Source organism: Lotus japonicus, chromosome 6, assembly GCF_012489685.1.
Source record: "Lotus japonicus ecotype B-129 chromosome 6, LjGifu_v1.2".
Lineage (NCBI taxonomy): Eukaryota > Viridiplantae > Streptophyta > Magnoliopsida > Fabales > Fabaceae > Lotus > Lotus japonicus.
The window spans coordinates 45,382,382-45,445,736 of record NC_080046.1 but is presented as its reverse complement, the minus strand read 5'-3'; the positions used below and the strand labels follow the sequence as shown (position 1 = coordinate 45,445,736).

The following is a 63,355-nucleotide window of genomic DNA, read 5'->3' as shown; positions in this document are numbered from 1 at the left end:
TTCCGAGTTATGTAGCTCGAGTTATGCGCATTTTAGCGAAAACATGTCTTATTGTCCATTCGTGCCTAAATGTCGAAGTCTAAAGCTTCAAAAGCTTATTTTTGGGTTTTGTTAGTGTTATTAGTTGTTTTGTTTCTTAACGACTAAGCAATGATACTTTGCTTAAGGTTTGGAACGAGTTGAGCTTAGGAAAGAGACTTTGGAGCAATTAGTGAGGTTTCACAACTGAGGAGGACGCCCGGGGAACTTGCTGGGTTCGGGAGCTTTATTTTGGATTGGACTGGGATGTTGAGCTTGGATGGAGAAATTGGCTAAGGTAAGGGTAACTCAGTTTTAGCGCGTCTTTGAGTCTTGCATGCTTTTATCGCACTGCGTGCGTTTGAGATGAAGGTGTTTAATTTGATTGGCAATTGATTGAAATATTTGCATGTTATGCAATGTTGTATGCTTGCTTATGTTGAATGTTTTCTGAGGCTTGTGCCAAATGTTTTCTGTAGGCTTCGACCGAGTGAACTTATTGAGACGTGTGTCTCCGTTTTCTGAGAGGCTTCGACCGTTTACTGGTTTCTGTCATTGAACTGAGTTGGTATGCAATTGAATTGAATTATGTTTGTTGATAATATGAATAACATGTGATTATGTTAATTTGATTATTGGATTTGAGATTGTTGTTTGAGTGACTACTGAGTTGGATGAGATGTTTTGGTTTGCTTGAAGTGGCGATGAGGTGGGTTTGTCCCACGGGATTGTCCCGTCTTTCGAGGCGTTATAAAGTGACATTCAGGGGAGTCCGTTCAGCGTCTGTCCCGTCTTTCATGGGCGTTATTAAGAGGCAGTGGAGTGGATATTTTCACATGACTGTCCCGTCTTTCATGGGCGTTATTAAGTGGCATTCAGGGGAGTCCATTCTCCGTCTGTCCCGTCTTTCATGGGCGTTATTTGGTGATAGTACAGGGGAGTCCGTTCCTCGCTCTGTCCCGTCTTGCGAGACATTATTGATCGATCCATTTTGGTTGCAGCATATAGTTGCATTATAGGGCAATAATATTTGCTTCTGATGTTTTGGTTGATATATGATTTGATGTTATATTGTTGACGATTGTGATATCTGATTTGATGTTATATTTTTAAGGTTGTTGATATCTGATTTGAGGTTATTGTCATATGAGTTGATTCTATGTTGTTGAGGTTGTTTATATCTGGTTTAATTCTATGTTGCTGCTTCTATTGATATCTATCTTTGATTATATTGTTAGCTTATCTGTTTGTGGTATCTATGTTGTTAAGTTGTTGATATCTAGATTAATCTATGTTGCTAAGTTGTTGATATCTGAGTTAAATTCATATCGTTGATTTTGCTGATATATGATTTGATTTCATGTTGTTGGATATATGTTGTCATTTATCTTGAAATAAGTTGCTAGTTTATGTGCCATGATATGCACTTAAATTTGAATAACATGTTTTTCTCTTTTATACGTGGTAGTTGTATGGAGTTAACCCTTTCTATTTGCTACTTGTTGTTTGGGCGCTTAACACTATTAGGCGATGGAGAATTTTCGATGGAGCTTTATCTTCGTACGAGTCGGAGAGAAGAACTTGAAGAACTGTGGATGACTCGAAGAATAGAGTCGGGTGTAGGGCTAGAGCCTTGGGTTAGAGAGCTTACCGTTATTGGTTTAAGCTTGCATAAATATTTTAGGAATTTATATTTGAGGTTTCGGGTAGGTTACGATGCATTGCTTTCCAGCGGTTCCCCGTTGTGGAGATCGTAGAGAGTATGTCGGATTCATGGTGTCATTGCATAATAGGTTTATTTTGTTGAGTTGTTTCTATTGGTTAGATTTGTAGAATTGTAGTTGTGTCCTTTCGTTCATGCATTCGGGAACTTGCCTTGTTCAAGGTGTGATGTAGATTCTATTTACTGTTGGGAGTAGGCATTACATGTTTTGAAAATATTTTAAAAGAAAAAAATTACTCGCTTTATAAATTCATTTGGAAAATATAGCATATTTAATTTAATACGTTACTAAAGTGACACCCGAAAATCGGGGCGTTACAATGGTGGGATGTACTGGTGGCAAAACCAAATGATGCAGGATTGTCACTTTTTTGTGCTGATGAGGAAGCGATGTTAACAGGCCTTAGGAGGTTATGTGAGAAGAGGCTCTGGATTCCAGATGAATTTTGGTTCTCCGAGATAGCTTTTTCGTTAGAGAAGGAGAAGAAGGATGGCGTGCAGGGAAGATGCTTGGGATGGGAAGACGATGAGTACGAGGTGTCTCAACAGGTTTTGTCCCTCGCTTTGCTTGAAGGTAAGTCTGACAGTGGGTGTTTTGAGAAGGCTTTTGTAGTAGGTGGAAAAGGTAAGATGGTTGTTGATTTCAGTTTTACGGTTTTGTTGATGTTCGGTTGATATCTCCTGGCTCTGGGTGTGGTTGGGGCTGTTAGCCCTTCCTCCTTCTTGAGGTTTTCTAAGAATCTCTCATGGCCTTCTTTTCTAGAGAACTCATTCTTGCCTTTCCAATCTTTCTTCAGTCACTTTGATGGGAGCTTTTTGTCTGCTTTTTCTCCGTGGAACCTTTAGGTGATAGCGTTTCTTTAGGTCGGGTTCGGGGTTGTAATGAGGTTGGCCTTCAGAAGACGGTCCTATCAGAAGCGTCAGGATTAGGTGCTAATAGAAAGAGAGGCAGACCCGAGAAGTTGTTTCGGAGAGGGTCGAAAGAGAAAGGGGCCGATAGAATGAGGGTAGAAGGTTCGGGGTTCCTGAATCATCAGTTGTTGGAGCATTTGTAGTCCGACGATCTTGCCTAGGGCTCATGTTTCTGATCGGGTCTTGACGCGAGTGAACCGTGATTGGGTTCAAGGTAAAAAGTTTTGATTGGCATTTTAGGGCTCTGATGAAGAGGCGGTTGAAAGTATTTCCGAATGCTTGATTTCTTCTTATCCCAAGCACTTTGGGTAGCTTATCAGAGCGGTTGTTTAGCTTTTTGCAGATGGATGCCTTATTTGGTTTTATTGTTGTGTTGTCCAACTTATAGCTCTTTAGTTTTAGGTCTTGGGTAATTGCTTGTTTACCTTCTTTTGCTTTGCCTTGCGGAGGTATTGTGCCTTTTTTTTGGTTGGTCATGGCTTCATTTAATTTCTCTTTGCGGTAGTTGTATGAATGTTTATATCTAATAATGATAAACTTTTTTTCTTTCTAAAAAATTGGTTTATTTATTATATAAAAGATTAAAAAGGAACTTTTTGATATGTAGTAAAAAATTTAAAATTATATACATTAGAAAATGACTGATGGGCCATCCATTATGTACTGGGGCTGGGGAAACTGACCCCCAGAGTTTGACTCACGTCTTCACCTGGATTCTATGTTAGAGAACTTGTAATGTTGGTTTTATGGGATCCATTGCTTCTTTGCTAGTCTCGTGCTTGACCTTGGAGCCTCATGGAGCAGGTGACGATCTTGTTTCTTCTGGTGTTGATTTGGGGGTTCCTTCCTCAGGGTCTGCGTGTAGAGGGGAAAGCTTCTTCGGGACTCGCCGTTGTAGAGTCGAGGATCATGGTGGACATGCCTTCTCGAGTAGAGTGTTGTCGTGTTAGTGCAATACAGTAGGGTTTGATCAACACATGTCTGTATTTCGGGGAAGGGTAGGTCCGACGTATTTCTTGTGTGGTTCTCCTACGAGGGAATCATATGGAGTAGTCGGACGTAGGAGTCTAGGCTGGAGGCCATTTTAGGCTGACTATTCCTATTCGAGCATTGTAGATATTTATGTATTGAGGACTTGGTTATTGTTTCCTTTGGGCTTGTATATATATGTGGTGGGTTAGTATGTATGCATGGTATTTGTGCATAACATGTTTGAAAATATCTTTTGTTTTGAAAATGAAAAAAATACCCGCTTTCAAAAATTGATTATGGAAACTATTGCATATTTATTTGGAGTAATTTTACTAATGTGATCCCCGAAAGATTGAGTGTTACACTAATCTTCTTCTGAGGAGCTCTCCTCTTCTGTTAGGACAACGACATTCTCACAGAAGCATAGTTCCTGAACACATTGTTTTCTGTCATTGTTTGTGTTGTTCTTTTGGTTGTTGATTGACTGCATTTTGTTAAAACAACATGTCGTGTCCAGTTGTGCGCCAAGATGCTTTAGCAACTTGTTTCTGTCAAGATGTGTTGTCAAGGTGTTCTCAATCCAACAGAGTTATGTGGTCTGTGCAATCTCAGATGTGGTTGTATGTTGTATTAGCTAAAATTTGACAAAGGGGAAGATTGTTGTTCCTATGTTCTTAAGTTGTCTACATTTTAACTAAGATGTTTTATCTGTTAAGATGTGGGACAAGATGCATGAGCATCTTTGTGCAACATATGTCCATGCGTAGCTATTTTGTGTCGTGCGTGTGTTCTAGAAGCTTTGGATTGATTGACGTGATTAACAAGTTAGGATTATTGAAGAAGCTTCTGCATGTATATCTGAAATATATCAAGTGCAATCAAATCTGTTGAAGAAGATTTGATTTGGTTTCAATTGTAGAAGATTATATCTTTTTGTGTTCAAATCTTATTTGATAAGATTTGTTACTGATTTAGAAGATTTGTTTCATATTTATTCTGAGGTGATTGTTTTATTATGTGAACAAATCTTCTGAAGAGAGATTGTTGCTGCTTTTAGTTTGTGGAGAAAATATGTTTGAGATCAAATCTTCGACAACAAGATTTGTTCCATATTTAAGCTTATGCACTATGGTTTTGTTCAAGCCCATTGAAGATCAAGGCTGCAGAAGAACAACTATTTATGGAGGCTCAACCCTAGCTGCTCAAGAGGGGAGCGTTAATCATAATATCATTGTACTTTTAGGGTTGTGTTTGTGAGTCCTTATTTGTGTTATTTGTGGCTCCATTGATAATCATTAGGCATAGAGTTGGTTTTCTATAGTTGAGTTGTAATTTCTTCATTCTCTTGATATTGTTGTGATTCAATCATTGTGGCAATGATTGTGAGAGGAAGTGAGAGGGGCTCTCATACTTAGGGAGAGCACTAAGTAGAAATACACTGGTAGTATTAGGTAGGAAGGCATTGAACAATGTTTGTTCAACTCAGATCTGGTGCCAATACTATTGAGAGTGAATTTTCTTTCTCGAGTGGAAACCCCCTGATGTAGGTAACGTTGCACTGAAATGTGGGTTACCAATTCTCTGTGTTCTTTATTACTTTATTGTTTTCACTTGTGGGAGTGCTCAATAGGTGATGGTGGAGCCATGACCGCGACCGCGGAAGGTTATGTTAAAGTTAGGGAAAAAGGAAGAGGAATAAGGTGAAGAGAAGAGATCAAAACCGATGAATTGTTTTTTGAACAAACCAAAACCAGTCAAATATTTTCAAGAGATCAAATTTTTTAAAATTTTGCCAAACTTCACAAGGAGGCAAATCATATTTAACCCTTAAATTGATCTTACAACAAAAGTCACCTTTTTTTGTCAAAACAGAAATCACCTTATGTTCCACTTGTTTGGAATTTAGTGGCTTATATTAATTGCTTTTTTGGCCCCTTAGTTTTTTATGAGCTAATCAAGTCATTTGTTTTTTAAATTAGGAAAATTTAGTCCTCTCAATTCCCATGTGTATAAAATCATACTAATTCACTTTAAAAAAATATCATAATTCATTTTGTTTTCGGTTAACGTGAATAAAGAGAGCTACAATAATTTCGGAGGATTTTTCAACCGGTTACTTCGGAGGAAATATCATTTTCCAATAATTAAACTGGTTCAATTTATGAAGAACTTTCTTTAAAAATGAGAGTTTTTAGTAGAATAATAATGAAATAGAGACTTGATTAGCAGCAATTTAAAAGATGAGGGACTATATCTACTCATAAAATTCTTAAGGAACTAAAATCACCTAGTAAAAACTTAGAGGACCAAAAGTGCATTTAAGCCTAATTTAATATAGGTTTCAATTAATATATTGGTTAATAATACCGACTAATGTCATCAATTTATGATAATGTAACATACAGTACAATTGAAAATGTTTATTTTTATTTTTATAAATCACATGGAGAAATCTCCACTAAGACAATCTTGCTTAAGCCGAGTAGGACCTCCATGGGCAGAAATCTCTCATTCAAGTATTTAATGCTACTCCATTCACAAAGACTCAAACTTAAGACATCTGCTTAAGCAAAAACAACCTCATATCAGTTGATCTACGCGCTAGGTGGTACAGTTGAAAAATACAATGAATGCAAAGTGAATATAAATTGAGATATAAAAAGAAATTAAAAAGTTTAGCACGAGGTAAAAACGTTCAAAAAGCTAAAATGACAACTTTAAGTCTTGGCCACCAAATGTTTTGGTGGCTGGCAGAGCAAAAGGAAAGCCCCCTGCTTTTGAAGTTTCAGAATTATCAAGAGAGTAATAGTTGCAAATAGCTTCATTTTCTATAAGGAATATTGAGGAACAGTATTACAGTATCTAAAAAGTCACCTCACAATTGAAATGTCATTTGGCAGTAGACAAGTAATAATTGACAAATGATTCAACAAGCGTGAGTATTATATAATGAACCTGCATCCTTTCTATTAAAGATTAGCATGTAAGTTTTTCTAGTCAAGACAAAATTGTAAACATGGATTCCAACAATGACTTCAAATTCTCATGCCTGATGATGAGCAATCTCAGGCAAGAATGGATGATTTGCATTCAAAAGTCTTGTACCATAGTTGACACTCAGTTCAGGGGAATCTCAAACGTCCAAAACAGAAGATATTAATTTCACAGGTTTCACTTTGCTAAGCTCATGGCAATGCAAGCAAAGTGAAAAGGATGCAATTGTAATCTTAAACTGCAAAAAAATTGTAGATAAGAATCTCCCCTATCACAATGTTAAATGTTTTTTTTTTCCCTAGATCAGTTTTTGTCTTCAGATTTGCAGGGCATTAGCAATTGACCCGGCTAGACTCAAAACTTCAAAAGGAGCTTTGTTTGCTAAAGCTTTGACAGTAAGTGGGCAAGAATCTGTGATCCAGAAGTAGGCAAATGCATTCTCCACAGCTCCTGCAAATTAAATCAAATTGGAATAATATTCAAATATATGAGAATATAGGGATGTAGATGTATGTGACATTAGGTCAGGACTAACCATTTTTATGAGTAAATCGCTCCCATGATTGGTTAGGGAACACGCCGTGAGTGACATAGGCACTCACCTTTGCTGCGCCATTGGCTGCTAACACTTTCTGCGGAAACCAACAGCAAAAGAGAGAAATGTTAAGTTAAATGTAGATGCAGATTCATGGACTGAGTATATGCAGACACATGCATACAGAGATTAAGTGTTGCTAATTTTAAATTTGCAAACCCAATACACCAATGATCTTCAAATATATAATTTTTTCTTTTGACAAAATAAGCATCTCATTTTGATTCAGAAATTGAATAATTAACCTGACACTCAATCAGGGTGCTTCCAGATTGGACCAAATCATCAACAATGACTACATGATGTCCAGCGACGTCGCCTTCCTTGAGCCGAACTATCCTCTTGTCACCTTCACGAACCTTTGTACATACAACCTGCCATTTCAAAAATTTAGACAACCTATACACAACTATAGTACAAATTAAATAAAGATATACTTAAGGGAGACCTACCACTGAATATTTATCAAACTGCTTGTGGAATCGCTTCCATGCACCATCATCGGGGAATGCAATAACTACCTGAAAATAACAATCAGTTATTCAGACTAAAAAAGAAAATGAGAATAGCAAGCATGGGAATTTGCCAGGAAATATAAATATGCATTGTTTTGGCATTACAGGTTTGACCTACAGACAAAGGAAATGTGACTGAAATAATGCAGAACACTCACATTATCAGCATCAGGAAGCAGCTGCAAGCGTTGCTTTAACAGAGGAATACCAGTCTCAAACAATGGCAAAACCTCATCTCCAAAATAAAACCTCTCCTGGATAATTGTAAATCATAACTGATAAAAGTTAGCTCACCATTCAAACATCGAGTACATATGAAAACAGCAAAGAGAGTTGGGGAATGACGATGCAATGTCCCAAAACCTCAAAACACTTCTATGAAGAAGCCTTGATTACCTAAATGTTTTGTTATGTTGTTACACCTTACATAGACTAAGCATGCTCTCGATGTTAAACTAAATGAGAATAAGAGTTGAATATGTTGTTCAAACATGTAAAAGTTAAACAAGTATGCTGAACATCAAGGGATCAAAACATAGATTTGAAATTACGCTAAAACATCCATGGTGTCATATGATGTGAACATCAATCAAGCAAAAACATCATCTATACTTTTTACTCTTGACACCAATCTGAGCTGTGTATTCTAATGGACAGTACCTTTAGGCCTTCTTTTGAGAGTACATCATCTACTTCAATGAAGAAAAGCTTCTTAATAGTACAATATAGGACAACAAAACATAAGTGCAATGTAAACATGGACCCATCATAATCAGGCAAAGCAAAGGGACCATCAACAAAATTTCCATTAAAATAAAAATAACATTTAACAGTAATCCATATGGATCTTAAATTACACACCACATAGGCAAGCATAGTACTTCCTTTCAGTGCATAAAATACACAAACCTGCAAGGCATGAATGTCATATATGACTAAACTAGTTGGGCCGCCTCTTGAAACAGGAATATTAGACAACATCCTTGCAAGGGTGAAGGCAGTTGCTACATCTCCTTCTTCTTCCATTCGCTCAAATGATCCAGTTGGGAAAAAAGGCAATACCAATGTGAAGGAAGCAACAAATAGGCGAGGGAGTGCATAAATGACAGAAAGTTGTTCAAAGACTTGGGCTGGGGAGCTGAATGATGCCAAAAAGGCAACATGTTCACCACGAAGCTCTTCTGCATTATTTATAAATAGGTTCGGGAACCCATCAGCAAAAGACCTGGACAAGCATAAAATTAATCAGTTTTTCTATTTTGCCAAACAACAAACGAAAACTATATTCATCATGCAGCTCTTTTTTTTCATAATAATGTTGTACAAGTGAAACGTAGTATGAGGAGCCAAAACCTCCAGATATCTGAGGATATGAAGAAAACAATATAAGCCATTACAGAACTAAAGTAATGGGTAAATCTACATCACAAAATAAGATTTCAAAACAAGTCATGAAAAAGCATCTTAACATAAGTACTCAGCTACATAAAAAGACAATATGTTTTCTTTGAGGCAAATCCTAACAATCTAGGGTAGTACTCCTCATTCACTAAATGTCTAAGCTTAACCAGTTAGTGAAATTAAACCTCTGTCCCTTGTTTGAAATACCCATTTAGTTTATGGACTCCAAATTCTAATAAAAACCTGTTTGAATTCAGCTTAATATTTAACACCCCATAAAAAATAAAACTTTTCATTGCAGAATTTGACTCATGTAAAACATTAGATAAGACCCAATACAACACAATCAAGCAAAACATGAACTACAGTAACAAACAAAACATGAGAATGAGAGAGAGAGGAACCTCCATCTGATATTCTGGAGAGTGATATCGGTGGAATGAGCAGCAACCTTGCGGGCAAGGTCTTGGGAATCAAGGGAGTAGAAGAGGTTGACTGACTTCTTGGGAGACTTCACCACTGCTGATGATGCCATTCTTCTTCTTCTTCTTCTTCTTCTTCTTCTTCTTCTTCTCTGTCTAAGCAAAAGCGTGGAGACTAAGCACAAGAGAATGTAGAAGGAACAACAAAATGAAACAGGGTTTTAGGGTGTGGTTTTGGACTTCAAATTTTACACTGTGATGACAGGGATACCCTTAATTTATTTACTCTTGAGACAATAATATCCTTTCTAAACCCACCAGATCGATTCTGCCACCGGCGAACACCATTCCCCTCTCCTTCAGGTCACCGGTGAACACCATTCGCCGACAGCCAATTTAAAAGCTTCAGACCTGTGCAGTGCATAAATCTAATGGGTGCTGAAATTGTAGAGACATGGATGAGGCGCAAGAGGAACTTGTTCAAGATGGGAAATAGTGGGGGTAAATGGGTAATATGAGTAGTGGGTATTTTTGTAAGCTAACATTTTAATCCAACACAATCTCAGCTGTTCAATTTTAAAACTAATATATCCAACGGCTACTATAAAACTGCCAACACCGTGCTTTTGTCTAAACTTTTTTCTCAGTCAACTCTTTTTTTTAATAATATGGATAAGAGTGGGTTGAATAAGACTGATACTATTATATTATATTATATTATTTTACATTATAGTATGTATAAGAAAAAAGTGTATAATATAATATATAAAATTTAAGATATAATATAATATAATATAATAATGACATAATAATAAATTTATAATAAAAAATGAGTGTTGATAAAAGTTAATGTGTTATATCTGGTGGGGAAAAACATTGATTGGATTAAATATGTGATTTGAAATAAATATTTAATACTCTATTTTTTATTAATTATTATTATATAATTAAAAGAAAAAATTATAACAGAAATTTCAGTTTTAGAAAATTCTAAAATATATTATCACATGATATATTATAATATTATATCATTTGATAATATTTTATAATAATATAATAACATAATAATATGGTAGAAATTAAGGGCCCGTTTGGTGGCATGACAAGATAGGATAGGACAAGATAATAATCATATTCTGTTGTTTGTTGCGTCAGCAGGATCTAATAACATTATCATGTCTCCTATCCTATCCTGTCAATCATGTGTAAAAGTTATCATGAGGGGGGAGTTAGGATAGAACATGATATGATACCAGTTATATATTTTCTTTTAGTATCCTAACTAAAAAATAAATAAATAAAATTATTATTCATAAATAGTAAAATAGACTACTCATTTACAAATATTGATTTATTAATAATAATAGACTAATTTAATATTTTCTTCTCCTATTATTTAAAAATTATTTATCTACTTATATAATAATTTACAATTTAAATATAAAGTACTTTTAATAATATTCTTAATTAAGTTAACTTTTATTGTTAATTATCACGTGTCACAACTAAGTGAAAACCAATTGGTTAACTACATAATTTTATTTAAAATATAGGCTATCTTCAAAACAATAAAATAAGCTAATTAATAAAATTTAAATTAATTTTATTTATTTTAAAATATAGACTCATTCATGAAAATGTAAAGAAATTAAATTTAATAGAATGATCAATTTTAAATGTATTTTTTTATTCAAATATAAATCTAATACATTTTTCATTATCATATACTGTCTTTATCATGTGCACCTCAAACATAGGATGATAAGAGTCTATCCTGCTCTTATCCTATCCTGTTCACATATCATATCCTATCATATCCTATCCTGACCACCAAACGGACCCTAATTGTAATAAAATCTAGTCCGACATCCTTGTAGGAAAGCTCAAGTGGTAGGAGCTGAGGGACATATGAGTTGGGAAAGGGGAGGTCCAGGGATCGATTCCTGACGGATGCAATTTATCTTTCCGATGTACCAAAAAAAATCTAGTCTGACAGTATTATAAAATTATTATTTATAATTTAATAAAATATTATATAATATATTGTAAAATTGTATATCATATTAATATTATTTTTTCTTTAAACCACATGTATCCTACATTGAAACAATCAAGCTCGAGTTCATGAGTAAGATTACCATTGAGGACGACAAAGCTCTCCTCGTCAACATGAAACCAAACATGTACTAGAAGTATATATAAGGACTCTTTTTTTTGTCATTTGACAACTAGTCTCCACCGGGGAAAAGAGTTTCAAGTAATTAATCTGCCTCGAGATACGGTAGTGATGTCCTTGGCCACAAATGTATTATTTTTTACCTCAAAGATGGTCAAATCCGGGCCAGGAGCTTAAGCGAAATTCCTTAAGAAAATGCACATTCACTATTTGTGCCACCCTTTTAGTTATATAGAAGGACTCTCTATATGCTACGTAAAAATTAAACATGGTTTACTTCTTTTATCTCTTTGTTACATTACAAGCTTACAACTGAATCATAAATGTGAATGAACTAAATATAACTTACTATCTTTTCAAAAAAAAAAAGAACTTACTATTTGCAACAAGAAAACACAAAAACTAGTGAATCACATTACACATATATAAGGAGGGTTAGCAACACATTGTTTTCAGCACACTTTCCTTCACATTTCCTATGATTGGTCCATTTAGACAATAATTAACATGTTTCCTTACTCATCTAAAAATTTGTTGACTTTTTTTTAAAATTAAACCAACCATATTTAAGTGTGTTAGCAATGTGCACAAGAGAGTATCTATATATATCTATATATATAAGTAAAGCACACTTGAACCACTACATTAAATACATTAGTAAAGATTGAATGTATTATAGTGTACTATTAAGTAATAACAAATTATCTTTATAATAAATATATTAAGTAATAAGATTAAAAACTGAAAAAATAATTGTATTGTCAAAAGCTATTCAACTACCTACATTAAATATTCACAAAAATACATATATTAAATTATAATAGTTATAATTTTAAAAAATAACTTGAGTTGAAAAATATTAAGAATTAAAATTAATTAATTAAAATTAATCATAAATATTTTTTATAATTAATTAATTTAGATAAAATAGATTTAAAATTAATAAATATTTGTTATTAAATAATTATTGATGGTTAAGATTATCATAGAGTAATTTTCTATTTAACTACATATATGATGATAAATAAATTAAATATATAAAAAAATAACTTAATTAAATTAGGAGATATATATTAAATATGTTATGCGCGCATGTCATGTTAGGTATAAGAAATAATAGAATAATTTAATTTTAAAATTTTTGTTCGATAATAGTTATAATTTTGATTTAAAATTTGTTTTCTAATAATATTTAATATGAGTTTATAACCTCATATGAGATTTATCATTGTTGCACTCATTTACAATAGACTAAAAATGAGGCATGCAATGGTATTTAATAAACTTGCTAAATGAAATTATATTTGATACAGTCATATATCTACAATATTTCTTCAATTATAAAAAGTAGCAATCATTCTTAACCAGCTTTCACTTTTGCACATTATTATGGTACACGAGTTTAAGAATATTTTTAACTAAGTCCTGTGCTAACCACATGTATCATCTACTGAGGGAATCATGTTCTACTCAAGTGTAGTGAAAGTTAAAGGTCTATCATAAAGTGCAATCCTTAAGGACGGAATCTCAGGGATCGAAAGAGTTAATTTTAACCATTGTAATAGACATTCATTAGGTTGAACGATTTGTGTTTTCAAATTTTCTTATGAGGCTTTATAATTTTTTACTTTCTATAAAACTATAAAAATTGATCGAATAAGATAAATTATTATCCTAATTCATAATTTAAGTTAAAAAATATATGCTCTTACAAATTACAAACTGCATATTAACTAATTAAATACTCATTATGCAATAAATAGTATAATTTTTATATGTGTCACTAAGAATATGCTTCGACATTAAATTTTTATTAGCACACTTACCATAGAGTTTCAACTGAAAACACAACTTTCTTGGCCGAAACATGAAAGCAAGAGATAAATACCATATTATAAAAGTCTTTTTACTTTTATAGATGATTTTACACAAACACGGACTAAATTATTCAGCTCTAATTATATATTTGCATCATTTTACTTAATATTGAGAGTGTATTACTATTTAAACATATAATCACCAAATAAATTGAAAATAATTTTTATTAAATAAACTTAAAATATTAAATATGGGTTTTAATATACAAATAAATTAACCGAAGAGGGGTAGTTCAGTTGGCAACGCAGGCTGAGTGTGTGTGAAAAACTCTCGGGTTCAATCCCCACACAATACACCCTGGGGAAGGGATGAGGAGCCTTAATTGTGACTAAATCTCGAATCTGTGGTATATCCAAAGAGTGACCGGTACCAAATTCTTATAAAAAAAAAACAAAAAAATTAGTGTATTTTTTGAGCTTCATTAATGTAATTACATATGTTTATCATATTCTTAATTATCTATTATTCAATAATTTTTCATATTACAAAAATTATTTTTACAAATAATAGATACATAACTTAAAAACAAACCCGTGCAACGCACGGGTTTAATTTCTAGTATATATGTAAAGCTCACTTGAGCTTTTGCATTAAACTCATTAGCAAAGAGTATTAAATGCATTAAACCATATAATTCTCAAATTAAAAACTAAAAAAAATTATTGTCAATATTAAAAATTAATTTTGTTAAAAAAAACTGAAATTTTCTCTAGTTTTGCATTTGACAAATATTGAAAATTAAAATTAGTTAATAATAAAATAATATTTTTAATAAATAATGTAGATAAATAGTTTTAAAATTAAAAAGCGCCGCTAAAATGAATTTAAAGTTAACTATAACATATATGTGCATTATTGAAAAAATATCTAATAATAATTTTGATCTATGATATATTAATAAAAATTACTTATCCATGAGAGGGTTGTTCTCATGAATCATTTGCTATTAATAATATTCATCTTTTGTTGTAAAAAAAAAAATTACTTAAGGAAGCATAATAGAGAAAAATAATAATGGTCAAAGTTGAATAAATGTTCGTTGTGAGAGGTATATCCATTTAATGTGATCGTAGAACCTCGAGAGATTATAAGTCTCTTGGCTATCGGTTTTGAGAAAACATTCGGAAACCAAATAAGTTAAATAAATTTAAATTCGCTTGATAATATTTTAAGTTATTTATGTTATCACTTATCATAATTCTAAAATTTAAAATTAATTTATTCTTCTTGACCTTGACAAGTCACAACAAATGACTTTCTTGGTAAAAGTTGGATTGGGCGAGCCCCCCACACCCTAGAGGAACTTGCCCAGGGACGAACAAGACCTAAAAGAGAGGAACTCGCTAGGGGCGAGAGAAAGGACTTAGGAGATTAGGGACCCCCTTAAGGCAAGCGCCAGGGGCGGTTGATGTATGTAAGGGAGTTGGGCCGAGTGAGGTACGACCCAACAAGCCCCATTAGTGGCAAAGTTAGGGTTTCATGTAACCTTTATAAAAGGGGACTTTATGATCATTGCAAAGGATCATTCGGCATTTATTCTAAAGGATTAGGCTATTACTAGACTCATGCTTTACTAGGGTTTGAGACTTATACCATTCTTGAGTGTTCATTTCCAGAACAAAAGTATAAAAAATGATATTAAAATTTATTTCATGACACTAGCACTTAACACTCTTTTACGTAATTTAAATATTTCAAATTAACTTAATAATTTTTCATAAATTTTTTTATTTCTAAAAATCATTTCTATGCTAATAATTAAATATCAATAGTAAAATTTGAGTAATATTAATTATTTATAAAAAAAATCTAATAATATTTATTGAAATGTCTTAACACAGTTTATTTACAATTATAATTAAAAAATATTTTTTTATTTATTTAAACTATAATAATTTATATATAATGTTAAAAAATATTGTAAGTAAACCCGTGCAACGCACGGGTATAATATCTAGTTTGTTAGTATTTCTCATGTATATAAAGGCATACATTACTTCGTGATTATATTAATAAGATAAGTATTATAACATTTACTTTCTAACACTTTCATTTTAGTGGACTCACATAAATTTCAACTAATCAATAAAGCACTGTGACTATATAAATAAAGGGAGTGTCACCCACTTTCTAACACTCTCATGTATTGGTTAAAATAATGTAGGTTCCATTAAATTTGAAGTGATACTAATATTTTTAGTGAACCCACATGAAATTCAACTAATCAATAAACAAATGTTGAAAAGAAAGTGTTAACGTGAATGTTTCTAACTTTCTATATAAATAATTAAACAAAATCCATTTTATTAAGCCGAATTCTACTATACCCCTGGTTATCATACATAAGTAATGTACGTGGCCCAATCATTGGTGTACATCCTATCCCAAAAAAAAAACATGGAGGAACTAATTTGCAAATATAAGGAATTGAGGGTGTTAATGAAACAAAGACCAGATTAACTTGGGTAAATGTTTGACTTATGTGGTCAACTACCATTGTTGCAGGTTCTCTTTTAGGGATAAAGATCCTCTCGAGTGAATTGACAATAATATGTCAATTGAAATATTATAGCTTATCAAAAATAAAATTGAAATATTATAAATATTTACAGATGCCCACTTATTTAATGCATTGGAAGTGGGAGTTTACAATTGAGAGGACCTCATCTCTCAATTTTGAAAGTCGGAGTGGAAGCATTTTAGAAACACAAGTTAAAAAAAAAGCAAATTTCAGAAAGCACTATTTGAATGATAAGCAAGAAGAGCAAAGGAAATTCATACTAACACAATTAAAAATTAATTTCAGAAATAGGAGAACACTGGAAGATATTTCTACAACTTGCCGAACAGAGTACCAGATGACAACAACACTGGAAATAATAATTTACCATATATTATAATGTTCTCTAAAAGACTAAAACACTCATTCTCATTATTCTCATTATAGTATTTAAAATAATGATTCCTAATCATACCAAAAGAGCTGTGCTTATTAGATGAAGATGATAATTTGGTACAATGCCAAAACTAAGAACATCAACAGCAGCAGAAAAAGATTGCGTGGGTCAAGTGAGATAATGTCTGTAGGCCACGAGAAGCTGGAGGGTTGGGACTTGGGAGTGAAGAACTGAACTCTTCAATTTGGCTCTTCTCGGAAAATGGAGGTGGAAGCTTATGTCAGGAAACAAATTAAGACCTATGGCAATAGAATGGCGACCGGGGTGTTAAATGCTACAACTCGAGACTCAATTTGGAGGCGTGATATATATAAGTTGTGTTTTGACTCAGGGGAGGGCAAATGTGTGCATGTTCATCTGGAAGCAATGCAAGACGGCCACCAACACGTTTAAATCTCCTGAAGAGGAAGGTAATTGTATCTGATGTGGAAGCCCGCTGCCCTCTATGCCTGCATGAGGTGGATTGCTTGATCTTCTTTTACATTGTCCACTTGCAGCCAATGTGTGTGTGGGCAAATGAAAAGAAGATGAAATGAACACGGGTCAATACCACTTTGGAAATACAATTCTCAATGCTCATCTTATGAGAATTAGATTTCCCACCCTCTGGTTTAGAATTGCCACCCTAGCCTTTTTAAAAAAATGCCGGGAATACCCTCCGGGACTTAAACCTCCATACCAGTCCAGAGGTTGATGTTCTGGACTAGTCCGAGAGTTAAACGTTCGGATTCTTTAATTACAGTTAAAATAACATGACTTTAGTCCAATTGCAGCAAATATAACATGACTTTAAAATTGAAAAGTTACATAATCCAATTTAAACAAAATTACAATACATAATCCAAGTTAAGCATTGGAAAAGTAAAGCAAAATAACAATACATAATCTAAGCTCAGCATTTCAAAAGTTACACAAATAGTCCTTAATATAGAATTAGTAAAGAACTAATATTAATCTTCTGTTATGTTTGTGAAGCTTCCAGGTGGAGGTGCACTGTCCTTTGGAAATACCTGTATAATGAAAACAGATTCAAATGCTTTGTTGTAGATGTGGAAAAGATTCAAATGCTTTATTTTAGATGTGGAAGAAGATTATCATACCTTGACTACATTGGACAAGGTTATATTCAGATAACAATTAGACTTTCTAGGAGAGAACACAGCGACCTGAAAGCAAAGTGAAGAAACGATGTGATGTCCAAGTTGTCCAAAGAAGCTTAAAATGTTAAAGTTGCATATAGATTAACCTTTTGGAGAAGCAGAACAGATCCAACAGTTATGTCTTTCGCAAATACGCTTTCAGTGAATACCTTGTGATGGATACTAGCGCCAACAGTGCCCGTAGGGTCCTGAATCTCAATCTCAGATGTCATGAGAGAAACATGAATATAACATTTCACTGAAATATAAGGAGGAATAAGGAAATACCTTGAGTGTAACTGTTGCATCTCCAAACCCATTGGGATTGCAGGATTTGATAACACCGATGATGTGATCTACTCTTTCATGATGGTGAGTGATTGCGCCCAGAGGAGTGGCAGATCCGTTTAATTGCAGGGCTGAAAGCCAAGCATTGGATTGGAAATCGGGATCGGTGTCGTGGCCGTCTTGGAGGACTTGCCTAACGAATTGTTGGGTTGAAATGTTTGGTTTGTCGTCGGTGGATCTGCGGTGAATCATGGCGGCCTGGACGGCGCCAGCTGGGCCGGGAATGAGAGGACGAGAGCTGGAGGCAAGGTTGTCTTGGCGTTTGCAAGGGCGGATGAAGGTTGATGGTGGATCTTGTTCCATTTCTTCTGGTTATTTCCTGCAACAAGGGAAGAAGGGAAGTAATGTAATGGTGTAGGATGCCTTTGGTGCATAGGGGACTAATATAGGAAGTAAAGGGATTTATGGTGTAGGATGAATGAGTAATGGGGTTGGTGGTGGGGTTGGTGGTGAAGATTAATGGTGGTCAGAGTTGGTTGTGTAGGCAGTGATGGTGGTTGAGATTGTAATTGATGGTGGTCAGAGTTGGTTGTGTAGGCATTCTGCTGCTTGGTAAGGGTGATCCAGGACTATAAGTTTCGGATCAATCCAGGACTTTAAGTTTCGGATCAATCCAGGACTATAAGTTCCGGACTGATTCATAATTAAATTTACCACCCCCCTTTTTAAGACGTCCGAGAGTTGAAAACCCGGATTAATATGAAACTTCAAGATTCGTACCTTTCAAACCAGATACTGTCACAGACAGAAACGTGAAAATGCAGTGACAATAATATGGGACAAACAGACCTCGTTACAATACTGGAGCATTGTCTTAATACATGTAGGAAAATATTCTTGCTAATAATATGGTTACAGACATGGTTACAACATTACAAACATGAATCATATTATCAATCTTCTGTTATGTCTGTTAAATCAAAGTTGGTAATAACACGAGGACCAATCCAAACAGTGTGTTCAGCCATAAATCTATCCAAACGCTCTTTATACGGTTTACACCATTCGGACTCGGGTTCTTCAACGTTGTATTCCCATTGGGGAGCAATTGGCGACATAGGATGTCCAGACACCAACTTCAGCTACATTTAAGAGTATAATAGTAAAATTAGATATATTTCAATATAAATTGTTTAACGTGACAAGAGAGTGTATTAATAAAAAAGAAGATATGTATTTAATTGAGGATATACCTGTACAAAGTGATTGGTCACATGACCAATAGCTATGACAGGATGTTCTAACGGTGGGGCGCCTCCTCTCATCGGAAGGTAAGTGTAACTAGATTTTAACGAGATGGAGATGAAAACCACCCGAAACCGGTTAGCAATAAGGTACCCCATCTCTGGTAGATGCATCCATTTGGCTTTAGTGGCTCTACCATCAGGAGGGAGAGTGAGATGATTGTGCATGGCTTGTACCACATCATAACCCCACATGCGTGTATAGTGTTTCTCATAGAGTGTGAGTTCTACAATCAGCTCTTCCCTAACCCGAGGCCAACCGTCCTGACCGTTCTGAAGGTCCAGCAATGCAGCGATGGCTCTGTATCCACAATTACCATCCCCGACAACATCTATCACTTCATGTATATATGGCCATAAAAAAGATGGCAACTCCGGTAAGTAGATTTTGGAGCCGGTGGCCGTCATAGCCTTCTTGTTCTTTGACTTAGGAGCTTGCGATGTTGGAGTTGTTTTAGGAGTTTTGGTGAGCCTAGGTTTCCTCTTGCTAGCTTTCGCTTCTTGTTCTTTGGTCTGATTGTCAACAAGTTCCCAATGTGAAAGGTCACGCTGGGTGGATCCTATTGATTGACCTCTGGGAGGTTTGGTTTTCCTCTCCTTGGACGATTGATTGTGCTTTATCTTCACTTCAGGAGGACACAATGAACTGATTTGAGGACAATAAAGCTCTTTAAGCTTCCTTCTCAGCATACTTTGGCCCGCATCATCCAAGGTATTGAAATGAGCCCACAAAGCCTCAATCTCTAGCGGCATGCATCCACTGTTTGAGGTTTGACTCTCCACAACAGGCACTTGTTCCCAAGAAAGTATCTTCCAGAATGGATCAACTGCTGCATACGGAATTGAGGCCATACTCTGAAGTGCACAAGCGCAAGGTAGTCCATGAGTGACTTTCATCACGCAACCGCATTTCTCACCATGACCCCAAAATCTTTTTTGTTCATCATACATTAGGTGAAGTGCATGTTTAGCAACGAATCCTCTCATATTCTTATACATTGGAGACTTGAAATGGTGCTCTACAATGTTAATACTGCGCTCAAACGATGCTTGTATTGCATTGTGGCGTACAATGGTCAACCTATCAATTGCTTCCCATGAATCGCACAGGTTACCCTTGCCGTTCCTAAGCATCTTCTTCAAGCTTGCATGTGCACTTTCAGCCCTGCATACAAACATGAAGCTAGTCTATCAAGCCTATCAAATGCATACAAAAAATGAAACAAGCCTATCAAATGAATCAATTTTATCAAATGAAACAAGTCTATCAAATGCATACAAAAAATGAAACAAGCCTATCAAATGAATCAATTCTATCAAATGAAGCAAGTCTATCAAGATTGCATGTGCGTAGTACCTGTTACTTGTTGTCGTTCCAAAATGCTTCACTCTGTTTGTCCATGCCTTCACAAATTTCTCCTTGTGAACCAACCAAGTGTCATAAATGTACGATGTGAACCTTGGATGATCCTTACACATATCACACATGTCGCTCCATTCCTCCTCAAATTGTGTAGCTGTTTCAGCATATACCACTTCATTCCACTTTTGCATCACTAAGGCTTTAAAATCCGTTGTGTCAACCCACAATTTGCACTTTGCCTCAACATTCTTGTTTATGTGGAATAGGCATAGTAAATGGGTAGCCTCAGGAAAAATATTCCGAACAGCACTAAGTAAAGCCAATTCCCTATCAGTCACAATCACTCCAGGTAATCGGGCAGGGTCAGCAAGTAGAGATTTCATGCACTCCAAGGCCCAAACATAGTCAGGTGTGCGCTCACGAGTCATGTAGCAAAATGCAATGGAGTAAGTCAGACCAGTAGAAGTGAGGCCAACCATTTCAAGCAATGGAATTTGAAATTTGTTTGTCTTGTATGTGCAATCCATGATTACCACGTGAGGGAATGTGTTGAAGAGGTTAATAGCATTAGGATGAGCCCAGAAAAATTCCATAATGACACCCGAATCTTCTTCATGTCTTTCAAAGTGAACATAGTTGGCTTCTGCCAACTTCTTCAGCAAATATTGCATCTCTGTAAGTGGCCCGCGGTCTAGTTCTTTAACTTTTTTGATGCGATTATACACTTGAGTGATGGTAGACAAGTTACCCGGATTATTTTCCTTCAAAGTGGCCAACATGTGTCTCGGTGGGACCCAATTGTTATTCATGTTGTCGACTTGAACCTTCTCTTCTTCTGTTAGTCGACCAGCATAGGAATGGCCAACCAAAGATCTAGCTGGTTCATGGTTGTGTACCCCTTCCAACAGTTTCAGCCACCAATTTCTATCACCCTCCGTAGGTCGTCCTTTAAGTTTAAAAGGACAATTACATTTTTGTGATCCGGTGGAGTTGTACTTGAAGGACTTAGGGTCCTTGTACAGGATATACACACCATGCTTCGAGCACCGCAGAACAATTTACATATTTCCACCTTTTCTGGAATAATCAGACATTCCAGTCACAATCGCATATCCATTGTCCTTCCCAACATTCTTAGCCCATTGTTTAAGGTCATCAACAGTTTCAAATATCTGTACAGTGGTAACATATCATTTTAAAATTAATAATCAATTCAAGCATCACTAAATAATAATGTCATTATGGTATACGCAATGAATACCTGATCGGTCGACCATAAATGAGTGGTATCCACACTTATAGGTTGAACATTATCTTGTTGTTGAAGCAACATTCCTTCACTGACATCATTATCTTGTTTTAGAAGCAGCATTTCATCATCATAGAAAAATGTGCTCGTCATACTGCCTGCATAAACCAATCTGCCACTGGTTAACAGTCCGTATAATGAACATTCGTACTAATCCGAGACTGTAACTTTCGTACTAATCCGAGACTATAACTCTCGTACTAATCCGAGACTTGAACATTCGGATTTATGTCGAGGCAGAAAAGTTGAAGTGATGGTGGTGGCAAAAAATGAAGAGAAATTTAAATAGTAGAAAATATAAACAAACGTATATATGCATATTATAATGGATGCAATGATACATACCAAGGTGGTGCTGGTTGATGAAGGTTGTTGTTGGTGGTGCAATGATGGTGGTGGGGGGTTGAGGGGTAGTAAGAAAAGAGGAAGTGAGGGAGTGAGGGTGATCAGAAGTGAAATGTAATGGGGGGTGGTTTGGTGGTTGAGGAGTTTATGCAGGCCATAATGGTGGTGAGGTAGGTGAAGCTATGGAGTAATGGTGCTGAAAAAGGTGGTAGAATCTGTCAGAGGTGTCCGGAAGTTGAAGTTTCATACTAATCCGAAGGATGAAGTTTCATACTGATCCGAAGGTTGAAGTTTCGGATTATATCTTAAAGATTAAACTTCATTACAAGGGTTTGGGTTGTTGAGTGCCAGGTTTTGGCTTCCATTACAAGGGTTGATTATTAGGGTTGATTATAAAAGTAATAGATTTTAAAAATTATTAGGTTTGATTATAAAAGTGAAAAAGAAAAAAAAATGTTAAAGTGAACATAAAGCTCACAAATTATTAGGGTTTAGGGTAAAAGTGAAAAAAAAAAAATATACGTTAAAGTGAACATAAAACTCATACTAATCCGAAATAGTATTGCAAAATACATAGTCCCCTAATATCGTAATAGTAATGTCAACAAAATGCTCATACAACTAATGTCCCCTACTGTCCCCTACCACGACGACCTCCCCTACCCCTACGGCCTCCCCTGGCTCCTGCCCTGCCGCCCTCCCAGCCACCTGCTCGGCCACCTGCTCGGCCACCGGCTCGGCGACCTGCTCGGCCACCTGCTCGGCCACCTGCTCCCAGACCTCCTCTCCCAGCAACGTAAGCAATGCCCTGTGTCCCAGCCAAGTCCTGGAGGATGCGAAGTGCTCTCTCCGTTAAAGCGCGGGCCTGTGTGCCTGGCAGCAAAGCATCATCCACCTCAAGTGACAACTCAAGGACTTCTAAAGCCCTACGCAAAGCAGCCTGAAAGTAAATAATAAAAAAAACGCTGTTAGTAAATCACATACAGAAAACAACAAGTGCATAAAGAAAATAGAAATAAAATTTAAAATTTACCACGACACTGAGATCAATCCTCCTCTCATCCGGTATGATGAAACAATGAGACACTCTAGCGTACCAATCCATGTAACCGCCCACAGCCTGTCCCTCCTCTATAGCAGGGTCGCCCTCAGGAAACAAGTACTGCACATAATCTGCGAATGCCGCATCAACAGCCTCATCTGCGGGAGATCTATCCATCTCACTAGGGTGGCGCGGGATCGTCTGTATATACCCAAACTGTCGCATGACCCGCTCCGGAAGATGAGGTCGCACAGCAGGGGGATATGGACACCGAATGTAGCCTGAGAACAAAGCCCTCTCATCCCGCTGTCGCCATTCCCTGTGGGCCTCATATGGAGTCCAAGTGACGTCGTCGGCCGTCAACTCATCAAATAGTACTCGCCTCTCGTCAAGCCTAGCATGACCCGACCGTGACTCTGTCCACCTACGAGCTCTGGGCTGGTCCTCTATGTAAGCAGGGTTCGCATACCGGCGAACGAGCCTGTCTGGAAAGTGCTCAAAGACCCAGGCCATCAACAGGGAAGTGTAACCGCCCATCTGTTTGACCCCGCTGCGAGAAGACTGTCCAAGCTGGTCGTATAACGTGGCAAGGGCCATGGCGCCCCACGCGAACTCCGACACCCGCTCAAGATCCTGTAGCATGCCGATCCAACGGGCGGAGAATGAGTGCCCCCCACTCTTGTCGGCGAACAATGTCGCGCCAACAAGATGCATCAGGTACATCCTGGCTGCATGCTCGTACCGCCCCTCTACATTACAATGTAATACCAATTATGATTAAGTAAATATAAATAATAGTTGGAAAAAGTTCAGATAATGAATGAAACAAACCTGCAACAGCTGTCGGGTAAAGGCCTCGCAAGAAGCTGAACCTCATAGTCGGACCCCTCTTCACATCAAACTCAGCCATGTACAAATCTGCATCCCCCCCTAACAGCAAAGCGCAGGTCTCTGCCACATCATATCTCGAGGCCACTCCTGGAGTGTAGAATCTCCCACCAACCGGGATGTGAAGAAGAGCGGAGACGTCGTCAAGGGTGACAGTCATCTCCCCGAATGGCATGTGGAAACTACTAGTCTCCTCGTGCCACCTCTCCACAAGGGCCGATATAAGCCCTGGATCCGTCTCTACATAGCTGCACCTGACCAGTGGATACAGTCCGCTCCTCTCCACAATCAAGCGGACCTCCCTGTAATTGTCCCCTTCACACGTCATCAGCCCGAGCTTCGTACCAGCAGTGGCAAGCCTCAAATCACCTCGCTCAGAATAACGAGGGTCAGTGGTGCCTAGTAGGGTATGCCACGTCCACGGCGCTATGTGATCCGGGTAATGCTGCAGAAGTGACAACTCAACCGGCCCACCAGGAAACGGTGGATCTCTCTGGAGCGGCGGCATATTCGGATCCTCTACCTCTACATCCTCACCCTCAATCTCAGAGTCAGACCCCGACTCCGACTCCGGCTCCTCAACTGCATCAATATCAAGTGAAGAGGTGGAAGGCTCAACAGTATCGTGGGCAGTAACCTTAGGCGTCGACTGAGGAGAAACCTCAGTAGCAGTAACCTCAGGCGTCGAGAGAGCAGGAACCTCAGTAGCAGGAACCTCAGTAGCAGGGGCAGGAACCTCAGTGGCAGGGGCAGGAACCTCAGTGGTCGCCTTCGGAGCCCCCTTCCTAGCCCCCTTCCGAGAAGTCGACACATCTGTATCATGATCACCTCGCCTATGAGAAGCGTGGAGATAGGCACGACGATCGGCCAACTCTTCAGACGATACCCTCTTAGTTTGCTTTGTCCTCGCCATAATCTATCAGAAAAAATAAGGAAAACAGATTAATAGCTATGTAATGAGTAACTAACTAGTTGAAGCAATCCACAAGTATACACAGTAAACTAATGTTATGAAATTTCAATACAATTCAAATAATGTTATGAAATTCAAATGTGAAATCTCTAGTTGGTTATGTCCTTAACCACTACCCTAAGATAGCCAAAAGCATGGAAATTATCTTCACCCCATTCATCTTATCACGAAAAACAATAACAGAAGCAATAGGAGTTACTGTCATAGAGACAGTACTAAATCTCTCAAGTCCGAATCTTGAAGTCCTGAACCATTCCGAATCTTGAAGTCCTGAACCATTCCGAATCTTCAAGATTCAGAGTGCAAATATCCCCAAATTCGCACCTCAGAACCCCAAAAACCCCAGAAATCACAATACAAATGAAATTTCACAAAATCAACTCATAAAAAGGGATTCGAAACCTAACCTAATCTGAAATACCTAAATTTGAAACCCTAAATTTGAAATCACAACACCAACTCATCAAAATACAAATGATTCAAAATACAAATGATTCTTGGTCGTGGATTCCAACAAATTACCTCAGTGTGGTCGGTTACAGGCTCTTAATCTACTTCAAAATTAAAAACATCTTTATCTATCATAATTTATTTATATCTGATTTGGTAACCAATTGTACAAAGATATACCCATGTTTTGAACCTGAACTACCCATCCACTTACAGTCAAATTTAGATTAACCTTATCCACTTAGTTGACTCAAATACCAATTTGTGGGACAACTATATTTCATTAGACAGAGTTTAACATTGATTTCAAAATATTAATCCCAGTTTTGGACCAAAAACTATTGGAAGTGCCCTTATATGAAAGCAACTAACCACGAAGTTAAACTATACTACCCAAGTATATGTAATAACTTTAATTTGATACTTTGTTATGTGCCACTGAGATTACAGACTCTTAATCTACTTCAAAATTAAAAACATCTTTATCTATCATAATTTATTTATATCTGATTTGGTAACCAATTGTACAAAGATATACCCATGTTTTGAACCTGAACTACTCATCCACTTACAGTCAATTTCAGATTAACCTTATCCACTTAGTTGACTCAAATACCAATTTATGGGACAACTATATTTCATTTGACAAAGTTTAACATTGGTTTCAAAATATTAATCCCAGTTTTGGACCAAAAACTATTGGAAGTGGCCTTATATGAAAGCAACTAACCACGAAGTTAAACTATACTACCCAAGTATGTGTAATAACTTTAATTTGATACTTTGTTATGTGCCACTGAGATTACAGGCTCTTAATCTACTTCAAAATTAAAAACATCTTTATCTATCATAATTTATTTATTTCTGATTTGGTAACCAATTGTACAAAGATATACCCATGTTTTGAACCTGAACTACCCATCCACTTACAGTCAAATTTAGATTAACCTTATCCACTTAGTTGACTCAAATACCAATTTGTGGGACAACTATATTTCATTAGACAGAGTTTAACATTGGTTTCAAAATATTAATCCCAGTTTTGGACCAAAAACTATTGGAAGTGCCCTTATATGAAAGCAACTAACCACGAAGTTAAACTATACTACCCAAGTATATGTAATAACTTTAATTTGATACTTTGTTATGTGCCACTAAGATTACAGGCTCTTAATCTACTTCAAAATTAAAAACATCTTTATCTATCATAATTTATTTATATCTGATTTGGTAACCAATTGTACAAAGATATACCCATGTTTTGAACCTGAACTACCCATCCACTTACAATCAATTTCAGATTAACCTTATCCACTTAGTTGACTCAAATACCAATTTGTGGGACAACTGAATGTTAATGAGACAGAGTTTAAGAATGGTCTCAAAATATTCATCCAAGTTTAGGACCAAAGACTTCTAAATATAGCCGTATTTGAAAGCAACTACCCACGAAGTTAGATGATACTACCCAAATATATGTAATTACTAATTTGATCCTGTTATGTGCACAAATCTATCAACTGACACCAAAATCTGAAAATGAACAACATAAAACATATATATATATATATATATATATGGGCATCAAGCCTCAACATCTGATTTCATTGTCATGTACAAAGTGGCCAAACTGTTAGTCCTTGAATATAACCCTATACGTTTGTAGTTAATACAAAACATTGCCATTTCCCTTGCCAAAAAATTTCTATATATATTATACCTTACACATAAAATATACAAAAAAAACACCGATGGTTATGTGGAAGTTAATCACACATTCTTTATATTGCTGTACATTATTTTGTCTTTGATTCTACTGGTCAGCTTGCCAAAAAAGATACTATATAAAAACCATAACTTATGCTGCCAACCTGCACTTGAGACATCAAAGAAATAATAAATATTACACCACATATATTTTATGTCAATGTACTATTAAATGAGGATTTTCCACCCAACTTACATGTTATGCGTTATAACTCGCACTAAGATCAGTCTGAATGGGTGCAAGTAATGACACAAAACCAGTTGTTGAAACATTTGACAGCTGTGAAGGCCAACAATTTTGTGAATATATTACATCATTTCCATTGGCATCAACATTTGTCATCTGTTATAGAGGAACAAAAACAAATAAACATAACTATCCTTGAATGTTCATATTGCACCTAACATCCAATTTTTCGGTGCAAATGCAAATGCAAGTATTAAGACAAATGAAATAACTCTAAAGTGCTGCACTATGTGGGTGGAATCCCATTACTTAATAAATTACAATTGAAAATTAATCTTCATGTGTACACGAACCATGAGATCAGTTGCTATGTGTGCTCCGCAATTTGTTATGTGAGCTGAGGATCTGACAGTCGAGCTTTCGCCCCGTTCGGGGATTGAGACCACTGGAAAGGAGTCCTGTCAATGTTACATTTGAAGGTATTAAAATTCAGTGATGGAAAATAGTTAAGCACGAGCTAAACAATTGAATCATGATATAATAGCAATTTCAGAATAACATAGTTTAATTCAACTTACTTGATTGTTGACTTCATTTTGGCGACGGTTCCTTGCCGCCTTCTTTGTCTTAACTACTTTCTCAAATGGAGGTCGACCCCTGCGCGGCTTACGCACAGGACTACGAATTAGACCTTGACCATCGGTAGTAGCCTGATTTTGATCTGCACTTTGTTCACCTTGTGGATGTTCTGTCTGAGTTTCTGCTTGTTGATTTTGGCTAGTAGCAATCGTTGCCTTCACCTTCTCTCCAACATCTTGCACAGTTACAGTTAGCAACTCAGTGGCTTCATGAGAAACAGATGCAAGCTCAGCAACCTTATGAAAAGCATCACACAACTTATCATATCTTTCCACCTGTGGCTGCATGTGTTTCAGATTATAACTACACTTGATGTTGGTATGTGTTCTTCGTAAATTTTTGCTCCATCTATCTAAGACATACTTTGAAGGAATCTGTTTCACCCTTTCATTTGCAAGTACCAGAAATGAATGTCTGCACATTATCCCTTTGAACGGAAACAATAAACAAGTGCAACTTATATCATAACCATCCCAATTAAAGATAACCTTGAAATTTACTTCCCTTATACGCCCCACAATAGACATCTCTTCCGTCACTTCATAGTGGCATATTGAACCATCTTGGAACAAGAATTTTAGTAAACAGTTCATTTTTCCTCTAAATTCAGCTTGGACCTCCTTGAACTTTTGATTAGTGTACTGCTGTTGGAATTGTCTCTCAATGACAGAAGTTATTGCACAGTGTATTGTTGTGGTCGATGATTGAAAATCAGCCTCATACTCCTTTTCGGCCTTGTCCCTGAGGGCATTACTGTACTGCAACACAAATTGTTGGAGTGATGTTTTGGAGTTTATATATCCATCGAAAAAAGCATTCATGCTTTCACTTCTTTGTGTGGTTGACATCCCCGCCCAGAAATAATTCTTTAGAAAACATGGGACCCATCTTGTCCGCTCCAAGTATAGGCCAGTTAGCCAATCATTGTTCCTCAACCCATATTTGTCAATGAATGTGTTCCACTGGCCATCGAATTCAGTGACATCCAATGAATCATAAACAGCTTCTTTCATGTCTTTCTTGATTTCCTTGTACTGTCCATAACCATTGAATTTTTCAGGAATTTTTTTCATTATGTGCCACAAGCACCACCGATGGCGGGCATCTGGAAAGACCAACTCTATGGCCTTTTTCATGGCCTTGCACTGATCTGTGATAATTCCCTGAGGAGGAATTCCAAACATACAACGCTTCCATGTCTCAAATAACCATGCAAATGTGTTAGTGTCTTCCGAAGATATCAGCCCACATCCCAACAAAACTGATTGCCCATGGTGGTTGACACTCACGAACGGAGCAAAAGGCATGTCATATTTATTGGTCAGGTACGTTGTGTCAAATGACACAACATCTCCGAAGTACTTACACATTTCCCTGCTTCTTGCATCAGCCCAAAACACATTTCTAACACAAAGGTTGTCATCCAAGTCAATTTCGTAAAAGAAATCACTATTTTTTTGTTGCATTTGTGTAAAATAAGATAACAATGCCTTTCCATCCCCTTCCTTCCCAAGAGCACGCCTCTCTTTTCCCACCAAGTTGCTTGAAACATAATTTCCTTCTCTTGAACATGCAAGTATAATGTAGTTCAATTTACCATCTTTCCCCTTTCTAGAGTTTCTTACCATTGATCCAAACCCCTTTCTAATACCATAATCACGGTAGAATGTTTTCAGTGCATCTACAGACACAAAAGACATGCCTTGTTTAATCTCTTGTTCTTCAGATTGTGAACCCAATGTTGCTTTGGGCGAGGACACCGTATCCTCCACCGTGCAATGTACTTCTGCATCAACCTCAATTGACTGACTAACATGAGGTTGATCACTATATGGATTCATGATGTAGCACAAGGCAAGGGAATTATCCTGTTCATGGAAATGATAAACCATAAATTCGGACAAGTATAGATGCAAGACAAATATTAGAAATGCCATTAACCAAAACAGCCAATAAATAAACAAACTACCCGGTTTAATTCGCTGAAATATTCAATAAAGGAAGAAATTACCCAGACAATTGAACCACTCTAGAATAGCCAATAACCGAACAGACTATCCAGTAAATTCAACATAACAACCCAACGTCATGTCAAGACAAACCCGAACGAGAATAGAGTACCAGACACATCAAGACATAACAATACAACAAGCAAACAACTAGAGAAGGAGGGGTTTTGAAAAAACCAGAAATGAGACCAATCAGGATTGTCGAAACAGAGGCTGAGAAGCATATTACAGTGAAATAGTAAATTGAAGGGTCAACTCACAGTGGAACAACGACGAACGGGATTCCTTCAACAGGTTAGATCGACAACGGGACTCTTCATGCTAGCGTCTTGGCAAGCTGCACAATTTCGGTAGCTGTATTTCTTGGCGGGACTGAACATGTTATGGAGGGAAGTATACCTATAAGAAAGATATTTTGGTAAAGCCGCTCGTGGGTTGTAATCAATATATTGTTAAATCGAAATAAATTAATAGGATAAAAAACACTTTTGACCCATAATGTTTTAAGTTTGTGCAAATTCTACCCCTATTATATTTTTGTTGATGTTTCTACCCCTCATGTTTTCAAACAGTGCACCGTCTACCCCTCCGTCAGTCAGACGTTAAAAAAATAACGGAATGAGCTGATTTGGCTTTTAAAAAAACGCTCTTGATATTTTTTTTAATAAACAAATGAAAGTATGTGCTATTAACTTTGTTTTTCAACGATGTCCTTATTAATTCTAACTAGTAAAATGTGTCTCATTATATATTTTCTCTCATTCCCACCCTCCAACACTAATAACAAAGGGTAATTTTCGAAAGATTTCTATGCACTACTAGTAAAATGTGTCTCATTATATATAAGAAGATTACTTTTAATGTGAGGAGATTCATGAGTCTTGGGGAGCGGAAGCTATGATCTTGAAGCATAGCATTTACGAAAGCGATTAATTTTCTGAGATTTCTATGCACTACTACTCACGAAGGTAAGGGTAACTCAGTATAGAAGTATTCTTGAGTCTTGCCTGCTTCAATTGCACTGCTTGTGTTTAGCTGTGTACGAGCTGGAAAAGGGATAGTAAGCAGCGAAGTGGAGATGTGAACTCCATTACTAAAACCTTGTTTTTGCCACTGTCTAAGTATGCGTACTTATTTTGAAACCTTGTTTATAATGATGCGAACTACTCTATGATTATGTATATATTATTACGTTAATCATTGACCCGTTCAATTTTCGGATTTAAGCGTACAAATTTCAACTAACTTAAAAGCTTCCCGAAATCAGTTAGCTTTTCAACTAGATTTGAAGTGTCAACTTTACAAACATAAAAAAATAAAATTAAAAGAACTGAACACTTCATTGTATCTCTTCATCGATTCCATGACTAAAGTATCCTCTCCAAGAGCTCTCTATTTCTAAGGTTTGAAAATGAAGTGGAATGAATAATTTAAGAAAAAAATAAGCCTTTATTAAAATATAGAGAACCAACTTTATTCACTTCTGGGTGGTATAATCATATGCCTGATTTTTTTTCTTTTATAATAGTTAAAAATTATTAAATGTTTACAATATTATACAGATCTAAGTTTTATTTTTGCTCCTTTTATAATAGTTAAATTTTTTTAAATGTTTACGATAATGATCTCAGTTTTATAAGTCATATTAATTTAAAATTAGCTGAGATTAAAATAGAGTGTTACCTCTCCTTCCATCTGAATTTTGAAGTGAGATTATAAAGCACTAGTATGAATATAAAGTAAGATTAAAATACTTTTCAATCACCCCATCAAAAGACTCATCATAATAGTAAATTAGTAGGATCAAAATAGTGTTTTAAACATGGTAATCAACATTCTGGCAAGTGTCGAGACAATCTTTTTTTAAAGTACAATCCAACTACATTAAACAAGCCACCAAAGAAGAAAAAACCTTATTTTCTATTCATTCTCATCTCCCTCCTCCATCGTCTTCTTCACCATTACTCCCTTTTAGAGTCACGTGAGAAGCATGTGACTTGTCCAGTCATCAAGCAAAGTCACGTGAGACACGCGTGAGGGAGCCACATCAGCTTCTCACGTTAGTTTTCTCACGGAAGGCAAACGGCAGACCAAAAGTGCAACAACATGTATAGTTGAAGGACGTTTTTTGCTAATTTTGAAGTTTGGGGACGATTTTCGCAGGAAGGCAATAGTTGGGGGACCAAAAGTGCAATTAAGCCTAAAAAAAAGCTTCAATTATTATAAAAAAACATGTATTATACCACGACCCTATGGAGCTCAATCTGTCCCGAAGTTGGGCAACTATTCATTGAATCCAACACAAACAATTTATATTTCTCCAGATCCAAAACATAACAAAACCAATGACAATCAAACAAAGCAGGTGCAAATATCTGTAATTCCAACTTAACATTAGTTATTTCAAATAACAGATACAATTATAAATAATAAAGACTACACATTAAAACTTACCAATTTGCAATGCCTCATTGTGTTGACAAGTTCAATATCATTTACTATAGATGAAAACAGCTTCTTCTCATTCCAACATACCTGAGTCCCACTCTGAAAAGCAGCTAATTCACTACTAATTTCTTCCTACAATATTGGAACAAATGGATCTTACACTTGAATCCGCTATATGAATAATCAAAAGATTCTTTATACAAGCCAAAATGAAGGAAGAAAAAAAAGTAAAGATGCTTATACTCACAACAAGTGAAGCACAAAAAATGTAACGGCTGAGATTGTTGTTTAATGTTTTTTGCTCAGCCATGAGAAATTTTGGAGCAAGCATGAAGATCTGCAAGTTGAATTCATTAGCAAGTAAATGTGATACATTCACTCATGCTTTCACATTGTACAAAAAAAAGATATTAAATAAGGTAAAGGTGTGAGCACTAACAAAGTTATTCACCCATTCTCTTGGTCTCATGCAATAAACATCAGCACGTGTTAAGTGTTGATCGAACATGCGGACCAAAACTCTAACACCAAAGCAATAGGAAAAAATAAACAAAATGTATGTGTTAAACAAAATTACAAATAGATTGTGTGTGCAGGTGCCATTAAAGTTTTGTAATAGAAGCGTACTCAGATTTGTACTCGGATGAGGCTGATCTCGTATTTCTCGTCATGTTTCTTTTGATGTAGTAATTATACACCTTTTGCAGGATGTCTTCTTCTACCTTTATTGTTGGCGACAATGACATCGAACCTCGATTTGTTTCTTGACCTAGTAATCCTTGTTCACGTAATATTTCTTTAATGAAGACCACATCCTTCTCCAGCCTTACAACTTGCTCCTTCAATTGTCTATTTTCCTCCTCAAGCACTTGATACCCATAATGGCAACCCTCTACGGCAAAAGACGGATTTGGGATTTCACAAAAACCATCTTTTGTCAATGCAAGGGCTTCCCTTAAAACATCGTAGTCACGATCTTCATTGCTAATAACCAGGTTTTCTTGTACCTAAGAGATATAGTACAACGATGAAGACTATAACATGAATAATAAACAATCACATCGTAACCACGTGGAATGAACATTTAACAACACTTACATTATGTCGAATGCACAAGTTATTAACCTCTTCTTTATCCCAAGGTGGACCCAACTCAGTACCCGTGGAAACTTAATGTCATGCATAGTATTTGTTGGCCTCATTTGTAGGTGTTCAACTGCCCACACCTAAACCAGAATTGACAACAGCATATCATGCAAATGACAAATTAAAATACTAAAACATGTACATCACATATTATACATATATGTACCTGCAATGCAGCTACACAACCTGAAACCCATAAGTCTTCACTATTCTTGGACTCATTGAAGTTTTTTGCAGCCCGATTCAAACTAAACACTAAATTGTCATGCACTGCCATACCCCAATTATACCGATGAAGGGAGTCCAACTCATCTAATAGTCTAAACATACTCATGTTCACAAAGTCAGATGTATTTGGAAAGTAGAAATCCGCAAACGCAAGAATGATGTATAACCTACAAAAATCATCCACACGTCCTTCGTTCATACAGAGTTCTAGGTTTTCATATATCACCTCCAAAGTGACGCGATCATCAACAAATAAAGCTCTAGTTTGAGACTCTGCTTCTTCATTACGCTCCACTGGTTCACCTGAGATGCACAACCCAAGCGCAAAGCATACATCTAGAGGAGTGAAATGTATAACCCTAGTTCCTACTCTAAATCCACCACCGTCTGGTGACCACCTGCTAATCAATTCTCTCAAGAATATACCAGATATACTTATTTTTTCCTCTAGGTACAAGCACCATTTGAACGGCGTAGCCTCAATTCGTTGACTTATCAATTGGGTCAAACGCTTATCTGCTTTCGGGTCTCTCAACTGGTTATTGGCTCTTAATATGTAGCAGGTTCCACACTTATTCCTTAGGCGTACCTAAAATGACCAACATCAACAATTTAAAAAACACAACAACATTAGTGACATTAGATATCAAAACGTCCACCATGATTTCATACCTGATGCCCGCCTTGTGACTTGGAACGCTTCATGATAACAACACACTAAGGTCAAAGCTCTCACTTGCCCGCCTTGGGTTGGAAGGGAATACTAATTCAATGTGCAACCTATAAAATCATAAAATGATTATGTATAAAATACAAATACAATGTGTATTCACATAATGCTATAAAAAGTTTGGTCCTTTATCCTAACTCCAAATTATCACATTATAGTTATTACATATACTTGGGTAGTAATGTCCGACTTTGCGGGAAGTTGCTTTTAAGTAAGGGTATTTTTAATAGACTATGACCCTAGACTTGGATGAATATTTTGACACCATTCTTAAACTTTGACTAATTAACATTTACCACAAATTGGTATTTGAGTCAATTAAGTGGATAAGGTTAATCTGAATTGACTGTATATGGATGGATAGTTCATGTTTAAAACATGGGCATGTCTGTAAACATCTGGTCACCATTTCAGATATAAATCAATTATGAAAGATGCACTATCTGGTTTCGAAATTAAAGACCAATTGAGGAAACAAGAGAATATTTTTTCTTCGGGAATATAAATTTAGGAAACAAAATTCTTATCGCTAAACTGCTAAAGTCTGAACAATGCTTTCATGTTCCCTTCCTAAGTGTTGCGCAAGTTTCATTCATGACAAGCACAAAAAATGATTTGTTCATCACAAGTCCAGGTGTGTAGGTAATACATATATTTTCTTGTATGAGATCCTAAGTGCCAATTCTTCATAGGACAAATGCAAAAACAGGGCAAAAAACAAACTATTTAGAGAAGTTGTAACCTTACCTCTGCACAAAGGGCTTGCAATGGCACTGGAACCGGCGAGGAGCGTGGTGTGACAATTCGCTGGAAGGAAAAGAGGATTAGGTGCTTACAGAAATATCTTCTTGCTCTAAATCATATTGCACAAGTTAGATTCAAACAAATCTAAATCACATTTTGCCAATTTGTTAGTGTCTGTCAAGTAAATCTCATACAACATACCCTATCCATAATGATTTACTCATAATCTATGATCTTCTCCTCTCACACAAACACAACTTAATTTCTTATTAACATCTTGAAATTTTTAACGTCTTACATTTTCTTTCTGGAACTAAAAAGCTAAATATCCCATTAACTGTTAGAAATCCCTTTTAAGTCACACCACCATTATGTAACACTTCAGTTATGGTCTCTCTTCTATGAAACCAATGATTTGGAATCTCTGAGAGCAAGGGGTTATTGGTTAACAAACTTTACATGCACAGCTTTGAAATTTTTAATGAAATGGTTTCATCTAAAATGAACAACGGGGTAATGTGTAGCTGCAATAGTTGTTCCAAGAAAAGAAAAATACAAATTGAAGCCTCAGCAATAATCCCTTCCTCTCAGAAATTCCAAATCATAACCAAATCAAAGAATTCAGATGATATAAAGATGAATTATATAGTCTATGTCAGGTTTTTCTTCTAAAGCAGAATCATATATCTAAATTCTAAAGCAGAGGTCTACAACTAATTTATGAATTCTAGAGTTCTTAAGCATAATGTTGTTGCCATGTCACATATTCGAGTCGTGAAATCGGTTTCTTACAAAAATGTAAAGTAAGACCGTTTACATTTGATCCACAAAGTGAGCTTAGCCCCTCTCTGGTCCTATGCTCATCCAGAAACTTTATAGTATTACATTTCCCCCTTTTCTTTAGAGTTCTTAAGCATAACTTTGAAAATTAATCTATTTGCATCATGCTTTAATTTTGAGTGTGGTAATCCTTAAATTGGCCACTTCATCAGTTATCACATCACATGATCAGAAAAAACAGACAAGCAAGCAACTCAAGTAGTTCTAACAGAACTGCTACTATACATTTTTAATACTGAATCAATCTGATGTTAATATTCTGTACAAACCCATTGGAACTAAAACTACCAGAGCAGAATGATCTGGTTTCTCTATACATCATCTGGAATCTGAATCATTGCTTCTAATTTAACACTAGAGAAACCATACTAGATAACGAATTATAGTCTATGTTAGGTTTTTCTTCTAAAGCAGAATCACAAAAAATATTTGCTTTTGTGGAAATCTTACCTCTGCACAGAAGAGTAGAGAAGAGGAGGTTGGAGCCCGTTGGCGGCGCTAGCAGCAGCAAGGTGGCGACGACGGAGTGGAGAACGGAACCGCAGGAAGAGGAGCGCCCGTTGGCGGCGCTAGAGGCAGCAAGGTGGCGGCGACGGAGTGGAGAACGAACCCGCGACAGACGTGCGCGTGGTCCTCCGTGACGGAGTGGAGGAGGAAAGCGAAGGGAAGAGAAGGGAATCGGGTAATGGAGGTGGTGGTGCGGGGGTTTGGGGAGAGAGAACCCTAATTTTTTCCAATTTTGGTTTCCCCCCTATTTTCCCTCAGTTTCTAATTTTTCAGGCCAAATAAGTTTCTTTTCCAAGAATTACACGGTGGCAAGCTGATCAGGCAGGTTGTGATGTGGCAGAGGTGGAAATGGAGAGGGACACTATTCAAGGTGTGTATATAACATTTCCGTTATATTTATCCTTCTCTGATTCTCTCCTTAATCAATTTGCCAACGTAATTTTTTTTTTAATTTTTTTTTAAAATTTAAACAGGCTTCTGAAGTGGTTTAAAAAATTCTTAATTTCTTATATTATATCTGTAGTTTTGTACATTATAAACCTCACAACCCTAGAAGCCACCGATACTCTCTGCCTCTGCAATGGCAATCCTCCTCCTCCTCCACCTGAGAAGAACCCACCCTTTTCTGCTTCACTGCCACCGCCTCTGTTCCACCTTCAACTCCACCACCGTCGTCGACGCCCACAATTCCAACTATGTCTCCCCTTCCTCAAACCCAATCCCGTTCTCCTCTTCCTCCATTTCCAAACACACTGAGCCATTTGAGAAAAAGTGGAAGCAGTTAACTGTCAGTTTATTGAGTTTAAGGGATAGATACGCTATTGATGCTCGACTCTTGTCGGAGAAGATAAATTCCAGACAAGTTTTTCTAAATGAGACAATCAATAATCTCTTGGTGCTGCCTGCGGCGCCGCCGCCACCGCCGCCGTCCTACCCCACCTTGCCGCAGGAAATCATCTATTCTGAGCAGCTTAAGAACATCAATAGGTTGGATAGGTTGATGAGGTTGAAGGATATACTGGTGAAGCAAGATGAGATGTCAGCGGAGTTGACCAACTCTATACTAACTTATCTCCAAGAGATCATCATCAACTTCTCCGACGACCCGCCACTACTCAGAGAGGAGGCGCTAAAGAAGTGGAATGAGGTAACTTATAGCCTGACGAATTTGAGCTTTATGAGGTCCAAGGCTGAGCAGTTTCGGGAGGGTAATAAACCGACGAAGCAGGTAAGGCCGGCAGAGCTGAATTTCGGACCTGTTTACAATTTATGGGTGAAGCCGCCGCAATTGCGGTCAGGACGTGAAACCATACGTCTCTCTCCCAGAGCATCAAGAACCTCTCCAGAGTTTCACTGTTAGAGGGGCTGCCCTAAGATTTGATAAGTTGAACTACGTACCCAAATTTTTCAATAATTATCATCTTATGAATAGGGGAGTTTTAGTTTAATATTTATCATGTTGTCTTGCTTATTATTCATCGATGTTTGTTGCCTTCCCATGAATGTTGAGGCTGCACTAGTCCCCCAATAATAAAAATTATATGATTTGAGCAGCAACCTTGAGGGCAAGGTCTTGGGAATCAAGGGAGTAGAAGAGGTTAACTGACTTATTCGGAGACTTCACCAGTAATAATTTGTTGATTTGTACAGGGTTGACCACGACAACAATTTAGATTTGGAGATCTTTTAAACGCATGTTCTGGCTGGTCTAAGCATGCGTTATAAGGAATGGATTTCTTCAAGTTACAATTTTCCCTCAATGCTAGCTCACGAGTTGGGTGTTTGATGTAGGTCTTGGATCTAGTATTGCACTTTGTTAAAGAGTATTTTAGGCTTCTTTTTCACACCTCTTGTATTCTATTTTTTTAAAAAAAATTTCTTTGCTTACTTTTGTTTTGGGTTGAGCATTCCTTTTACTTTTTATTATTAAATTTTGGCTTACCAAAATAAACTGATGCCTATAGAGTATAGACTTTGGAACTTGGTGACTGAGCTATGGTAGGAAGTGGGTCTGTTTTACATGTTTGAGGAAGGTGAATTGTAGTGCTATTGGAGGGGCTATTTGAAACCGTGAGATTACCTTTGGTGTGAGGTTCTTTTTAGCTGGTTCTAGCTACTGTCTTGCTTTTTGTTCTATTTCTTTTCTTTCTTTGGGCTCGTTTAACTTTGTTTCTGCTCTGTTGCTTTTTTCCTTCTTAGATGAGTTAGTGGTTGTTTGAGCTACTTTCTCACTTTGATTTTGTTTCCTCACTTGGGAGGGTTGTTCCCAAGAACCTTTCTATCAATAAACTTTTGCTGTCAAAAAAATAAAATAAACTGATGCCATTTTTCTTGGATTAATTTTTTTTCAATTTTTTTTGTAATTAATAATTTTAATGAAATTTAATCATTAAATATATTTGTGGTATTAAAATTTAATTAAAAATAACGTGGATAAAATCACGTCATCGTCTACTTAGCAGTCTCGCTGGAGCTCTACCCTTTGGTGAGGACCAAATCCAAACTAGGTGCAACCAGAGGGATAAAAACCAAAATATTTTTCGGGGAGGAACTCAAATCAAATTCCATTACAAATAGAGGAACTAATATGAACATTATCCCTTTTTATTATTAATTTTCTTACTAAAGAAAGTCTTATTTTCTTCAAGGTTATTGAGATGATTGGACAATAAGGCTATGTTTGGCATGCCATTTCAGTTAGCTTATAGCTTATTTGACTAGCTTAAAAGCTCTATAAAAGTGTTTGGTGAAGGAGCTTATTTCAGTAGCTTAAAGCTTTAAGCTATAAGCTATCTCAGGTAGCTTAAAGCTTATAGCTTATTAACTATATTCTCATTTTTATCCTTATTATTTTATTAAAATTCCACCTTTAGCCTTATATGTTTTTTACAAAACCTTTTTACTTATCAGTTATTACACTTGTCTCATATTCATACCGTTCCCGCACACAAATAATTACTACTTTGGAATTAAACAAATAATTTTATATTACAAATTTTTTTTCTTCATCTTTATATGAAAATTTACAAATTATTGGTTTTATTCTATTTAATTTTATAAAAATATAGAAAATTAAATAAGTAAAAATTAATATTATATTTTTAAGATGATAAATAACTTGAGTGAAATTAAAGTATTTATAATAATTTTAATATTAATATCATATAGGTATTAATGTGAAAATAAAGTAATGTTAAATATAAAAAGAATTATACAAGTATGTCTTTTTATGTCATTTTACACTTTCAGCTTGTTCAACAGCAAGTTTTACCCAACACTTTTGTTCCAATTACGTAGCTTTTCAGCTTTCAGCTAGCTTATCAGCTTTTACCTTTCCGCTAGTTTTTCAGCTATCAGGTATTTTTTCAGCTTTCAGCTAGCTTATCAGCTTTTACCTTTCCGCTAGTTTTTCAGCTATCAGGTATTTTTTCAGCTTTCAGCTAGCTTATCAGCTTTCACCTTTCCGCTAGTTTTTCAGCTATCAGGTAGTTTTTCAGCTTTCAGCTAGCTTATCAACTAGACGTGCCAAACATAGCCTAAGTCATTTCCGTTACAAACAGAGGGGCTAATATGACCATTATCTCATTTTATTATTGATTTTCTTACTAAGAAAGTCTTATTTTCTTGAAAGTTATTGAGATGATTGGAGAATAAGTTATTCATAATGATTTTTGTAATTATATAAATTTTTTATCATCATTTTAGGAAATCATTTTCAATTTTTTTGAATTTGTCTTAAGTTATAAACGAGATTGAATGGTGTTAGGAAACTTAATACCCAAATTTTGAGACCAAATTTATAAGTTTCGATAATAATAAAGATTGAGATTGACAATTTTGTAATTGTATCAATTTGTTATCACCATTTTAGGAAAACATCATTTTCAAAAATTTTGAATTTGTCTTAATTTATAAAATTAGATTGAATGATGTTAGGAAACTTAATAATCATAATGACCAAATTTTAAAAATTGAGATCAATGATTTTGTAATTGTATCAATTTCTATCATTTGTTATCATCAATTTAGGAACTTATCATTTTCAAAAAAATTGAATTTGTCTTAATTTATAGGCTTAAATATATTTTTGGTCCCTAAAATATACACCATTTCTGATTTTAGTCCTTTAACATATTTTTTTAAGTTTTTCATCTTTGAAATATCCAACATTTTGTTTTTGGTAGTTAACGTCACGTTTTCCATCCAAATGCAATGGAAGTCCACATAGCCATGATTCTTTTAATTTTCTTTGCCAGTAAATTACATATTTGATGTCATCTGTCAATTTAAGTTAAATTTTAAAGTTTATTTAAATTACATATCTGATGTAAATAAACCATAAAATTTAACCTAAATTGACAAATGACCAAGGTTATCAAAACCGAACCGGTGATCAAACCGGTGAGGGCACTGGTTCACGGTTCATTGGTTCAACCGTAGTTGAACCGTGGTCCAACCGTTTTTATCGCTATCAATTAATTAATATTATTTTTAAATAAATATATAACATATAATGTAATATTATTGAGAAAAAAAAAGAAAAACATCAAACTACAAATATAAATTACACAATATAGTCAGAGTTACACAACTAAAATAATAGATTCAAAATAATGATACATAAGATTAATTATAACTTCACAATAATAGATTAAAGGAATAAAAATTACAAGCTATTTTATTGAATATTATTAACTATGAAGTAAAATGATTGGTATTCTATTACACTATTTTATATCCAATGAGTAGTAAGTGAGTGCAAAATACCAAAAGTTGGAAATGGACATGAGTAACGTAAGAAAGTGAAAATAGTGAATAGTGTATAAGACTAAGACCATCCACAATGGATGGTTTAATTGTTTGTTGAAGTGTGTTGAAGTTTGTTGAAGTGTTTTAATGGTTGTTGGATTTAGTTGAAAGAGGAGAGAGAGGGAGAAAATGTTGAAGATATTCAACAAAAAAAAGGAGCCTGCGGTGTGCCACGTGGCGCAAGGCCAGTGGCCACCGCAGGCGCGTGTACAGCACGCGCAGACAAGGCGCGTGACGCGCCTTGTCTGTAGGAGAGAGAAGACGGCTTTTTCTGCCCCTGCCACGTGGCAGCCTGTGGTTGGTCAGTCCGGATTTCGTTTTTCCTTATCTTTTGAACTCAATTATTTCATCAAAAAAAATATTTTCTGAAAAAAAAAAATTATACCAAAATTCATGATTTTTTTTTCTCTATAAATAGAGACTTGGTTCGTTTGATTTGGACACAGAAAAAAAAACCAAGTTTTTTCACTCTCTTATTATCTCTCTCACCATCTTATTTATCTATCTATTAGCATTTGTATTGAAATGGATCCCAACAATCCCCATTTCAACACCCAGAATTCTTCAAACAACCCATTTTACAACCAAAACCACAACAACTATGAAGATCCAAATCAAATTTCTTACCAACATCCTCAAAATCCCACCAATTATCAAGTCCCACATCAATTGTTCAACCAACGTCCTCAAAATCCAAACTATTATCAAGTCCCCCATCAATTCTCCAACCAACGTCCTCGAAATCCAAACTATTATCCAGATCCGAATCAATATTCGTACCAACCTCCTCAAAACATACAAAATTTTAACCAGTCATCAATTGTTCCAAACTCTCATCCATCTTATGGATCTGTGAGATATTCATCTCAAACACCTCAGTCTAGTGGTTATATGCCAGTGGTTCCTGAAAATGTTCCGAGTGTTGATGTAGCGGAATTTCCGGAATTTTCAACACAAGTCAATCTTGGTGGCGGGTCAGCTGATAATGAAGTCAATGAAATCACTCCTAAGAGCAAAACGATTAGACTTCCTCAAAGTGAACCCGATAAGTTATTTGCAAAAGTTCAGGAGGGATGTCGGAAGGACATCGAACGTGCATTTGGAGTTCTTCAAGCTCGTTTTAAAATCATCCGTGAACCAGCTCGCTTGTGGGACATAGATGACTTGAGTATCATTATGAGGTCATGCATCATATTACATAATATGATTGTCGAGGATGAACGAGATACATATGCTCAACGTTGGACCGATTTTGAGCAATCTGGGGAAGGTGGATCTAGTACACAGCAACCATACTCGACCGAGGTTTTACCCGCTTTTGCAAATCATGTGCGTGCTAGATCCGAGTTGCGTGATTCAAATGTTCATCATGAACTGCAAGCAGATCTAGTGAAGCACATCTGGGCAAAGTTTGGAATGTCTCAGGATTGAAGATGATTTGTATCGTACTATTTACGTTATTTGTGTGTTGTGTGCTTAGTTTTTCCTTGTCTTGCATTTTAAGATATTGTGTGCTTAGTTTGTTGTCTTGCATTTTATTTTAAGAAAATAAAATAAATTCTTGTATGCTTAGTTTGTTGTCTTGCGTTTTAAGTTAAGAAAAAAAAAATTATAGTCTATATTTTAAAAAAAAAGTCTATATTTAAAAAAAATAAAATCGTTAAGTGTTTATTGTTTTAATTTAATTTAAATCGATAATTGTAATTTTATGTAATTATAAAAACAAAAATATAAAATTAAATAAAAATGTGAAATAAAAAAGTGGTGGGGTAGGGTGAGTGGTGAGTGGTGGGGTAGGGTGTTGAGAGTTAAACAAAACCATTGGAGTGGGTAATTGTTGAAAGTTTGTTGAATTGGAGAGAGAAGATGATGTGGAGTGTTGGGAAGAGAAAAAGTGGGGTAGAAAAGGGTTAAACAAAACATTTTTTGTTTAACCATTGTGGATGGTCTAAAATAAAAGGAAAGTGTTGAAAAGAAGGTGGAAGTGGTGAGATGACGTTCAGTAGGTGCCATAGGGAATGGGAAATTTTATGGAGAAAGTAAAAAAAGGTAATGTTGGGGTGCGTGTGAGACATAAAAGTAAAACTGAGTATCAGCTTTTTTCCTTGTTCAAGCGCGTGTGGCTCTCCTTTTCAATATATCCAATAGTCACAGGTCGTGTCTCGAATGCCCATCATGCGCGTGGTACATGTTTTCATTTTTGGTAAACAATACTGAACCGTTTTAAACCGCTGAACCACCGGTTTTGACCGGTTTACCGGTTTTTTAACCGGTTTAACGGTTTTTGACCGGTTTTTACTACTTCCGGTTATGAGGGAGGACCGTACCGGCCAAGGGTCCGGTTCTCGGTCAGAACGGTCGAACCGGCCGGTCCGGTCCGGTTCTGACAACCATGTGTAATTTACTAATCTTTCGATGCGACAACAAAAAAAAGTGTAATTTTCTAGCAAATGACATTAAAAGATGAATATCACAACGCTACTTGGACTTCCATAACATTTGGATGGAAAACTTAACGCTAAGGACTAAAAACAAAATATTATATATTTTAGTGATGAAAAGTTAGAATGTTAGATAATTCAGGGATGAAAATTGGGAAAATATTTTAAAAGAACTAAAATCATAAATGGTATATATTCTAGGGATCAAAAATATAATTTATAAATGAAATTGAATGATGTTAGGAACGTAATAAATGTAATGACCAAATTTTGGGACCAAAGTTATAAAGTTTCAATAATAATAAATATTAAGATCGATAATTTTGTAATTGTATCAATTTTTTAAAATCATCACTTTTTCAAAAAAATTGAATTTGTCTTAGTTTATAAATGAGATTGAATGATACTAGGAAACTTAATAACTGTAATAACTAAATTTTGAGACTAAATTTATTAAGTTTCTATATAGATTGATGATTTTGTGATTGTATCAATTTATATAAATTTGTTATCAACATTTTCCACATTTTTGAATTTATCTTAATTCATAAATGAGATTGAATGATGGTAGAAAACTTAATAATTGAAATGACCAAATTTATTAAATTTCTATAATAATAAAGATTGAGACAAATATTATAATTTTATCAATTTATATCAATTTGTTATCATCATTTTAGGAAATAATCATTTTTGTCGCCTAATTTCGTAAATGAGTTTGATTTTAGCCCCTCAGCGAAAAAATAACGTTTAATGACGGTCATTTTTATAACCACTGGCTATTTTTGACCGCCACTAAATATCATTTTTTCGTCGATAGACTGATTTAACCATAACTATCTATTATATAACTATTAATTGAACGAGTGCAAAACTCTTTACCAGATAAATACGTGCCAATTAAATTCAGATGATTACAATTTTAATCCAACCACACAAATCATGTGAAATGAGATAAGGGGTAAAATGCAAAAAGTAGGCAAAGACTATCATTAATGCGTACGCCTCTTAAATACGTCTTTAAACTTAAGCAACGAACAACTACTCCTTTATGTACTCTCAACTAATACTGTAATTAATTTTGTGTGGCTTTTCAAAGAATAGTCTTTTTTAAAACCACCACTTGGGAGAAAACATAATTACTCCATATTTTTATTTACAAGTTACTTTTAATTAATTCTACTAAATTGTTAATGTTGATTTTTCTAAATTATCCTTACTGAAAGAAATTCAGTGATATGTTTTATGAAGTAAAAGATATATTAATATAGAAAAAGTTGAGACCTCTCAACATGGGTACAATAGTCGAGCCAACAAAAGCCGACAATAACATGTAAATTTAGAAAAATATATTATAAAGGTACTTCAGTCAAGTTTTATAACAATAAATGTCATATTACTCACTGTGCACACTTTTAAACAATAAACATTCTGGAACAAATGTGGTATGATCAAGATTAAGAGTGATGAGAGTTCAATATTTCACTTTTTTTTCTTCTTACATTTGGAAAATTGAAACAAACTACACAATCAGTTCTTAACAAAGAAAAGAAATAACATTGGAAGAGGGAAACTTCAGCTGTACATTTTATAACCATGTGATTGATTTTAATTTTTAAGTAAAATAAAATTTGATTATTCATGTATAAGAAGATGGTATGATTTTCATTCATTTCTATCACATTTTTTTTCATTCAATAGACCATATATATATATATATAATTTTTATCATAAGAAATTAAGAATTGTTTTAACCACTTCAGAAGCCTGTGATAGTTAATATTGCAACTTGCAAGTAGTGTGGAGTTAGTAAATGTAAGCAGTGTGGTTAACCAATGCTGCTACACTCTACCTTCTCCTTCAATGGTACCATTGTTAATGACTATAAATATTCTCTGCTATACTGCTTTTGCACTCTCACCTAACTAATTTTCCTTTAATCCTGCTACATTTCAAGTACCATAAACTTTACAGGCTTCTGAGAGAAACAGAAAGAGAATTATGGTGTTCCCATTGGTGCTCCTAAGGCTTGCAAAATGGCTCTTGTACCATGTGCTTGTTAACTCATGTTATAAAGCAGCAAGGAAAATAAAGAGTCATGTGTTTCATTTGAGTCATCATGAGTCATCAAAACCACTTCAGAAACCTTCATCTTCCCCTAGCACTGTAAAATTTGATTTGGTTGCTTGTGACATTCATGGGGTGATCTTAAGATCCTATAATTCATTCTTTCCCTATTTCATGTTAGTTGCCTTTGAAGGTGGCAGCATTTTCAGAGCACTTCTATTACTCTGTTCCTGTCCTGTCCTGTGGATTTTAAACTATGAACTGAAGCTTAAGGTCATGATCTTCATCTCATTTTGTGGGCTCAGAATAAAGGACATGGACATGGCTGCAAGGGTAGTTTTGCCAAAGTTTTACATGGAGAATCTCAACCTTCAGGCTTATGAGATTCTGGCTTCTGCAGGGACTAGAGTTTTCTTCTCTGCTGTACCTAGAATGATGGTTGAAGGATTTCTCAAGGAATATTTGAATGCTGATGATGTTATTGCTACAGAGTTGCACACTGTTGGCTGTTACTTCACTGGTTTGCTCTCTGGGAAAGGTTTGATTGTGAAGCATAGTGCTCTCAAGGATTATTTTGGTGATAAAAAGCCTGACATAGGGATTGTTAGCTCAAGTGTTCATGATCAGGTTTTTATCTCTCATTGCAAGGTATATCTCAAACTAGCTTAATTAGCTTATCTGAAACTAGTATTTAATGTCTTGGTATAAACTATATAAACTTTCTAATTAAGGGCATGTCCGGATGAAGAAAAAGGATAACTTTTTCATATCAAACAAATATTATCTAATGAAAAAACCTTATACTATGGAAGGTATAAAATGATAGATTATTATGGACTTCAATGTTCTTTTCCTACTTATTTTTAATAACATTATATACATCTTGATTTAAAAATGCAAAGTTTTCCATCTCTTATACATTTTTCTTCAACACCCTCAGTTCGAACATATTGTTAGTTTCTAGATGTTTTCACTCAGAGCAAAGATAAAGAATATTGATAAAAATTCATGGACATACATACGCATTTATATAACACCATTCAGACATACTCGTTAGTGGATTGAAGGGTGTCTGCATAAATGATATGTCTATCTATAAGAACTCAGAATATATATGCTTGTCATGGCACTAAACTTAGGTCCAGTACTATTTAACTAGATCAGGAACTTCTCACGTGGAAACTCCCTCAGTGATATTTTTTTGTATGTATTACATAGATGAGACCTTTTAAATATTTGACATTGCTATGTGACTTGAGAGAATCATAATCTTGTTTAACTGGTATGAAATCTTCAATTCCAAAACTGTGTACTATTCTCTGCCTCATTGATAAAATGTTGACATATCAACTAAAGATAATCATGTAAATTTGTTTGGAGTTTGGTGAAGATTTGATTGGTGAAAACAAGAAATCGTTGAGACACCATTGGGGAAAGATGATGTTGAAACCGTTTAGGTAAACTGTTTAACTAATGTGTCGGTGTTTGGTGGCCACCTATAAGGATAAAAGACTGAAGAATATACCAAGCAATCATCACAATAAAGTCTGTGTTAGTTCACAGATAAACGTTATTATTTGACCTTCTGGCTCTGGCATGTTGATTTTAGACTAGTTGGTTCAATATAGCAAATAATATCTATTTTATCACATTTAGATTAAAATGTATTGAATTTCTATAATTCTATATATTTAATACTCCAGCTACATGATAATGACAGGAAGCTTATGTGGTGAACAATGAAGAGTGTGATCCAGGCTCAGTTATGCTATTGCCAAGGGAAAAATACCCAAAGCCTGTGATATTTCATGATGGAAGGCTAGCATTCTTTCCTACTCCTTCAGCAACACTTTGCATGTTCATTTGGCTCCCAATTGGAGTTCTTTTAGCCATTTACAGAATGCTTCTGGGAATTTTCCTATGTCACAAATGGACATTAGCATTAGTAATATGGAGTGGCATAGATCTGAATGTCAAAGACTGTAGCAACCCTCAAAGATCAGAGAAAGGGGTCCTCTATGTTTGCACACACAGGACCCTCTTGGATCCTGTTTTTCTTAGCTTGTGTTTGGGGAAGCCTCTAACTGCTGTCACATACAGCTTAAGTAAAGTTTCAGAGTTCATATCACCAATTAGGACAATGAGATTGACAAGGGACAGAGAAAAAGATAGGGAAACCATGCAGAAGCTGCTTAGTGAAGGGGATTTGGTGGTGTGCCCTGAAGGAACAACTTGCAGGGAGCCATATTTGTTAAGGTTCAGTTCTCTTTTTGCAGAATTGGCTGATGTGGTTGTCCCTGTTGCTGTTAATGTTCATGTGAGCATGTTCTATGGGACCACAGCTAGTGGGTTGAAGTGCTTGGACCCACTTTTCTTTTTCATGAATCCAAGGCCTAGTTATCACATTGAGATACTTGGAAAGGTTCCTGAGGAACACACATGTGGTGGTGGAGAGTGTGCTTATGAAGTGGCAAACTATATCCAGAGACAGTTGGGTGATGCTTTGGGATTTGACTGCACCAACCTTACAAGGAAGGATAAATATATGATGCTGGCTGGGAATGAAGGAGTTGTTCAAGAAAAAGAGAGGTGAAAAATCTTGCAATGAAGTTTCTCATTCATTTGAGTTAGTGTTCAACTTATATTAATCAACTGTAAGTGCCAATTCCACTGGCATGATGAAACCAAACATGCATATGCTATTAGATATTAAGTTATTGAAAAATAGTAACACACTCTTTTGAAGATACTAATGCACCTAAAACTCCTATTAATAATTAAGGAAAGCATATATATAAATGTGGAATTAAATGGTTATATCAAATGACTCATTTCTATCCTTCACCATCTAGCATTTCAACCCATAACTCTTGAGTAATTTGTCACTCAATAATTATCATGAACACATCTGTAAACATTATTAGCATAACAGTGACACCTTCAAGGAACCACAAAGATGACGCCTTTACCTATTGCCTCCCAACACAGCGGCCTAAAGCCTAAGTTTCCAACAACCCAAACCGCACGCAACAACGGAGAAAGGGACGGAGAAAGGGAGACGTCAACCGTCTGACAACGACGAAACAACCTAAGAGGGAAAGTTTTCGACTTTCGCTACCTCCTAACATGCAACTATGCAATACAAGAAGAAAATGAGAAGAACGAAGAACTTACTAATTTGAGAGATTTGAAAATCTTAGTAAGAAATGATTCACACACCACAGATCGTAGCAATTCTAAATTGGGTGAGAAACCAACAATAAGACTAGCAGAGTAGCAGTTGTACGCAAAGCTTGTCTTTGTCTGTTACCTCTTCATCAGCTATATGCTCAAAACAATTATGTGTTGTGTTCTCTCAACTGATTCAAACTCGGTTAAAAAGTTATGCTTTGCCCAATATTTTGGTGCCAACTAGTTTTTTTTTTTCTTTTCTGCATAAATGTTTTGGTGTGGGTTTGGCTCCAATCACTCCACCATGAGCCAGGACACGCACTTGTAATTATAAATCGCTTATATAGGTATATAGTTATGTATCACTCATCAACAGGGGCGGAACTATGAAGGGACATGGCCCCCTCAAAATTCTTGAAAAATTTCATAATATATTACATATAATTTTTTTCATATAAAGTCTGGTATATATAAATAATGATGCAATTATCTTATGAAATGCTGCACGGCTCAATTGGCTGCTCCTCTTACATTTTACATGGACGATGGGGGTTCCAATCCAGCTCCTTACATTTTTTTAGCATATAGACCATTTTGTTTTACATACTTAAGACTTTACACTCTACTTCTCTTTTGAGAATTATATCTTTTTATTGTTCATATATTTAGAGTATTTAATTATGACTAGTATGTTTACCATATAAGTTCAAAATAAACCACATTGACATATTTTTAAAGAGAAATGAAAGTTGAAAAGTAAATCAATTTTAAGATAATAACAACATTTAATAAACAAAGAGTAAGAGAATCCAATTAATAAATCAATTGCTTATTTTTGTTTAATTTCTCTCAACAAAACTAATAACCAAGGGTAAAAGAATCTATTTTATTGAGTAAAAAACTTGTGAGACTAGTTATAAAAATGTTATTTAAAGGTAAAAAATACTTAGAAATACCAAAAACTTCAATATTCATGTAAATAAATTACTCTAATATTTATTTTTATTTTTATGTGTATTGAAACTTTATTTTATTTTGGCCCCCTCAATGTTTATTTTCTGGTTCCGCCACTGCTCATCAACACAACTCTACACAATAGCTGAAAATAAACACACAATTTTCTAATAGAAAATGTCACTAGAATAAAAGGCTTGTATTTTTTGTGTTAAAAGTTGCATTTTTATGGATATAAATATATCAGAATTATTGCACATGGTTCCATATGCTGACTCACAATTGCACATGCATCACGTTAAATTATTTCCATGCATGTGATCATGGTAGCAAAATTTCTATACATTTGTCAACTCACAAACCACAATATTTTACCTAAATATCAATTCCATTAGCAATTATAAACAACAAATGGGAACAAAATAAACAAGCTATACAAATCAATTTGCAATAAATTAATAAATAAATAAAAGAGCAATTCATATCTGATTGGGCCAAGAAACATTATCCCCACCACAAGGCCTCATCGTTGTCAATGGTACCCCAAGCACATCCTCCACCACACGATCATGCCACGTGTCCCTCATGGCTTCATTCAACCGTCGGATAAACCCTTTCTTGTAATAATCTTCACAATAATGCAACAAACGTGCCACATGCGCAGGTTCCTTATCCTCCCACCACCGCAAACCACCAAGAGCCTCCTCCTCTTGTCCACACTCCGGCAACCCCTCACGGCGGAATCCGGCAACCTCGGCTATGTACTCCGCCATGCCATCGAGAAGCCCAATGGGGGCCCTAGACCCACCGTTCCACAGCCACACTCGTGCCATGCCACGTAGGACTGCACCTACCACAGCTACTTCCTCGTGGTGGTGGTTCTTCCCATCATATTCAAATAACGCAGGACTAATGTCAATGACGTAGCTGGAGGAGCCTTCTCCGGCGGCGTAGACGGTGGTGGTGTTTCGGCGAGTGAGGCAGAGGGTGACGCTTTCTACGTGCTTCTTGGTGTCATTGTGATGAGGGTAGAGAAGTTTTTCTACAAAGGAGCTTGTGTTGAGGAGTATGCGGGCGGCTCTGTCGTTTGAGACGTAGTTGAGGGCGAAACGACGGGCGGCGGGGGTGTCGTTGGTGTCGTTTACTAAGGTTATTTGGAAGGTTTTGGAGGCTTCGTGGTTTGCCCATATTGAGAGGATTGATACGAGGAGAAGTAGTATCACTCGGTGAATGATGCTTTTGTCTGAGATGAAGAGTTTTGTGTTATTGTTTCTAGGATCATTTTGGTGGTGGTGGTGTGGGTTGCAGAGTGAGTATAAGGTGGTGTTGGTGGTGGAGGAGGGGATGAGAGAGGGTATGATCAGTGGTTGGAGGAGGGAGTGTTTGTCCTCCTCCTTCTCCTCCATTAATTTTGAGAGCAAATAGAGGTCAATATAGGCAAGAGATAAGCAGTTGCAGATATATGGGAATTTTATAAAAAGAAGAAAAAGGTATTAGTGTGATTTAAGGGGTTGTCTAAATGACCCATGGTAATATTTGGGTTAAATAACCCATGATCTAGATGGACCAATCATATTCAAGATAATTAATTGAAATTTTTATATTTTATTAATCAATTTATTTATGGTTAAATATGTTTTTGTCCCTAACTTATACACATAAATATAAAATGGTACCTGAAAAAAAATATAAAGATCTAAAGTCCCTGAAATTTTTCAAGATCTAAAGTCCTTGAAAATTTTATTTTTATCTAAAATGGTTCCATGTGGATTTTTTTACTTCTAGTTTGGTCCCTCAAAAATTTATTCCATCAAATTAAGTCCTCCTCTCCTCATAATTATTTCAAAACCTAGAAATTCATATCTTCATCTCTAAAACTCCTCCATCTTCTTCATCTTCAAAACCCAGAAATTTCATTCATCTTCCTCCTCCTCCCTCTCCCACCAAAACCATCATCACCACCCAAACCTTTGTAACATCCCTGATTTCACCTGCTTAGGTAAAGTCTAACTAAGGTTATAACTGAAATTTAATAACTAGATGTTTAAGTTTGAGAATAAATTCTATAAGCAATTTTAATATAATTTCTTAATTTATAATTAAGAATTGAAATAAAAGAAAAAGAAATTAAAATAAAAGATTAAAATTATACTTAGTTTCTTAGTCACTTAAATTTATCAAAAGTTGTCTTAAATTACACTTTATAATCCTATAAAGCTTCTCATAATATTTAGAACTTTAATCTATATTCCTCTTAATTTTCCTATAGCTCTATGTAGATAAATCCTACACTACTTAAATCAACTAATACCCACTCTTATAATATGTGGCAAAGCCACAATTCACCAGAGGCTGAATAACCTCTTCAGCCCCTCTCTCTCTCACACGTAAGTCCCTTCTTCCTCTTCTTTCTTTATTTTCTTTCACCCCACGCACACAATCTTCTCTTCTTATTCCTTCTTCTTCTTCTTCTTCTTCTTTATTTTCTCCTCTGAATAGGCCAACTACAGCTGCCAATCATCTCCATTTCATGACCTGCAATCACCTTCTTCCACTCCATTCCTCTATAAATAGATGGTCATGGTTCTTTAGCTCTTCACACCATCAATTCCCTTCAATTTTCTCTCTCGTTACTCTGCCTCTTTCCTCTTCCTCACTTCTGACGCTTTTCCTTCCTCTATCTATCTCTTTATCTTCCTCATACGTTCCTAAACTCAGAAGCCATGAAGCTTTCCTCCCATGACAGCCACCATAATGTTCAAACATCACCAAATCTGTCTCTCTTTGATTATATCACAAAACATGTTCAAATCCCTCTAAAAAATTGATATTCATGTTCCTGGATGTCCAAATATGGGATCTGGAAACTTTAGCGAAGTTCTGGGCTCGTTTGGGCTGTTTTTGGGTTTTTGTTCTTCGCTGTTCATCGTGTTCTTCCTCACCACCGTGCAGTCCAGATTCCGGCAAGAATCATCAACTTAAAACGCGTTTTTCTACCTCGTCCGACCTCCGATTAAGACGATTCCAAAGCCTAAGTTCTTATGGAAGATAGGACAATCTAACCATGTGCCCAGATCCGACCACCGCCTCCTCCGGTCATCTTCTCCGGCAGACCTTCGCCGGAAAATTCATAACTTGCCCAGAAAAATTCCAGAACTTGTATTCTGTAAGTTCTCGATCTTCTGAGCTCATTTCTAACCTCAGATTCTTCATTAGATGATCAAAAACATGATTTATCTTACTCAGAATTTGTGCCTTTAGATTTTGAAGGAAAAGACTCAATTTCCTCCTTCTCGGCCTCACCATCTTCAAAGTGGAGATGATGATCACGAAATCACACCTCTGTCCTGTGAGTATGCTTATCTATGAGGTTGTTTCTGAAGTAAAAATTAATAAGAATCATGAAATAAGTGATTTTGGGCTAAAAACCTATGTTCAGCAACTTTGAATTGAGAATAGATTAAACTTAGATGAAGATTTAGGGGTTAAGTCAATAATAAAAGTTGTAGGGAAAAATATGAAGAAATTGATTCTGAAGTTAGATTTTGAAAAAGTTGAAAAGTGATTTTTGATAAGTGATTTTTGGGTGGTGATGATGGTTTTGGTGGGAGAGGAAGGAGGACGAGGAAGATGAATGAAATTTTTGGGGTTTGAAGATGAAGAAGATGGAAGGGTTTTAGAGATGAAAATATGAATTTTTAGGTTTTGAAATAATTATGAGGGGAGAAGGACTTAATTTGAAGGAATAAATTTTTGAGGGACCAAACTAGAAGTAAAAAAATCCACATGGCACCATTTTAGATAAAAAAAAATTCAAGGACTTTAGATCTTTATATTTTTTTCAGGTACCATTTTATATTTATGTGTATAAGTTAGGGACAAAAACATATTTAACCATAAATAAATTGATTAATAAAATATAAAAATTTCAATTAATTATCTTGAATATGATTGGTCCATCTAGATCATGGGTTATTTAACCCAAATATTACCATGGGTCATTTAGACAACCCCGTGATTTAAATATTCGAAAAAGGTTTGTGTATACAAGAAGTTATAGCGATGATAAGTCTCACACTACCTATCGATTGTGGAAATAACTTAGTAAATGAAAAAAATAGCGGCAAAATACTTTGACACTCATTTTAATAGTAGTTTTTGATAGACACGATAAGTGGTTAAGTTTTTTTTTTTTTTTCTGTTTCTAATTTGTACTTGTCACAAATTGCTACAAAACAAAAATATGTATTTAAGTGGTTTGGTACTATTTGGTAGGCCAGTCCATCTTGACTTGGCTCGACCGAAACAAATCCTTGAATTCTTTGTATTGAATTCCTTATTTGAATTTCTAGTCTCTAGTTGTTAAGGTTTTTTTTTGAAACATTTGGAATTCGGTCTAATCTCATCTCTCTATCTTCTACTTTTTACTTTTTTGTTTTTTATCTTTAGACCCAATCAATTGAGAATTTTTTACATTAAGTTCAAACACTTTCAGCCCATTACATTACATATTTATATTTGTATTAGGGATGTTAGTTTTATTTTGATTATATGAATTATGTCATTATTGAATGTTATGTTCTTTAAAAATGTTGAATTTACTATATTTTTTATAATTTTTCACGTTTTTAGAATAATTTTCGTGCATATTTTCAAATATAATATTTTTTATTTCAAATCCGATCATCCGAACCGAACCGAACCAATCCAATTGAGATCGGGTTGGTTTGGTTCGGGTTTAAAAATAAAAATCATGAAATCCGAACCAATCCAAACCAAACATATTTGATTAGTTCGGACATTTAAACACCCTAAATCCGAACCAATCCTTTCCGATTACACCCCTATAATGAACCCACCCGTAAAAAAATGTGACACATTCTGTTCCGTGAAGGGATATTATGAAATAGGGTACCCAGAGTGTAGAGAAATTGCACTACTAGAGAGAGATAGTTAGAGAGAGAATCACTGAATTTCATGTGTTTATTCATAAAATGAGCCAAAAAAAATCTTTTACAATTGATAACTGTTACCTATTTATAGGTGTGGGGGTGTGGACCCCGCGTGCTAACCTACTCCTAATGGGCCAGATAGGCCGCGCGTGAGGGCCTAGTCTATAGGCCAAATGACCCGCCAATGGCGGGCTACCTTAAGGCGTTGCCCCTATAAGGGCTCGCCCGGTCCACATTCAAGCCGAAACTTATCAATCCATACACTGGAATCGGATGGCGGCAGACTTAGTGTTTTGCACTTCTTCACCTGACAAAATAAGGATTTTGGTCCAAATCTGACCGAATCCGAATATTGGACAGCCCTACTATTTGGTGATACACCAATAGGGACAGTTAAATATTGGGGTTGGGGTATATGTTTGGCCATATGCATAGAGTAAGGGGTGGTCTACTTATTGGAGTTTGGTGTTGTTTGTGGCCATCTCCCTTCTGTGTTTGTTGGGCTTCGAAGGGATCATGAGTTAGCAAAAGTCTTTGTCAAATAAAAATATATACATTAACTCGTGTAGCTTTTTGTATGTGTAGTCAACTTATTAGCGTTTAAAGTAATGGTCAGTATCTTCACCCTAAGGTTCTCTTTTAGGTCTTTTGCTCTGCTAGAGTTCCTAGTTGACTTTCGCACCTAAGAAGAGTTTGCATCCAGATCCTGCTGGATTTTTTTCCTTTGCCTGTTGCAAGAGGACCTCCTGCCTTCTCCCTCTACCTTCCTTCCTCACCTTTCTTCAACGGAGCCTAGTCACGACCTCTCTTCCCTCGAGCCATGAGTTATGAAGTAGAGCTTAGGAAGGACACTGAGATGGAAACTGGTATATATCACCACATGTACAGTAATGTTGAGCAAAACCAACAAACCACTAGCCTCCTGCCTACGCCTTCTCTGGACGGAGCCACGCTGGATCTGCAAGTAGAAGATGACAATGGGTTAGAGCTAGCAAAAAGGACACTAGTCGGCAAGGTATTACAGAGAAACCAATCAACAAGAGTGTTCTAAAGTCCATAATACTGAAAGCCTGGAACTACAGCAGCGGGGTTCAAATGACGGACATGGGTATCAACTGTCTCTTGTTCACCTTTGAGGAGGAGAGTATGGCTAGAATAGTATATGATGAGGGCCCTTGGAATATTGTGGGTAACATGCTGAGTCTTCAACAATGGGTTCCGGAACTATCTATCTTTGAAGTAAAATTCAACCTAATAGCCTTTTGGATCCAGATCCAAGGGCTCCCTCTGGATGTCTTCTCCACCGCTAACGCCTCAAAGATTGCTGGCCAAATAGGGGATCCAATAGAGGTCGAGGACCCTAAAGTTGAAGGTAAACTCTTGAGGCCCTTTATTAGAGTGAAAGTCTTTGTTGACACCTTAAAGCCTCTAGCCACGGGCTTCTGGGTTCCGAGGAGAGACTTGCCTAAAGCTTGGGTCTTTTTGAAGTATGAGAAACTCCAAGGTTTCTGTTTCAAGTGTGGAGTCTTAGGTCATGAGCAGAAGGGTTGCTCTGTCCCTAGAGCCATGGCAGCGTACAACTCTAGTGTTCCGCGCTACACACAAAGTCTGGGTGTCTCTACAGCACGCTCCCTGGCATAGCTGGGAAGAGAAAGTTCACAAGTAATAAGGAATCTGCCTTTGAAGGCCCTCCAGGCACTGAGAGGAACTCAACACATAAGGAAGATGCAGAGCTGAGATATTGGAAGCAAAAATTGCAACATGATGTGAGAGGGAAGAAGCCCCTTCATGAGGACCTCCAAAGAGCAGAACCAAACAGAAGCCAGTCCCAGCCAGCACAACAACCATTACAAGGAGATTGAACATACAAGGAACAGTGGGCTGACAAAGGAATGGGGTCGGGGACCCCCCCCCCACCAGGTGGCATAGAGGATCTGGGTAGCTCGAACACTAATCACAATACAACACTAGAAGAACCCTGTTGCTGCCACCCTGAGAAGGCAGCTGAATACACTGAGAGGCAACCAAGTCCGGAGGTGAATTCCCCTATTGAACAAAGCCTCCCTGAGTCTGGTTGCTGCTGCCACAACAAAGAGACCTCTGTCCAAGCCAGGAGTGCTTTTGGTGAGAGCCCAAGAGTAGAAGCAACCAAGACTGCTTTAACTAGTAACCAAACATGCCCAGGATTGAGGCCTGCCAAAGTTTCTCTTTTGGGACTGGAATGTGAGTGTATTGGAATGAAGGAGAATCCCATTTTATTGGACTACCTTAGTCCAAAAATTGGGGGCTCTTCCCACTTCACACCTGATCTTTCACCAGGAGAAGTACACAGAGCTCGGGCTAAAATCAACCTGTCAAGAACAAGGGAGAAAACTGATTCAGTTACTAGAAGACAACATGAACTCATTGAAAAACAACAGAAGCCAGAGGAGCAGAGTAGCGATTTGATTTTACCCTCCACACCCAGAGAAGACAAACAAACAAACAACACCTACTTTGTGGAATTTCCGGATGAGCAAGAGGAGTTGAAGGATATAACTTTTTTTAGAATGACTAAATATTGGGAATCAAAACTTGTGAAGAAATTTAATTCCAGTGTGAGCCTCAAGAGAGGCAGAATTGTAGATGGTTAAGTTTGCTGGGATGATGCACCAGTAGACTGCAATAACAAGAGATTATGCATTGAAGGATGATCAATCTTGCCCTTGGAAGACAACCCAAGGAGGACAACTATGACTGAGGAGGCGGGTCTAACCATGCCCCCACCCCCTCAATGAGTATCCTAAGCTGGAACTGCCGAGGCTTGGCGGTGGCCTCGACATGAAGGGAGCTTAAAGAGCTTACTTCTAAGTATAAACCGTCTATCTTGTTTCTTATGGAGACAAGAGCTAAGAGTGACAGAATGGAGACTATTAGACGTAAACTCAGGTTCACTTACATGTATATTGTGGAACCTTGTGGGCTGTCAGGAGGATTATGTGTACTTTGGAGAGATGGGGTTGATGTGGAGGTGCTTGCAAGCTCCAAAAATTTTATCCACACTTCTTTGGCTTTTACCCGAACAACTGCTCGATTGAGATGGACCTTTGTCTATGGGGACCCCACACCCAGTAGAAGGAAGGAAGTATGGGCCAAAATTACAAGACTGAGAACTGATCCCTCAAGGCCGTGGTTTTGTGTTGGAGATTTCAATGAGGTTTTATTCCCTCATGAAAAGGAAGGCTTACATCCACCTACACAAGTCAGCATTGATAGATTTCGTAACTTCCTTCATCAAACTGAATTAATGGACTTGTAGTTAAAAGGGTGTCGGTTCACTTGGCATAGCAATCCAAGGAATGGAACTATCACAAGAGAATGCATAGATAGAGTGTTAGCAAATTGGGATTGGAGATTACTTTTTCCACATGCTATTGCACAGGCCCTGCCAGTGGTGAGCTCCGACCACTCCCCCATTCTACTTGATCCCAATACAAGGGACAGAAGTGGCAAACAGTTCAGATATGAATTGTTCTGGGAGGATAATGTGCAGTGCAAGGATACAGTGGCTGAAGGGTGGAATGAACCTACACAAGTGGAGGAAAATGGGGAAATGTACTAACAAGACTAGACAGCAGCAGAAGAAAGCTATCCAGTTAGAGAACATTCAGGGCTGCAGATAAAGAAATCTTGAAGCTGAAGCACGGTATTCAAAGAGAGCAGAATAAGAGAGCAGATTTGATCAATTGGGGAGAAATTTCAGCTATGAAAGTGAAAATTTCTGAACTATGGAGGCAAGAGGAAATGTATTGGGGTCAAAGAGCAAGACTTAAATGGATTAAGTATGGGGACAGAAACTGTAAGGCCCTAAGTTCAATTTGGAACAATTTTATGGAAGTTTGAATAAAATTGAAGTTTTAGCTAATGTTTGATAACTGGCAGATTAGAACTGTCAACTTGTGCGAATTTTTAGAGGTTCTTAACGACTTCATTTGGGAAAGCTTCCTTCATGAGAGTTGTAGCCCTTTAAGTTAAGAAAATTCTCGATGTGGTTTCGTGTAAATCCGATATCTGTAGCTCCAGATATCCCTGTTTTAATGAGCAAAGGTCTGGCTGTACAGTACCTACGTAATTTTATTAAAAGTTGGGTTGGTGTTTTGGGCTTAAACCTTTTAACTTGGGTTACGTGGTGGATTAAACTCATAATCAGAAGGTTCTTAGGCTGAATGGAGCATTATGGGCCAAGGAAGGCTGATCCAAGGAAAGAAGCAAGGGTTTTGAAAACCCTAAGGCTTGGTGAGCCGCCGGCTGCCCATGGAAAAAGGAAGGGGGCCGCAGCTGGGTTTTCCTCTGAATTATGAGCTTTAATGAGCCATTAATACTCTGTTCTTGGGCTGTATCAGATCTGAAACCAGAACCCTAGCCCACACAAGCCCTGGCCGCCACCTATAGGCAAGGATTAGAGTGAAATCCTTATTTTCTAACAAGCAAACCAGCACCCTTCCCCTTGCTCCTAAGAGGCCTCCACTCGTCACCCTTGCACCACCAGCAGCCACCGCCCACCAAGGAGGAGGAGACACGAGAAAGAGAGAAAAACCGCAAGGAAGGAGAGGAAACGCTAGAAGGAGAGGAAGCACGTGGAGGAAGGAGAATTTTGGACAGCAGAGGAAGCTCTTTCTATTCTTCACTTCTCTCCATCAAAATCCTACTTCTTTTCATCTAAATTCATTCAAAACCCGAGGTAAGGGCTGGTTCTAGGAATGGGTAGGTTCTTTAGGGAATATGCCATGAATTGCCATGAGAAACAACTTGAGTTTTGGACTGTTTTTGCATGATTTCCTGTACATGCTTGCTTGCTGGAATTTTTCTCTTGAAAAGCCATGAATATGATCCTCAAACGTTGTTTATGATCTGAATCTATGATTTTATGCGAGTTGCCATGGTATTTGTTAAGTTTTGTGCTATTTTGCACTTGTTATAACATGATCCTTGCTAAATGTTTGGATCTGAAATTTTGAGTGGATATTTGGGTTCTTGGGGCTGTACCAAGATTGCCATGATCAAAGGGGGAAGGAAGGAAAATTATTTTTGAAAACCATAGAGCCATGGGAGTTTCGCTGCCAGTTTCCTGTACTGGACAGCGGACTTCAGAGCACCTTTTTACCTGTTTATGGTCATCCAATGAAAAAGTGATTAAAATGAAAGTTGTAGATTTTCGAAATATCTTTCCAGACATATAAAAAACATAATTTTTTGTTTAGTAATGTGATCTGGGGGTCGTGTTTATTAACTGTCACACCTGCTGTTTTTCCTGTTCCGGACAGTTAGCTTTAAGGCCTAATATCACCTAATTCTGGGACTCAAATGAACAAGTGTGTAACTAGAGAGTTGTAGATATTTAAAATAGCTTTCTAGAAAGGTATCATACGTGATTTTTGGTTGAAAGATGCATTTTGTGGCTCTATTTTTGTGAAAGTTGTTTCTGCTGTCAATATGTTGAAGTTGCGATGATATATTATGCATGAGTGAATGTTCTTGCGTTCCTTTACGTGGATTATATTTATTTTCTCAGTTAATGGTTCAAGGGTGGCTCACCTAGCCGTAATTCCCTTGTAACCCGTGAATGTTGTGTTGTGAAGGTTGTTTTATAAAGAGTATGATAAGACTCTAGGATTGACTTTAGAGACTTAACAAAGAGAAAAGTGTAATAAACTCGCTTGCAAGTAAATGTGAATAATTTGGACATAGGTCAGGTAGACTATGGTCCATGAGAACGATGGTACCTTGCACGCGAGGGAGTTATTTGGGTTGACTGCGGTCTCCCGTGAACCTTGTGGGCCGGTGTGGCTTCACGTGATTTGGTTGACTGCGGTCACCGTGAACTTTTGTGGATCATTGCGGCTCCACGTGGTTTGGTTGACTGCGGTCACCGTGATAACCGTGCCTCTGCGGAAGTAACTGACTCTTTCCCATAAAAGACATATAATGTACTTATATTATATATGTTGTTGTTGATTTTGTCATTATCATTCTTTTTGTTGGACCTGACCCTGCTTGTTTGCTATTTGTTTATTTGGGGGGGGTAGATGGTCGTGAAGATAATGGCGATGACTCATTCTTGGGAGTTGATGCTACGTGACGTGCCAATACCGGAGGACGACTACACTTCAGAGGAAGAGGAAGAGGCTAAGGAATAGGGTTTGGGTTGAGAGTCTTTTGTTTTCTGTTGGGGTTGAGAGTTTCCGAAGTGTTGGTATCGAACAATTTTATTGCTTAAATTCGAATGAACAAGTTTTGATGTAATCTTTATTTTCATTCAGGCCTTTGATTCGTACTCTTTACAGTTGGTTATTTAAAAAGTTTTACGATGTTGGTTACTTCCGCGTGTTTTTGGAAAGGTTATGTTTCAAGAGTTTTCGTAAAATGAAAGGTTTGTCATTAATTGAAGATTAATAAGTGAATCGACGAAAACTCTTTACGAAAATTGGTTAATTAGTTACTGTGTAACACTCGAGAAATCGGGGCGTTACAGAAACTCTAAGTTCTTCCATGCTACAACAGTTCAAAGAAGGGACAGAAACAGACTAGAGCGGGTCAAGAATGATAATGGTGAATGGGTTGAGGGCCAGGCCAACATCATGGAAGCCTTTCTTCAACACTATGAGGGGATCTACACTGCTGAGGATTGTGATCAAGTGGAGGAGTGCCTACAATGTGTACCAAGACTAGTTTCTGAAGAGCTGAATAAGGATCTATGTGAGGAGGTTACTACCCAAGAAATCACAACAGCTCTCAACCATCTTGGAAGCCTAAAGGCCCCTGAGCCAGATGGGTTTAATGGAGCCTTCTTCAAGCATCATTGGGATACAATCCGAGAGCATGTGGTTGAAGCTATTCAACACTTTTTCCAAACAGGGGAGATCCCATAGGAGGTTAATGAAACCTTAGTTGCTCTTATCCCCAAGATCAATATCCCTGAGAATGTAACTCACTACCGACCAATCAGTTGTTGTAACTTTCTTCTCAAGATGATAACTCGAATTATGGTGTCAAGATTGAAGGGAGCTCTAAAGGATATCATCACCCCCAACCAAAGTGCCTTTGTTGGGGGTCGTTTCATTCAAGATAATATTGCTATAGCACAGGAAGTCTTCCATGGCTTGAAGAGTAGGGGAAGGGAATTAAAAGACTATGTTGCAGTCAAACTGGACCTTAGTAAGGCATATGACCGTTTGGAATGGCTTTTTCTGGAGCAGGCTTTGCTAACTTATGGTTTTCACCCCAAGTGGGTCTTTCTAGTCATGAGGCTGGTTAAGGGAGTCACCTACAAGTATAAAATCAATGGGTTCTTGAGCCAAAATTTAATTCCCAAGAGAGGACTCAGGCAAGGGGACCCCCTTTCCCCGTACCTCTTTGTTCTTGCTGCAGATGTCCTATCCCATATGCTTATTAGAGCCCAAGAGGGGGGTAGGATTGAGGGAATCCAGTTCGCCAGCACAGCCTCGAGACTTACACACTTGTTGTTTGCTGATGATTCGTTGCTTTTTGCTAAGGCAACTGAACAGGAGGTGTACCAACTTCTGGACATACTAAACAAATTTTCTTTGGCCTCAGGACAACGCATAAATACAAGTAAATCTGGCATAGTTTGCAGCAAATGGACCCACCTTAATGTACAAAGAAAACTCTGCCATTCTGAACATGAGAATCTGGGACAATCCGGGAAACTACTTGGGGTTGCCGGCAATTTGGGGAAGAAACAAAAGCAATGCTCTTGGCTGGATTAAAGACAGAATTGCTGGGAAGATGGAGGGTTGGAAGGAGTCCTTACTCAATCAAGCTGGTAAGGAGGTCCGTATTAAGTCTGTTATTCAAACTATACCAACCTATGCTATGTCTATAGTGAAATTTCCTAAAACCTTCGGCTCTAAACTTAACTCTGAAGTAGCCAGATTCTGGTGGAAGGGTAATAGAAAGGATCGATAAGGGGGTTCATTGGAGAAGGTGGGACAGATTGACACAAAGGAAAAATGAAGGAGGAATGGGGTTCAGAGACTTTCAGTTCCAGAATAT

At 36.6% G+C, this 63,355-nt stretch overlaps 7 protein-coding genes across 10 annotated transcripts; 1 reads left to right on the top strand and 6 right to left on the bottom strand.

Annotated features, from left to right (window-relative positions):
• Window positions 1-6,633: 6,633 nt before the first annotated feature.
• Window positions 6,634-9,766, bottom strand: LOC130725874 (ribose-phosphate pyrophosphokinase 4). The gene is made up of 7 exons (XM_057577063.1): window positions 9,535-9,766; window positions 8,639-8,954; window positions 7,888-7,983; window positions 7,667-7,735; window positions 7,460-7,588; window positions 7,155-7,251; window positions 6,634-7,069 (listed from the first exon to the last, which is right to left on the bottom strand). Exons 1-7 carry the CDS (start codon window positions 9,663-9,665, stop codon window positions 6,936-6,938), a joined length of 972 nt encoding a protein of 323 aa, XP_057433046.1. The 5' UTR covers window positions 9,666-9,766; the 3' UTR covers window positions 6,634-6,935.
• Window positions 9,767-17,440: 7,674 nt separating this feature from the next.
• Window positions 17,441-18,595, bottom strand: LOC130724528 (uncharacterized). Its single transcript, XM_057575767.1, has 4 exons — window positions 17,991-18,595; window positions 17,810-17,911; window positions 17,664-17,729; window positions 17,441-17,573 (listed from the first exon to the last, which is right to left on the bottom strand). The coding sequence occupies exons 1-4, from the start codon at window positions 18,351-18,353 to the stop codon at window positions 17,514-17,516; spliced, it is 591 nt and encodes a 196-aa protein (XP_057431750.1). The 5' UTR covers window positions 18,354-18,595; the 3' UTR covers window positions 17,441-17,513.
• A 348-nt stretch (window positions 18,596-18,943) lies between these two features.
• Window positions 18,944-21,773, bottom strand: LOC130725397 (uncharacterized). Its single transcript, XM_057576632.1, has 3 exons — window positions 20,652-21,773; window positions 19,244-20,459; window positions 18,944-19,132 (listed from the first exon to the last, which is right to left on the bottom strand). The coding sequence occupies exons 1-3, from the start codon at window positions 21,464-21,466 to the stop codon at window positions 18,944-18,946; spliced, it is 2,220 nt and encodes a 739-aa protein (XP_057432615.1). The 5' UTR covers window positions 21,467-21,773.
• A 446-nt stretch (window positions 21,774-22,219) lies between these two features.
• LOC130722059 (protein MAIN-LIKE 1-like) lies at window positions 22,220-24,401 on the bottom strand. The gene is made up of 2 exons (XM_057572653.1): window positions 23,345-24,401; window positions 22,220-23,251 (listed from the first exon to the last, which is right to left on the bottom strand). The coding sequence occupies exons 1-2, from the start codon at window positions 24,074-24,076 to the stop codon at window positions 22,943-22,945; spliced, it is 1,041 nt and encodes a 346-aa protein (XP_057428636.1). The 5' UTR covers window positions 24,077-24,401; the 3' UTR covers window positions 22,220-22,942.
• A 2,861-nt stretch (window positions 24,402-27,262) lies between these two features.
• Window positions 27,263-37,278, bottom strand: LOC130723103 (protein FAR-RED IMPAIRED RESPONSE 1-like). Of its 3 annotated transcripts, none has more exons than XM_057574041.1 (14): window positions 36,853-37,278; window positions 35,566-35,625; window positions 34,761-34,868; window positions 34,027-34,677; window positions 33,813-33,940; window positions 33,342-33,721; window positions 33,154-33,235; window positions 32,962-33,051; window positions 32,721-32,846; window positions 30,527-30,665; window positions 28,197-30,125; window positions 27,972-28,076; window positions 27,628-27,774; window positions 27,263-27,540 (listed from the first exon to the last, which is right to left on the bottom strand). In XM_057574041.1, exons 11-13 carry the CDS (start codon window positions 30,096-30,098, stop codon window positions 27,631-27,633), a joined length of 2,151 nt encoding a protein of 716 aa, XP_057430024.1. In that variant the 5' UTR covers window positions 30,099-30,125; window positions 30,527-30,665; window positions 32,721-32,846; window positions 32,962-33,051; window positions 33,154-33,235; window positions 33,342-33,721; window positions 33,813-33,940; window positions 34,027-34,677; window positions 34,761-34,868; window positions 35,566-35,625; window positions 36,853-37,278; the 3' UTR covers window positions 27,263-27,540; window positions 27,628-27,630. The 3 variants fall into 3 exon arrangements, 2 of the variants coding, with proteins under 2 accessions (XP_057430024.1, XP_057430023.1); XM_057574040.1 differs by having other exon boundaries at window positions 27,263-27,535; XR_009014176.1 differs by lacking the exons at window positions 27,263-27,540; window positions 27,628-27,774; window positions 27,972-28,076; window positions 28,197-30,125; window positions 30,527-30,665 and adding an exon at window positions 32,051-32,466 and having other exon boundaries at window positions 36,853-37,268.
• An 8,711-nt stretch (window positions 37,279-45,989) lies between these two features.
• LOC130726634 (glycerol-3-phosphate acyltransferase 1-like) lies at window positions 45,990-49,394 on the top strand. Of its 2 annotated transcripts, XM_057577937.1 has the most exons (3): window positions 45,990-46,874; window positions 47,947-48,815; window positions 49,215-49,394. In XM_057577937.1, exons 1-3 carry the CDS (start codon window positions 46,161-46,163, stop codon window positions 49,297-49,299), a joined length of 1,668 nt encoding a protein of 555 aa, XP_057433920.1. In that variant the 5' UTR covers window positions 45,990-46,160; the 3' UTR covers window positions 49,300-49,394. The 2 variants fall into 2 exon arrangements, with proteins under 2 accessions (XP_057433920.1, XP_057433921.1); XM_057577938.1 differs by lacking the exon at window positions 49,215-49,394 and having other exon boundaries at window positions 45,994-46,874; window positions 47,947-48,975.
• A 1,284-nt stretch (window positions 49,395-50,678) lies between these two features.
• On the bottom strand, window positions 50,679-51,803 carry LOC130726341 (uncharacterized). The gene has a single exon (XM_057577595.1). It carries the CDS (start codon window positions 51,755-51,757, stop codon window positions 50,831-50,833), a length of 927 nt encoding a protein of 308 aa, XP_057433578.1. The 5' UTR covers window positions 51,758-51,803; the 3' UTR covers window positions 50,679-50,830.
• Window positions 51,804-63,355: the final 11,552 nt, after the last annotated feature.

Excerpts from the sequence above, each read along its gene's own strand:
- LOC130725397 (XM_057576632.1), bottom strand. The coding sequence starts at position 21,466 with ATGAATAACAATTGGGTCCCACCGAGACACATGTTGGCCACTTTGAAG. Across the intron at positions 20,460-20,651 it reads GGAACGACAACAAGTAACAG|GGCTGAAAGTGCACATGCAA; the intron begins GTACTACGCACA and ends GTTTGTATGCAG. Across the intron at positions 19,133-19,243 it reads TGACCAATCACTTTGTACAG|CTGAAGTTGGTGTCTGGACA; the intron begins GTATATCCTCAA and ends TCTTAAATGTAG.
- LOC130723103 (XM_057574041.1), bottom strand. The coding sequence starts at position 30,098 with ATGAATCCATATAGTGATCAACCTCATGTTAGTCAGTCAATTGAGGTT. Across the intron at positions 28,077-28,196 it reads AAAATGAAGTCAACAATCAA|GACTCCTTTCCAGTGGTCTC; the intron begins GTAAGTTGAATT and ends TAACATTGACAG. Across the intron at positions 27,775-27,971 it reads ACATAGCAACTGATCTCATG|ATGACAAATGTTGATGCCAA; the intron begins GTTCGTGTACAC and ends CCTCTATAACAG.
- LOC130722059 (XM_057572653.1), bottom strand. The coding sequence starts at position 24,076 with ATGTACCTGATGCATCTTGTTGGCGCGACATTGTTCGCCGACAAGAGT. Across the intron at positions 23,252-23,344 it reads GGATTGATCTCAGTGTCGTG|GCTGCTTTGCGTAGGGCTTT; the intron begins GTAAATTTTAAA and ends ATTTACTTTCAG.
- LOC130724528 (XM_057575767.1), bottom strand. The coding sequence starts at position 18,353 with ATGGAACAAGATCCACCATCAACCTTCATCCGCCCTTGCAAACGCCAA. Across the intron at positions 17,730-17,809 it reads CTGTTCTGCTTCTCCAAAAG|GTCGCTGTGTTCTCTCCTAG; the intron begins GTTAATCTATAT and ends CTTTGCTTTCAG. Across the intron at positions 17,574-17,663 it reads CCTTGTCCAATGTAGTCAAG|GTATTTCCAAAGGACAGTGC; the intron begins GTATGATAATCT and ends TTCATTATACAG.
- LOC130726634 (XM_057577937.1), top strand. The coding sequence starts at position 46,161 with ATGGTGTTCCCATTGGTGCTCCTAAGGCTTGCAAAATGGCTCTTGTAC. Across the intron at positions 46,875-47,946 it reads TTTTTATCTCTCATTGCAAG|GAAGCTTATGTGGTGAACAA; the intron begins GTATATCTCAAA and ends TGATAATGACAG. Across the intron at positions 48,816-49,214 it reads GTTGTTCAAGAAAAAGAGAG|CGGCCTAAAGCCTAAGTTTC; the intron begins GTGAAAAATCTT and ends CTCCCAACACAG.
- LOC130725874 (XM_057577063.1), bottom strand. The coding sequence starts at position 9,665 with ATGGCATCATCAGCAGTGGTGAAGTCTCCCAAGAAGTCAGTCAACCTC. Across the intron at positions 8,955-9,534 it reads CTCCAGAATATCAGATGGAG|GTCTTTTGCTGATGGGTTCC; the intron begins GTTCCTCTCTCT and ends ATGCTTGTCCAG. Across the intron at positions 7,736-7,887 it reads TGCTTCCTGATGCTGATAAT|GTAGTTATTGCATTCCCCGA; the intron begins GTGAGTGTTCTG and ends TGTTATTTTCAG.
- LOC130726341 (XM_057577595.1), bottom strand. The coding sequence starts at position 51,757 with ATGGAGGAGAAGGAGGAGGACAAACACTCCCTCCTCCAACCACTGATC.